Source organism: Lynx canadensis, chromosome B3 (genome assembly GCF_007474595.2).
Source record: "Lynx canadensis isolate LIC74 chromosome B3, mLynCan4.pri.v2, whole genome shotgun sequence".
Classification (NCBI taxonomy): Eukaryota; Metazoa; Chordata; class Mammalia; order Carnivora; family Felidae; genus Lynx; species Lynx canadensis.
In genome coordinates this window covers 132297851-132369683 of record NC_044308.2, presented here as the reverse complement: position 1 = coordinate 132369683, position 71833 = coordinate 132297851, and the positions used below count along the sequence as shown (strand labels likewise).

Below are 71833 nucleotides of genomic sequence, written 5' to 3'. Positions count from 1 at the left end.
AGCCTGAAACCTGCTTCAGATTCTCTGTCTCCCCCCTCTCGCTGCCCTCCCCCCCCAAGATGAATAAACACTAAAAAATGAAAATTAAAAAAATTAAAAAAAATCAAAGTCAACACAACAAAATATGGACAAAGCCCCAACTTGTTTACTTTTCCTCTTGCTTAAGTAAAATTTAAAATAAAATAAAATGAGGGGCGCCTGGGTGGCTCAGTCGGTTGAGCATCCTACTTCGACTCAGGTCGTGATCTTGCCGTCTGTGTGTTCAAGTCCGGCATCGGTTCTGTGCTGCCAGCCCAGAGCCTAGAGCCTGCTTGGGATTCTGTGTCCTCCTCTCTCTCTGCCCTTCCCCTCTTGTGCTCTGTCTCCGTCTCTCTCTCTCTCAAAAATAAAATAAAAACATAAAAAAATTGTTTAAATAAAATAAAATGAAAGTAAGAAAGTCACCCAAGGGGAATTCTTCTTTTTTTTGGTTTGTTTTTTTTTTGTTTGCCTTTATCACGCTTGATTTTCATATGCCTTTTTGTTTGTTAGGGCCAAGTGAAGAGTATTTTCCTCTTCCTCTTTGGGCGCTGGAAAACTAACTTGAGTTGACTCCTTACCTCGGCAAAAAGGGGCTTTCTTTGCACGATTCTAATGAGCCAAATGGTCATGTCGGTGCTTTTCCCTTGATCTGCCAGTCTTTATTTCTGAGATCTGAGTAACCCCTGAGAAGCCGTGAGCACCAAACTTAAAACCTGGATACCCGTATTCCCTGACTTCCCAATGAGTGGTGGAGCTAGCTGGAAAGGAGCCTTGGGGCCTGCTGCCCAGGGAAATAATCCCCCCCCCCCCCCCCCAGCAATCAGATAGCGGTTCAGGGCCTCGGATCCGAATCGGGTATTGAGCATTTGGGGATCATACTTGCCGCGGTTTGATTTCTTTCTTTCTTCTTTTCTCACAAATTGTTTAGGCAGAGGGCCCCTTTCGTGGGGCTTGTCTTTCAGCTCGATTCACCACAAGCCCTCCTTTCTAGTTCTTCCTTACCAAATTGTCTCCTTTTGTGTCATGTGGGGAACTGGGCGGCCTCTTCGCCGCGAAGGCCAAAAACGGAGCCTGCAGACCAGGCGCGAAGAGACCCTCCGTGAGTGCGTGCCAAGTGGGGTGTTCGAGAGATCCCCTTCGTGTTGACTTACTGTCCGTCGCCTTCAGTTAGGAGGATTCACCATAGCCACGTGGAGACACCCTCCAGGCCCCAGGAAAGAGCTGGTCTTATTGTGTACAGAGGCAATTTGGAGTTAAAGGCTAACTTCAGCCGAGGGCCATGTTTACTCTTCTATTGTGAGCTGAAGTCAACTGGTTTGTTTGAATGGGGTCCGGCTTGGCTATACATTATTCATACCGGTTAAGTCAGAGATAATATGCGTGGTCCCGACATATATGTGAACTTAACATGCTTACATTTGCTGGTAGAGACTTGAGTTTGGCCAATGTTTTTACGGAGCCTTTCCAGCAATCCTTACAGCCTCACCTAAGCAAACAAATAGTGCTATCCCTCACAAAGCAGCTAAGCCCACAATTCTGAGCGCTTTTTCAGATGCTGTTTACAATGATTGGCCCAAGGCCTATCCTAACATCGTGTGCTATAGAAGCAACTCTAAATTCTTTGAAGAAGAAAGATAAATCTCAAGGCAACAGATTTCCTTCTATTTTCCTTCAAGTGTGTGGCTCTAATTCAGTAATTAGTCACACAGAGATCATCTAATCATGAATATGATGGCCTTTAAGGTTCATTACCTTTTCTTAAGTGACTGTTACGAGGGTCTCAGAATCTCTGGGTTCCCAGCTTTTTGGGGTCTTGCGTAAGAACGTTTGCCATGGCGTGAGATCAAAACAGAAACAAATAAACCGAACAGTTCCGGCAAGAGAAGGTTCTGATGTCCAAGCCTGAGTCACGGGTGAGGCCCTAAAAATAGCATCTACCTCAAGACAGGCAGCTATCTCCCAGAAAGGAAAGTACGCGGGGGGCGGGGGTGGCAGTAACCAGGCTTTTGTTCTACAAGCCTGTCAGGAGTATTTACTGTATGCTCAACACTGGGCACGCAGTATGTAGGGATAAAGTGGTCGACCAGATGGACGTGACCCGCCGTGAGGAATCGACACAAGTCTAGAGAACTGTGAGCAGACAGCAGCGCACACATGGGTCCCGCTCACCCCTCTGTGGAAGATGGTATCACACATTGGACTCCCACTTGAGGGGTGACATTGGAGGGAGCTGGGGGTGCCCTGTTTTGAAGGGGCTGAGATGGTTTGCACAGATACAGTGATGTCGGTAAGACAGGTGTCGTTAGGGCAGGTTGCACCAGGGCTGGGTTTGAGGAAGGTTCTGGAAGCATCGGAGCCTCTTTCTGCTTCTATGGCTTTACCTCGAGTCCCACAAAACTGATCTGAATAGTACAGAAGGCTAGACATAAAGGAGATGAACCTCAGAAAGTTAGGGGGCGCCTGGGTGGCGCAGTCGGTTAAGCGTCCGACTTCAGCCAGGTCACGATCTCGCGGTCCGTGAGTTCGAGCCCCGCGTCGGGCTCTGTGCTGATGGCTCAGAGCCTGGAGCCTGTTTCCGATTCTGTGTCTCCCGCTCTCTCTGCCCCTCGCCCGTTCATGCTCTGTCTCTCTCTGTCCCAAAAATAAATAAAAACGTTGAAAAACAAATTAAAAAAAAAAAAAAAAAGAAAGTTAGCTCTATGGCTCTTGAATTTCTTCGCCTCGTGGGGTACCCCACAGAAAGGATGTTTTCCACTGCCTCGCCATCCTAGCATTTCCTGTTTTCAAAAATTGGCTCTTTGGCCTTGTGCTGTGGTAAAACTATTTAATTCTTGGTAAGTAAATGGAGCCTTAAAGCCTAAGCCTCTGCCCTGGGCAAGGAACCAGAGGATGTCATTGTGCGTAACTTCAAAGGCTGATAAGATGTTTAAGGTCGCTCCTCCCTAAAGGAGTTTCTTTCTTTTAAGGCCAGCCAGAACCATCTGTGTGCACTCCCACCATGGTCCTCATGGGAAGCAGAAGACCGTTTCTTCCCTGCCTGTCTGTTGAAGCTCCTGGTGGCATTCTTCTGCCCCACAGAATATTTTTTATTTCTCTGTGCCCTCCAACGACCACACCGCGCTTTGGCTCCTGGGTCTCCAGCAAGCATATGATACTAAAAGCAATACCTTTTCCGTCTGGAAGAGTCAGAGAAACAGTGGCGTGCGTGGGACCATTTCCATGGTTCCACGTTTGTACGAAGCGATCACCCGAGGACGTGGGGCGGGGGGTGGATTCTTGATGTCTGAGGGCTTGTGGCCGGCATGGCGTACAAGCCGGTGAAAAACACGTGAGTTGCTTTCTCGCCGTCTCTGGTCATCTACCACGGAAAGCCTCTTGCTGACAGGTGACGCAGGTGCAGTTCAGAGTCTACCGTTTGCCAAGGACGCATCTCTGTCTTTCTTCAGTTTTGTCGCTGGGCCGTGCAGAACGTGTTGGCTTCTCTCTCTCGCCAGCAGACGGTTTGGCACAGCAGATGCCCCCGCAGCCTGTAAAAACAGGGGTGGAAGGTTTTCAGTAAATCGTCCGGGAAATAAGGCAATACTGGCCATGCTGTTGGAAACGTTTGCTGTTCACTGCACATTCTTTGGCGCAGAATATCTTCCAGCTATAAGTTTCTTATGCATTTTGGACTTTGGAAATGGACGCCTGCGCTGTCAGGTTGAGGAGGAGAAGGCCTCGGGGTAGAAGGGATGGAGTCCTTGAAGCGATTCCTTACCCCAGATGTGGATGGTGGAATGTGGATGCTTTGGTGGCGCTTCTTTTGCGTCTTCGCCGCGCAGCGCTTGGAGCTCCTCGGTGCTCCATACGGGGCTGGGGGCTGCTTAATGCAAGTGTAATTTAGGTTTCTGGTGCTTGCTTGGAGTTCCCATGTCTAGAGACAGAACTCTCTCTCTGGCATCCCCTCTCTGCTTTATGTTGCCGTTGTGCATAACCGTGGTCCGGGGGCATCGCATCGTTGCCTTCCGTAGAAGGAGCAGTAGCCATCCTGCCAGAAAAAAAAAAAAAAAAAAAAAAAAAAAAATGGAACGCACTTGAGGACTTGGGAACCTCACGGTCTGAAGCTCCCATTTGCACATTCCAGACTGATGCCCTCAGGCGGACTGGAGATAGCTTAATACCAGCATATTTGTAACACTCCGGTTCCAACCAGATCAAAGGGCAGAGAGCCTGCCTGGGTTGCAGCCTCCAAGATGAAAACTGGACTCTGGAACTGAGTCTATGTGACTTGGCCATGCCTTGAATCTGAGAAGAAATACCGATTCTGTTATGGACATTTGAGCCATCAGATGGAGACTTTGAAGTCTCTTTGCCTATAATAAATTGGATTCAATGCCTCCCTCACCCTGCCCCCCACCTTGGACACCTAGTTTAGGATTTGGGGTTTCTTCTAAAGTGGCGCTTCTTGTTGGGGCTGTCGGGGCTGGGGGCGGGGGGGCGGGAGGAAGCGAACACACACAATCCAGTAGGTGCTGGAGGATCCGGGAGCCAGCACCTCCGCCTGGAGGCCGGATCTCCAGGGATGTTCCAGATGCTGTGGTGACTGGGGTGACTGCAGTAAAGGGGGAGCCCTGCCTCCTTTCCTCGCACGGAATATGGAGATGTTGGTGTCTTCGTTGTCGGAAACGAAACTTTCCTTAGACTTTTTTAAGATTCTGTGGACTATCAGGGGGCGCCTGGGTGGCTCAGTTGGTTAAGCGTCTGACTCTTGGTTTCAGCTCAGGTTATGATCTCACGGTTCGTGAGTTCGAGCCCCGCATCGGACTCTGTGCAGATGGTGAGGAGCTTGCTTGGGATTCTCTCTCTCCCTTTCTTTCTGCCCCTCCCCTGCACGTGCACTCTCTCTCTCTCTCTTTCTCTCTCAAAATAAATAAACTTAAAAAAAATTTTAAAAAAGATTCCATGGACTATTAACATGTCAGAAGAAATTTTCTATTTATTTATTTTGCAAATAACAGCTTTAAAAATTACCATTCGTTATCACAATTTCATAAAACAATGGACCCTTGAACAAAAAAAAACAAAAAAAAAGTAAGAATTTGATTTCAGAGAAAAAGCAATCTTTTAAATATTATGCATTTAGCATGATTAAAAAAAACATAATACATTATTAAGATTTTCCTCATTTTGCCTCTGGCCAGTGACAACTTTGTCACTAACCACTATGGGTCTGTGAACAGATATTTGTAAAAGGCGAAAGATTTATTCGATCTGAAGAGAAACCAGAGCATTCTGTGAACAGATATTTGGAAACTATGTTAGGTATTTGAAAATTGTGTCAGGTTACATAGATTATGTAATATATAGACATACATATGTATACATCTGTATATACATATGACCTGCAAGAAAAATCATAATTATTATGGTAATAACATGTTTACATTAGGCTTTTAATTAAAGAGTACTTTTACGGGGCGCCTGGGTGGCGCAGTCGGTTAAGCGTCCGACTTCAGCCAGGTCACGATCTCGCGGTCCGGGAGTTCGAGCCCCGCGTCGGGCTCTGGGCTGATGGCTCAGAGCCTGGAGCCTGTTTCCGATTCTGTGTCTCCCTCTCTCTCTGCCCCTCCCCCGTTCATGCTCTGTCTCTCTCTGTCCCAAAAATAAATAAAAAACGTTGAAAAAAAATTAAAAAAAAAAAAAAAGAGTACTTTTACATATATTATCCCATATGATCAGTTAGTGTATGCCTTTGAAACATAAATTAGTCTTAATAGCCTGAGCTAAATAGAATTAAGAATAGAAGGGAAGTCTAGTGTTTAAATTGTTATGAATAATTTTATGAGTTATTTACTTATATGAATAATTATGTTCATATATGAAACATCTATGAAAATCCATGGGGCGGGGATTAACAGGGAGAGGGAGGAAGAGAAGGTGGGTGAGTGAAAGAGAATTTTTACTCCGAGTAGGGGTGTGTCTAGTCCCAAACTTGTATTTAAAAACAAAGATATATATATATATATGTATTTTTTTAATTTAACTTTATTTTTTATTTTTTAAAATTTACATCCAAATTAGTTAGTATGTAGTGAAGCAATGATTTCAGTAGATTCCTTAATGCCCCTTCCCCATTTAACCCATCCCCCCTCCCACAACCCCTGCAGCAACCCTCAGTTTGTTCTCCATATTTATGAGTCTCTTTTGTTTTCCCCCCTCCCTGTTTTTATATTATTTTTGTTTCCCTTCCCTTATGTTCATCTGTTTTGTCTCTTAAAGTCCTCATATGAGTAAAGTCATATGATTTTTGTCTTTCTCTGACTAATTTCACTTAGCATAATACCCTCCAGTTCCATCCACATAGTTGCAAATGGCAAGATTTCATTCTTTTTGATGGCCGAATAATACCCCATTGTGTGTGTGTGGGTATATATATATATATATATATATATATATATATATATATATACCACATTTTCTTTATCCATTCATCCATCGATGGACATTTGGGCTCTTTCCATACTTTGGCTATTGTTGATAGTGCTGCTATATTTTGACTTCTCCTCAAGTGTCTCTGTCTTGAACATCTGAATATAGGTGTTTCTGATTGTGAATGTTCTCTTTGGACAAGATAGTACAGCATTTTCCCATTGCCAGCTTCTCCTTGTTGCTGTCCTAGGATTACAGCCTCCCTCGTGTTCCCTGAAGGAGGGCACTAGCTTTAGCATTCTGTTTGCAGATGTTTCTTTGAAGCAGAACCTATTGCAAGACAGGTAGGCTGGTTGCTAAGTCGGCAGTCTTTTTTTGAAGACCCTCTACCAAGCCTGAGCTTCAATTAGGCATTAATTAACTAGTCAGCTAAATACTTCAGACAGTGGCCACTTTACATGTATTTGCTGGGTGCCTCGTCCACGTCGGCCTTGGTGTTGCGCAGGGGGGATGCTAACAGAGCTCAAGATAAAATAGCTTCTGTCTTAAGAATTAAGCTCATAGTCTATTGGCGAGACAGACAAACCAGGATACAACAAATAATTAATTACAAATAGGATTAATTCTAAATAGGAAGCAAATGGGGTGCTATTACCTATAAACTTGAGAGAAGCCATCTTGCAAACTCATCAAATAAAGAGAAAATCCTACAGTCAACAACTGACGGTTGACATTGTGTGTGTGTGTGTGTGTGTGTGTGTGTGTGTATGCCCATATATGAAGAAGACAAAGATTATATATTTGTATTGCCTTTATAACATAAAACATTATTTTTAAGAAAGGAAACCATTAGGGAAAAAAATCATTAACTCTTACTTTCTCATGGCATCTACTTACTGAGTAATGCCTATGAAAGCCGCAATTAACTAGATTACTTACAGGGAGCAGACAGCACTCCAGTTGGAAGGGTAGAGCTAGTTGGTCACCTTAACACTCGTACCTCGGACTCTTCTTTGCATGACACAGCACTAGTGGTTTGACCAGATATCTCAGATCATCCATAAACTAAAACAAAAAAAAATTTTTTTAATCTTTTGGGGTGATATTTGCATGTCAGTTTTGTTCTTTCCCAGGAAAAAAACCTGATAATCTATTCTGAAGAAGTCCCTGAGCTTACACTCAGAGAGCATACCCCTAGTAGAAGAGAAGAGAGTTATACGCAAAGGGTGACAATAAAGTAGAAAAGGTCTGGGGCAGGGGTAGAGGTAACAGAAGGAGAGCTCGGCTGGGGAGGGGGAGCCCAGCAAAAGATTTTTGGGGTGGCGTTCTCACTAGACCTTGAGGAGTGGGCAGGCGTTAGGCTTGTGGAGGGTGGCGGTACCATGCACCTGCTAAGCCACCTTTACAGGCTCTTGGGGATACCCATTAAGCCTTTTTTTCGTATTAAAACTAACAACTCTTTGTTTCCTGAGGGCATATGTCTTGTTAGGGAGCAATAATAATATATCAGTTTCCATCGAGTTGCGTTTTATCATCGTAATGGTTACAGAGGAGGCTGCTTTTAGTTCCTGCAGTGCATTTTAATGTGTTGCAAGAAACATGGAGACCGACTGAAGGCATAATGGATCCATAATGGATGAGGAGCTGACGAGGGCCAGAAATGGGACACGCCACAGCTGGAACATGAAAGTGCTTCACTGAAGTCATGTGCATTCCCTGCATTAGAAGGAGCCGATGGGCACAGTCTGGTTTCACCCAGCACCCCTAGGTGTTGTATGGGTGGAACTGCTGGTCTGCATCATCTGGTGGCATCTGCCCTTGGACTCTGCCATGGTGGCCCCATGGCTGCTAATGATCACAGGTCTGGGAACGCATGAGAAGGAAGTGCTCCATCACTGCACGTGTGACCGATGGAGGTGGTACGTTATGAACGCTGTAAAGGGTGTTCTCCTAAAAGAGAAAGAAAAGTTTGAGATCAAATGTGAGCGGGTTTTTTTGTGTGTTTGTTTGTTTGTTTGGCGTTCAGAGCCCAGGTAGGAAGGCCTGCTTCGCACCAGACCCCTGGGAAGGGACAGGCATGGCCTTTGAGCTCAACCCTGACCAGCTTTGGAGTCTAGCCAGCTCGCTCAGTACATATTGGAGGTGGTTTTCATAAGTGAACACAATAGATGCCAAACTAACCTTTCGCAGAAGAACTTTGTTGGTGAGAAGAAACCATTTTACTTTATGTGCTAATAGTAAATGTGTTCTAAATAAGGCCTGGCCCAACGTCTTACATTTTTTGATCACCTCCACAGCCCAGGGGTGGGACCCTAGAGCACTTAGTGAGCCCTTGTTGATCATTGGCCAAAGTGCCCACGTATTTGCAGAAGTTGTTGCTAAAGAATTGCAGGCATAAAGATGCCTTTGAATCCAGGACTCCTTTTAGGATGAGGCTCCGTCTTTATAACATTAATATTTCCCCCAAATATTCTTGAATGCTTTTTTTTCCTCATTGCTGTTGGATATTTTTGTCTTAAAATCATGTGTATGCTAGAACTGATTACCCAGTAGAATGAACTTTAGTCAATCCTAGTGTTTCTGATAAGTTAGTCTTTAGTTGGGTGTTGGGATATTTCTTTTTAAATTTGTTTTTTAACGTTTTATTTATTTTTGAGACAGAGAGAGACAGAGCATGAACGGGGGAGGGGCAGAGAGCGAGGGAGACACAGACTCCGAAGCAGGCTCCGGGCTCTGAGCCATCAGCACAGAGCCCGACGCGGGGCCCGAACCCACGTGCTGTGAGATCGTGACCTGAGCCGAAGTCGGACGTTGAACCGACCGAGCCACCCAGGTGCCCCATGTTGGGATATTTTTTTTGTGTGTTTCCCTGATTCCTGAGTTTGGAAGCCAGTGAGTTACAGTACATTTTGATTTGGTTTTAATCCATCAAAATCAAGTTAGTTATAAGTGATGGAGGAGCTCACTTTGTGGAGTCCAGGCTGCCTGGAGACATCAGCCACATGCCAAAAGCTTGCTCGTTGCCCGGCAACCTTGCCGGAGGAATAGATTTTCTGCCACTGGCTCCCTTTTTAGTCGAGGTGGAATCTATTAACACTACTATTCTAGTCTAGAGAACCAGAGCTGGGGTTTCACTGAAAAGAATGGTCAGAGTTTTTGGTTTTTGTTTTTGTTTTTAATAACCAAACATCACGTTTCTGGCTTCTAAACTCCACCGTTAATTTCATTGACTTCTAAATAAAGACTGAAGAGTTTATTAATATTACTGAACATTGCTGAGGCTCAAGAGGTCAGTCCAGTGTCTGATTGGCTCCTAAGGAAGGAAGCTCAGTGTTTGATTTCTATAGAAATGATCATGCAGGGAATGGGTAGGCACTGTGAACACCCAGGTCGAATGTAGCGCAGATAAGAACGACTTCATTTGCCCCCAGACTTTTCTCAGTCCCCCCCAGGTGTACTTGTGGGCCCCTGCCTTCCAAAACTTACCATCTGGCCGTGGAAGCGGTTATTTCTTCAAGTAATCGCGATCTCACTCTGATTGAAAAGTGGCTGTGTATCCCTTCCTTTTATCCTTCAATCAAAGAGTGTCTTTTCTCCTTTTGTAGCTAAATACTTCACCAGCAAGATTGATGGTTTCCATCTACCAGGGGAGTTTTCCTTACTGTCAGCTCTATTGTTTTGCTTAGGCTCTTAATGTAATAGCTTTGGGTTGTAGCAAGGGAAGATGATGGCTAAGCCCAAGGTCTGGTGGCTGGAGTTATTCACCTCTGCTGAAATGCAATTTTAATAATGGACTGTATCAGCTCCATGTGTTTTCTTGCCCCTTTGTAAAACAAAGGAAGCTCTCAGAGCATTAACCCTTTGGTGGCAGGAAAAATCAAAGTCGCCAGGAGCCACTTAATTAAATGACACTTGCATCTCAAAGAAGACAGCTTGCAAATAGTGTGGACGTTCTCTGGATAGGAGAGGAAGGGGTTGTTCCTTTTTCAGTGAGTGGGCATTAGCCACTCCATCAATCCCATTCTTTTTAAGGGCCAAACGCAGGAAGGTACAGTTTGAGAGTTGGCGGAGAAATGAGTGAACTTGATAAAACCATGACTAACTCAACAAAAACAATCTCGGAATGCATTTGTTTATTTGTTTTAATCATTCTAAACTTTACTAGCTATGATAACTCAGGCATTTGGGTTTATATTTTCCCAGGCAGTCTTGGAATATGACTGACCTAAGGGACCTTCAAAAGCATGGTTCAAGTGCCCCAGTTTTACAAAAGAAGCCAGCCAGTCTCTCTCTCAATGGTTCTGGCCAAGGTGGCAGCCATCTTCTCGGCATCATGGCCGCCCTCAGACCTCTGGTGAAGCCCAAGATCATTAAAAAGAGGAACAAGAAGTTCCTCTGGCCCCCGTGAGACCGAAACGTCAAAATTAAGCTCATTGACAATAGGGTGGGCAGAAGATTCAAGGGCCAGATGTTGATGCCTAACACCGGTTACGGGAGCAACAGGAAAACAAAGCACATGCTGCCCGGTGGCTTCCGGAAGTTCCTAGTCCACAAGGTCAAGGAGCTTGAAGTGCCGTGTGTGCAACAAATCTTACTGGGCAGAGATTGCTCCCAACGTCTCCTCCAAGCACCGCAAAACCGCTGCGGAAAGAGCAGGGCCGCTGGCCGTCAGAGGCACCCGTCCTGAAGCCAGGCTGCGCAGCGAAGAGAATGAATACACAGCTTATGTGCATTTGTATTAGTAAAACCAGAAAACTATCAAAAAAAAAAAAAAAAAAACCCACCCAAAGCAAAACAAAGGAAACCAGCAGGGTGTAAAAAGTGCTCAGGGATGCACAGCTATGTGGAAAATGAAGACCAGGGACCAATATTCTGGCCAGTTGACTCTCAAAAAAAATTTTTTTTAATGTTTATTTATTTTTGAGAGAGAGAGAGAGAGAGAGGGAGCGGGGGAGCGGAAGAGAGAAATGGAGACACAGACTCTGAAGCAGGCTCCAGGCTCTGAGCTGTCAGCACAGAGCCCAACGCGGGGCTCGAACCCACAAACCGTGAGATCATGACCCGAACTGAAGTCAGACGCTTAACCGACTGAGCCACCCAGGCGCCCCACACATTTGATTTTTCAAGTCAGAGAGCTCATTCTTTTTCTTTCTGACTGGCTGCTTTCCTGCCCAGGCCAACTTTATATATAAGACTTTTGTTTTTCAACACGCAGTAACCGTGAAACTCTAGTGTGAGGCTTTGCTTTGTGTTTGGGTCTATGGTAAACAGGTCTTTTCGAGGGCTGTGGTAAAAACTAACTTTCTTGACCAAGGGAAGCATCTGTTTTTATAAAATTTTTTTTTTCAACGTTTATTTATTTTTTTTGGGACAGAGAGAGACACACAGCATGAACGGGGGAGGGGCAGAGAGAGAGGGAGACACAGAATCGGAAACAGGCTCCAGGCTCCGAGCCATCAGCCCAGAGCCCGACGCGGGGCTCGAACTCACGGACCGCGAGATCGTGAGCTGGCTGAAGTCGGATGCTTAACCGACTGCGCCACCCAGGCGCCCCAAGCATCTGTTTTTAAACTCTTGATCTTATCACAGGCCACATGGTCACTTGTTGCTGGCTTTGCCGCTCTCCCTGTATTTCCTCAGAAATATCCTGGATCCCGAAATCTGCTGCAAATTTACTACGGATGGATTTTGCGTTTCCCTTCACTCCTGTGCTACTCACACCACTTGGAAGAAATCAAGTGTTTACCCTGCTGTTCTTTGTATTTTCTTTGTTCTCCAGATACATTGTGATATCTGGAGCTCAGGTTTCACGGACAAGTAGGAACAGCCAGGGGCACTGTTTTTGTAATTGCATATTAAATTCATTTCCTTAAGAATTTGTCTTGAGAAGCATTTTCTTCGGACTTTCCTCCCATTTTGGTGTGTTTCTTTTTCTTTTGCCATAGGATCTATTTTGGTTTTGCCTAAGAAGACAGTCACCATGGGCTACCCCTAACACACCTCTCTCTGTCACCCCTAAAGTGTCCCCTGTGATGCTTTCTAGACATGGAAGTTTGCTCCGTGCTAAGCAGTCTGGAGGATTTGACTCAGTAAATACCTCCCCTTACCCTTAGGGTCAGATAATGCCATTAGTCCCATTTGACTGATGCGGAAATAGGCTGAGAAGGTTTAATCAGTTTTTAAGCCAAAGTCACACAGTGTGAGTGGAGAGCAAGACTGAAGTTGTATTTATATAACTTAAAAATCTTTCTCCTGCTATAGATGCTAGCTATAATGCCCCCTTTATTTCTCCATTCTAGGCACCCCCCCTTCCTTTTGAACTGTGAGAGAGTCCTAAAAATTAGAAGGGGGAGGGGCGCCTGGATGGCTCAGTTGCTTAAGCGTCAGACTCTTCGTTTCAGCTCAGGTCATGATCTCACAGTTCGTGAGTTCAAGCCCCGAGCTGGGCTCTGCGCTGACAGCGCGGAGCCTGCTTGGGATTCTATCTGTCTCTCTTTTCCCCCACCCCTGCTCGCATGCACACTCTGTCTCAAATAAATAAATAAACATTTAAAGAAAAGTAAGAAGGGGGAGGTGATTTATATATCATTTTCATTAGACCCGTATTTTCTATGTGCGTTTTCCAGAATGCTAGCCTGCAAGATGTTTCTAAAAAACAAACCAGAGTCTTGCTTTAAATTAGTTTGGTCAGAACTGTGCATTACATCCCCTTCTAGGAGATTCTGAATTCACCTTTGCATATTAAGAGGTCTGAGATGTCCTTCAGCAAAAAAGTATTTTTATTTTAAAATTTAAAAATTTTAGGTGCACCTGGGCGGCTCAGTTAAGCATCTGACTTAGGCTCAGGTCACCATCTCGTGGTTCTTGGGGATGAGCCCCGCATCAGGCTCTGTGCTGACAGCTCAGAGCCTGGAGCCTGCTTCTGATTCCGTGTCTGCCTCTCTCTCTCTCTGCCCCTCCCCTGTTCACGCTCTGTCTCTCAATAATAAATAAACGTTATAAAAAGGAAAAAAAAGCACAATTTGGAAAAGTCTTCAGTGAAAAGACAAATAATGAACTTGGTGCATTCCACTATACAAGGGAAGTTTTTGAAAAAGAGGTAGAAGAAAAGAAAACAGAATGCTCTTGGGTCCCCTAAAGATCACAGCCTCCTGTTTCACCCCATTCCACTTTAAAAATTTTATTTTTACCCGCATTCCACCAAGGCAAGAAATGGGAGTCTCCTGCTCTGTATCTCCTACCCTGAGACTTGTATTTTTTTTTTTAAATGTTTATTTATTTTTGAGAGAGATGGAGCACGAGCAGGGAAGGGGCAGAGAGAGAGACACACAGAATCCAAAGCAGGCTCCAGGCTCCAAGCTGTCAGCATAGAGCCCGACGTGGGGCTCGAACTCACAAACTGAGATCATGACCTGAGTCGAAGTCGGACGCTTAAACGACTAAGCCACCCAGGTGCCCCCTGAGACTTGTTTTTGTTTTTTGTTTTTGTTTTTGTTTTTGCCTGAGACACGGCTAGGTTAAGCCCCTTGAGGGGGAGGAACTGGGCTGTAGAATCTTTATGATCCAGCAGTGGCTTAGTAACTACGTAGAAAAATACAGAAATGACCTGCATTTGGAATAAAGAACAAATACAATATATGGATCTGTGTTCCTGAGTTGACTCTAGCCACGTGAATTACCCCCTCTTTGAGTGACAGTGAGGAATTTGAGAAGCTGCAGTAACTCATTTATATCACTAGGGTTCCATTTGGAAAATGATACCTCCTGGTGTCTAATTTAATTAGTAATTGTGTTTTCAGTTCCAATTGAAAGCCTCCGAAGAAAGGATGGTAATACACTGTGGTATTTGGTATTATTATTGTTATCTAATTATATTTACTAGTGTGACAGTTTTAGATTAAGACGCTTTTCAAGAAGGTACTTGTCACTGTTATCTAACTGGTTTTTCTCTTGTTCTTCCCCCACCTCCTCTGTAGTCCAATGTCCCGTATTCAGTGTGAGCCCTCTTTTACAGACCTATAAATGGATGCACACAGTTGTGCTGTTATTTTTGTTTGTTTCTTTTTTAACATATGGCCTGAGGTTCTATGGCAAGTCCATCGTGGATACAGAGTTTGAGTCTCAAGTCTCTGAGATGCCACCTGCGCCCTGACAGAGGCAAGGTGGTCCCACCTTGGGGATGGCCCCAAGGGCGGATGGCCCCCCAGGAAGTTGGAAGATGTGGGGTCTGCTTTGGCTCTGCCATTTACTTGTCGGATGGCTTTGGACAGGTCATTCATTTAGTCATCCAGCATTTTATGGAGTGTCTCCCAGGTGTTCTGTGCTCGCCCAGATGCTAGGACTACACAGATGAGTAGGACAGTGCCTCGTTCTTCAGCAACTTCCTGTGTAGAGTGTGGACTCAGCCACATAAACCAACGTGCTCAGGAAAATGCCGTGGTGCTTTGTGAAAGTGTGTGCAGGGGGAGCAGGGGCCCAGAGCAGGGAGGAGCAAAATGGTCTGTGGCACTGCAGAGAGGCTTCATGGCAGCAGCGATTGGGGGTTGAGTTTTGGGGAAAAAAAAATAGATCATCGAGGGATTAGGTCGTGATAGCGTGTGGACTCTAGGCTTCTGTATAATTTCCTGGTCGTGGGAGCCAGTGAAGAGTTTTAAATAGGAAACAGCATGGTCATTTTTGCATTTTAGAGAGATACGTGTGGAGGATGAATTTACTAAATCTCTGTGAGCCTCGCTTTTGTCATCTGTAGGACGGACCCACTCGTCTTGCCTCATGGGTTCCTTTGGGTTGCGTGTCTCTCTTTGAAATGCAGCAAGAATGGCTAACGGTTGCTCACTTCTTTCTCAGCACGCAACCCTCAGAGCAACCCCGTGAAGGTCAGTGTGTTACTTGTGCGTTTTAGATGTGGGGACGGTCACAGAGGTGAAATACCCGGCCCAAGGACCCCCAGCGAGTACTAGAGGTACAGTCAGGATTTGAACTCAAGTCTGCCAGATCCTGGAGCCCTGATTTCCCTTAGCCACCACGCAATGCCGTTAAGGGGCTTTTCTCCCCCTGAAACATCTTCGCTGGTGGCTGTCTTTTGTCTCTGGCGACCTGAGCAAAGAGTTGATGTCTTGGAAAGATTCAAGGTCAGCACCAAACCTCTGGCGACCTGAGCAAAGAGTTGATGTCTTGGAAAGATTCAAGGTCAGCACCAAACCTCTGGCGACCTGAGCAAAGAGTTGATGTCTTGGAAAGATTCAAGGTCAACACCAAACCAAATGTGCCATTATTTACAACTCTTTAATCTTTGTCTTTAATCGTGCGGTCCTTTCTCATTAAATGGAACCAAATTCGCGGAGTAGGTTATGGGACTTTAATTCTTTTGCACTAACTGGGTGTTACAAACAATGTGTGTTTCTGTGGACATAGACATAAATCTTCCTGCCAGGGTTAACAGAAAATCAATCATGTCTCTGACTCCCTCTTTTGGGGAGTTCTTTGGAAGATCCATATTATGAGTAGGTCAAAGTAAAATTGAAGAGGGTGTAATGAGTAAGGTAAAGTCCTTGGCCGGGGTAGGCTTGTCAAGAGAAGTTGCCGCAGGACCCAGCAGACAACGGGAAGGAGGCAGGCTTGGCGAAGTCAGCAAACTCTGCTTGTTGAAAAGAGAGTCTGGAAAATATTCTACAAGTTCACACGCTGGCAAATGCCATCCGAGGACAAGTTAATAGCACCTCTTTGGTAAAGAGTTTATTCACTCTGTTTTCTCTGTAGTGGGTCGCTGTAGGGTGAAAAAAGGCCGCATTATCTGCTTAACCATGAACGAGCGCCTTTAAGGATTGCTGCTTGAAGATGCAGGAGGTTCAAGAAGAATAATTAAAATAAAATGCTGTTCCGTGTCCTGACCTGTGTTCAATGTGCCAAAAAAAAAAAAAAAAAAAAAAAGAAGCCCTCAAAAATGCCAGGGTTCCACATTTTGTGGTTTGGGAGGGATGTTGTGATCAGCCTTCAGCTGCTCATAAAAAATAAATACTGCTGTGTTCTTATTTGGACCGTTTCTCGAAGATCTTTTAGAGTTGATTTGCAGCTGAAATTTCACCTCAGCTAAAAAAAAGAAAAAGAAAAGAAAAAGAAGAAGAAGAAGAGGAAGACGACGGCGAAAGCCACGCAAAGCTGTGCCTTACTTAAAACATTAGGCATGTCATGCCAGAGTAAAATAATGGAATCAGAAAGAGAAAATGCTCCATTGAGATAAAACAGCTGTCTTTTATACTCACCACTTAAGTATAATTCATCTGCTGTTTGTAGGTTATGCTTTAATGGGAAGGAATATTAAGGGAATGAGAAAGGATTTCTTTATTAAATGGAAGCTCATTGCAAAAAAATATATACCCCCAACTGAAACAGCTGTTTTAGAAGAGCGGCTTCTGGAATGTGAGTGAAAGTATATCCCCCGAGATCCTGCCGCCCGGCCTGTGGGAGTAAATAGATGTGCAGAGCCAGGGATAGAACAGACCTCGTGGCATCCGTGTGATGCCCTGCTCACTGGTTCTCAAACTTGGATGTACTCCGGAGTTGCCCTCCCCTGCTCCCCCTGCCCCCCACCCAGGGAATTTGACAAAAAAAAAAAAAAAAAAAAAAAATATGATACCTGGTTCCACACCTAGAGATTCTGATTTAATTGCTCCGGGGTGTGGCCTGGGCATAGGGAGTTTCAAAAGCTCCCCCAAAGACTCAGGTACGGCAAAGTTTGAGGCCCACTGGCCTAGCTGGTGACAAATTTTCTTCTGTTCTTTGCAGCTGGGACAGTTTGCTGTGGGAACTTAGATTTGGAAGCCTCAGTCCTGAGTGGGGAGCAGAAACCTTCAAAGCCAGACTCAGGGAGCCAGACTTGACTAAGTCTTCAGTTTGATAGATTCCTCTCTTTAAGGGCTAAAAAGCAGAATTCCAGTGTTCTTTTGAAAAATGAGCCCTGAGATTTTTTTCCATCACAGAGAAAGCGTTAAGTATGTTCTCTCTGAACTTCATAGCAGGAAAAAAGAGGAAAGAAAATGAGTATATCCAGATTCAGGCAAAGTTCCAAGCAGTGTGATGGGGAGATAGGTGAGAGGTATTGTTGACCAAGGTATCTTGAGGAATTGAGTCTTGACCCTAATTTGCTGCTGTTGAAAAAAAAAAAAAAAAAGGAAGGAAGGAAGGAAGAAAAAGAAAGAAATAGAACTATGTTTTTGATTATAGGCCAGATGATCAGAACCACTCAAGTGGGAGCTTTTCTTTCTGGTTTGGGACTTCTAGGGACTTGCAGACGATATGCTGTAACATAAATAAGAAGAAACGTGGTTTTTAGTTAGTACTTTGCTAACGATAAGCTTTGACCTTCAATAATTCACTTAACTTTTATGAGCCTGATTTTCGAAAATAGGAGTAATACTGTCCCATCGGTCTTCTACTCCAAAATAAGATGCACTTTGCTAAAGGACATTTAATTGCCTGCAGGCAACTCCCTCCCAAGCCAATATATTAGCAGGGAATGACTGAGAACGGGAGTCTTTCAATTTTTTTTTTTAACGTTTATTTATTTTTGAGAGAGAAAGAGAGACACACAGAGAGCCTGAGTGGGGGAGGGGCAGAGACAGAGGAAGACACAGAATCTGAGGCAGGCTCCAGGCTCTGAGCTGTCAGCACAGAGCCCAACGCGGGGCTCGAACCCACAAGCCATGAGATCATGACCTGAGCCGAAGTTGGGCACTTAACCGACTGAGCCACCCAGGCACCCCGAGAATGGGAGTCTTTACTTCACCAACCGGAAAGAAAGTTGGGAAGTCACAACGTGGGGTGGGGTAGGGGGTCTCCAGGTGGATCCAAGAGACAAAAAGGGGGCTGTAGCGGTGCTCATTAAACGGCATGTGCCCTCAAATCTGGGGGTGCTGTTAAAATACAGATTCTGATTCAACAGGTGCAGGGAGGGGCTGCGTCTCTCACAAATGGCATTTCCAGGGGATGCTGATGGCCGTGAGCCCCGGGTCACACTTTGAGAGGCATGGCAGTTCAGAGCAGCTCTGTGCTGGGGTGAATGCTTTTCTTAGAGCCGCTGGAAGAGACTAAATCGTGGCCCGTGAAGACTGGTGTTGTGTGGCTGCTGTCCAAGCCACAGATAAATGAAGCACAGACATGAGAATAATTGTGTGTCTTCAAGTTCATGTGGCCCGAAGCACCATGGTGTGATCAATGCCTGTTTATGTTCTGGATTGCCCTTTTTGTAGATATTTTTATATACTTTCCATTCTCTATATGACCTTAAGGGGAGCCTGAGTATAAAAATTTAGTTTTTTTTTCCAGTTTCCCCCCATTTTTATGGAATTCTGGCATATCAGCCTCCTCTGTGATTCAATCTAATAGAGCTCTTGAGTCTTTGTTACCCACATGTGCAGCATGTTATCTGGTGCCTGCAACGGTGATTAAAAAAAAAAAAAAATCTGTAGGTAGGGGCCAGAATTATTCAAAATAATCATCCGGTTTACCTCATCCTCCTTGGGTTATCACTGGAAATGGTGGGGTACCATCAGCCTTCCGACCTTGTTATAAAGAAGATCCCCTAATTACGTATTTTTTGCCCAAATGATAGACTTGCGTTTTGCCGCTGTAAATCAGTGGCTGCGTTGTCTTTTCCCGATCGCTTCCTAATGTTCTTACGCGTTATCTAGGTTTGTAAAGTTTAAGAATAGATGTAGCTTTATGTGTTCTAATTTGAATCGTGGAGTTTGGAAAGGGAAGAGGGTTTAAAAAAAAATATGGTTGTGACATGTTTATTATAAACATGTGAAAACGGAACCGATGATTATGTTGGTGGTAGGTATATATTGTACCTTGTCAACAGAAAAGCTTTTATGTTTGCATATTTAACAGGGTATTTTCTTTCTTTAAAAAAAAAAAAAATTAGAACTGATGATGTCTCTTGGAAGGCTTCAACACATTCTGGTTTAAAATAGTCCTCTATAACTAGGCTTCTTCTTGAAGTTTCCATGGCTTTCTCTCAGAACTGCAGACCTTTGGAAATTTCGCTGATTTTCACCCACTGCAACCAGTTCCTTATTCTCTAAGCCCGTGGTTCTTGAACACCAGAGTCACCTGAAAGGTTTCTTCCTTTTTTTTTTTTTCCTCAAAAAATTTTTTTAATGTTTATTTTTAAGAGAGAGAGGGAGGGAGAGAGAGACAAAGCGTGAGCAGGGAGGGGCAGAGACAGAGGGAGACACAGAATCTGAAGCAGGCTCCAGGCTCTGAGCTGCACCTGCATTTTTAACAAGGTCCTGCATTTGAGAAGCCCTGCATTAAGTAACTTGCGGATTACTTGCAACACTGTAAATGCTCTGATGGTAGTATTGAGCTCTCACAAGCACTGAGGCAAGGGGAAAGAGAAAGTCATAAAGAAATGAGAACTCTTTGGTACTTGGTAATACCTCACAGCATCTTCTCTGGCAAGCTGAGGTCAACCTGACCATGGTTGAACTTGCTTAGACGAGTTCAATTCTGTACCATTCCAGAATATAATTTTTTTTTTCAACGTTTATTTATTTTTTTTTGGGACAGAGAGAGACAGAGCATGAACGGGGGAGGGTCAGAGAGAGAGGGAGACACAGAATCGGAAACAGGCTCCAGGCTCTGAGCCATCAGCCCAGAGCCCGACGCGGGGCTCGAACTCACGGACCGCGAGATCGTGACCTGGCTGAAGTCGGACGCTTAACCGACTGCACCACCCAGGCGCCCCCAGAATATAATTTTTAATTAGTCTGTCAATTCTAGAGAAAATGACAGGTGTATTTATTTAGAACCACTTACCTAAAAAGCATCATAATATTACAAATTGCTTATCATAATAAAGCAAGCTCAAATAATCAGATTCATTCATTGTATACTCTGCCAACAAATTTTGGAAATACCGAGAGATTGGAGTAAACAGATGAGCCTGTAGATCTGGGAGATTTGTTTGGGGCCAGTCCACTGCAAGTTCTCCGTCTTTCTCTCTTCCTTCCCCCTTTCCTTCTTTCCTTCCTCCCTCCCTCCCTCCCTTCCTTCCTTCCCTCCTTCTTTTAAGACTTTTTAAGTAATCTTTACACCCAGCGTGGGGCTCGAGCTTACAACACTGAGATCAAGAGTCCCATGCTCCACTGACTGAGCTGGCCAGGTGCCCCTCTTTTCCACCTTTCTCGACAGCCACGGGACGATACAGTAAAACCTGAAGTTCATAATGATAATCCTGAGGCATTGTCTAATCCAGTGGAAAGTAAACAGCAACAAGCAAATATTTTCTGGAATATCTGCACTATTCAGTTTTTCAGAACCGAAAGAGCTCCCTTCCTGGATAAAAGAAGAGTCTAATGTATTTTTTTCTTTTAAATCGATTAAATGGCAAACATTTGGAATTCTTGGGTGTTACTTCCTTAAAAGAGGAAAGTAGTATCTGACATTGGCAAATATATTTTTTGCCCCAGTTTTCAGTAATTATAAGTGAAAAGAAGAGGACCAAGGTCAGAGGGCGGCAGTAGGGAAAGACAATAAAAGCATCTAGATGGCACAATTGTGTAAAAATATTTTGTATTCCTCTTAATAGTAAGCAATGCCACAAAGAAAACAGTGGCGGTATCTACTTAATCTGAAGATTGGTGGTGGGAAGTGCACAATCTAACTAGTAATTAATGTTAAACATTATGGTTTTGTTTTAAAATATTTTTTGACATTTATTTATTTTTGAGACACAGAGAGAGACAGAGCACAAGTGGGGGAGGGGCAGAGAGAGAGAGGGAGACACAGAATCCGAAGCAGGGTCTGAGCTGTCCCCTAAATGTTTAGGTGCCCCTAAACATCGTTTAGATTCAACAGACCTTTTATGAACTAGGAAGTAACGTGTACAGATTTTTGAGGTCTAGAGTGAGACTTAAAGAAATTTGGGTTTTATGGCTGGCTGCTGTGTGGGTTGTCTCCCCAGACTCCAGGGTTTTATTCCTTTTACCCTCTACGGATTCTTTGGTGGGAAACTTTGAGAAGCTTGTCTTAAGATATAAGGTAATCTTTTTGAAAAATACCTTTATTGGGGTATACACAGTATACACTATGTTGCACATATTCACAGCGTGCATTTGGATACGTTTTGACGTATGTATACACCTGTGAATCCATCCTAACAATCAAGATAATGAAGATACCTGCCACCTGCAACAATTTCTTCCTTCTCCTTTGTAATGTCTCCTTTCCTCCTTCCCCACCCCCATCAAGTAGGCCAACGACCTCTGACCTGCCATCTGTCAGTACAGATTACTTTGCACCGTCTAGAATTTTAGGTAAGTGCAATCACATAATATGTTCTTTTGGAGGGAGCATATCTAGCTTCTTTCATTCAGCATAATGATTTTAAGATTCTTCCACGTATGTAAGATGTGTACATGCATACAGTAGGTATTACCCCTCAATCCCCTTCATTGCTGAGTAGTATTCCAGGGAATGGGCATATCGCACCTTGTTTCATATTCACCTTTTGGTAGACATTTGAGTTGTTTCCAGTCTACGGCTACCGGAAAGAAAGCTGCTGTGAACATGTGTGTACAAATACATGTACGGTCCTATGCTTTCGTTTCTCTTGGGTAAATGCCTAAGATCGGAATGTTACCCAAATTGTTTGTACCATTTTGTGTTCTCACCAGTGAATGAGAACCCCAGTGGCTTCACATCTTTGCTAACACGTAGTATAATCTTTATACATTTTAGCCACTCTAATACGTATGTAGTGGTAGTATCTTTAATGTTTATTTTATTTTTTTTTAGAGAGAGAGGGAGAGAGAGAGAGAGAGAGAGAGCGAGAGCACAAGCGGGGGAGGGGTAGGGAGAGAGGGAGTCACAGAATCTGAAGCAGGCTCCAGGCTCTGAACTGTCAGTGCAGAGGCTCGAACCCATGAACCATGAGATCATGACCTGAGCTGAAGTCGGATGCTTAACCTAAGACTGAGCCACCCAGGCGTCCCGGAAGGACAGACATTTTTAAATTTTCAAGTCCAATTTATCAATTTTTTTTCTTATGGATTGCACTTTTGGTGTTATATCTGAGAGGTTATTTGCCTGGCATGATTCTCTCGTTTGTTTTTCTCTAAAAGCTGTTTAGTTTTACATCTAGATCTGTGGTTCATGTCGAGTTAGTTTTTGTATGTGGTACAAGGTATGTATTGAAGTTCAGTTTTTAAATATATGGATTTCAAATGGTTCCAGAACCATTTGTTGGAACGAACTTGTTTCTCTACAAAATTACTTTCACCTGTGTGTAAACTTAATTGACCAAATATGTGTGAGTCTATTTCCAGACTCTCTGTTTTGTTCCATCGATCTATTTGTCTATCTTGATGTTAATACCATACTGTTTTGATTATTGTAGTTTTATAATAAATCTCAGGGTCATGTAGTGAAATTCCTCCAAATTTGCCCAGTAGTTTATTGTTTTGGCTATTCTGGGTCCTTTGTGCTTACACATGAATTGCTAATCAGCTTGGTAACTGCTACAAAAAAGCATGATGTTGAATCTTTCGATCAGTTAAAGAGAATTTGTATCTTAATGGTATTGAGTCTTAATGAGCATGGTCTATCTGTCTGTTGATTGAGGTCTTTAATTTCTGTCAGTAATGTTTTGTAATTCTTAGCATACAAGTCTTGCACAAGTCTTGCAGATTTATCCCTCAGTATTTTGATGTTTTTATGTTATTTTAAATTCTATATTTTTAAATTTCAATTTCTGATTGTTTGCCAACATAAATATGGCTGCTTTTTGTTTATTGATGTTGTATCATGCTGTCTTGCTGAACTTGCTTTTTCTAGAATTTTTTTTGTAGATTGGGATTTTCATCAAAGATGATCATATTATACAAATACAGTTTTACTCCTTCCTTTCCAATCTGATTACCTTTTATTTCTTTTTCTTGCCTTATGGTTCTGGCTAGACCTCCAATACAATGTTAAATAGAAGTGGTGAGAAAATTTTGCCTTGTTCCTGATCTTAGGAGGAAAGCGTTTAGTCTTTTATTTTAAGTATGATCGTAGCTATGGATTTAGGGTTTTCCTTTTTCCCTCTTTTTTATAGATACTCATTATTAAGCTGAGGAAGTTCCTTTCTATTCCTAGTTTGCTGATAGATTTTACCAAGAAGAGATATTGGATTTTGTCAAATACATTTTCTGTGTTTACTGAGATGATCATGTGACTTCTGTTTTAGTTGTTAGTATATTTACTGAGATGATCATATGACTTTTCATTTTAGTTGTTACTATGGTGAATTATATTAATTGATTTTTCTAATGTTTCAACGTTTTTTTTTATTTTTTTTATTTTTGGGACAGAGAGAGACAGAGCATGAACAGGGGAGGGGCAGAGAGAGAGGGAGACACAGAATCGGAAACAGGCTCCAGGCTCCGAGCCATCAGCCCAGAGCCCGACGCGGGGCTCGAACTCACGGACCGCGAGATCGTGACCTGGCTGAAGTCGGACGCTTAACCGACTGCGCCACCCAGGCGCCCCTGATTTTTCTAATGTTAAGTCAACCCTATAGTCTTAGAATAAACTCCACTTGGTCTGTATTATCATTTACATTTATTGTTAGATTTGTTAAATTTTTTTTAAGTTTATTTAATTTGAGAGAGAAAGAGAACATGAGCTGCAGAGAACATGAGCAGCTCTCTCTGAGCGGCAGAGAGAGAGGGAGGGAGAGAAAGAGAAAAAGAGAGAGAGAGAGAGAGAGAGAGAGATAGAGAGAGAGAGAATCTCAAGCAGGCTCTGTGCTGTCAGCCCAGAGCCGCACAGGGGGCTCAATCTCACAAACTGAGAGACCATGACCTGAGCTGAAATCAAGAGTCAGACGTTTAACTGAATGAGTCACCCAGGCACCCCAAACTTTTTTTTTGTTAAGAATTTTTGCATGTATATTCCTGAAAGATATTGGTGTTTAGTTTTCCTTCATTGTATATCTTTGTCTGGTCTTGGTACTGGAGTGATTCTGGTCTCATAGAATAAATTGGGAAGCATTCTCTCTTCTTCAATTTCCTAAGTGTTTGTGTATTATTTTCATTTTAAAATTCTGGTAGAATTCACCACTTTAACTATCTGGGCTTGGAGTCTTTGAAGGGAGATTTTAGCCTCAAGTTCAATTTTACTAATAGATGTGGGTTTATTCAGATCATTTGTTTCCTTATCATGGATCTTTGTTAATTTGTGTCTTTCAGGAAATTTGTCAACTAAATTATTGGATGTATTGGCATGAAATTGTCCATAATGTCCACTTATACTTTTAATATCTACAGACTGTAGTAACATCACTTTTCTTATTCCTAATGTTTCTTATTCCTGATATTCCTGGTTTGTGTTTTTTCTTCCTTTTTTCCTCTAATACAGATTAGAGATTTATCAGTTCTTAATGTTTATTTATTTCTGAGAGGGAGAAAGGGAGAGAGAGAGAGAGTGCATGTACATGATCTGGGGAGGGGCAGAGACAGTGGGGGGACAGAGAATCTGAAGCAGGCTTTGTACTGACAGCAGAGCGCCCGGTGTGGGGCTCAAACTCACCGTGAGATCATGACCTGAGCTGAAATCAGTTGGATGCTTAACCCACTGAGCTACCCAAGTGCCTCGAGATTTATCAGTTCTAACTGAACTTCTGAAAGAACTAGCTTTTGGTTTCATTGAATTTTCCCTATTTTTTGTTCATTTTCTATTCACTTGATTTTTTTTCTCTATTATATCTTTTCTTCTGTTTGCTTTGGGTTTCATGTGCTCTTTTTTTTTCCAGTTTCTTAATGTAGAAGACACTGAAATTGTTGATTGGGACCTTTCTTTTTGTTTAATACAAATTTTAATTTGTACAAATTAATACAAGTTTTGTTTAATGTTAATTTGGTGTTTTAAATTTTCCTCTTACTCTGCTTTACAAATTGTAATATGTTGTTTTCATTTTCATTCAGTTCAAAACACTTTCTCATTTTCCTTTTGATTTCTTCTTTGACTCATGGATTATTTAGAGATATGTTATTTATTTTTATTTTTCAATTATTTGGGAATTTCTCAAGTAGCATTCTGTTATTGATTTCTAATTTAATTCCATTATGGTCAGAGAACACATTTGTATAACTTGAATCCTTTTACATTTTTTGATATGTTTTATGGCCCAGAATGTGAACCATCTTGGTAAATGTTTTGTGTACACTTGAATGGATAGTATTCTGTTGTTGGGTGTACTGTTCTTGACATTACATCGATTTTGTTGTTACTGTTGTTCAAGTCTCCTATATTTACTGATTTTCTGTTGACCTATCAGTTTTTAAGGAAGGTTGCCGAGATCTATGATTGTGGATTTGTCTGCTTTTCCTTGCAGTTCTATCACTTTTCTTCATGTTTGATTGATTGATTGATTGATTGCTTTTGAGAGGGAGAGAAAGCGCACTCACGAGTGGCGGGAGAGGCAGAGAGAGAGAGGGAGAGAGGGAATCCTAAAGAGGTTCCACGCGGAGCGTGGAATTAAGAGTTGGTAGCGTAACTGACTGAGCCACCCAGGCTCTAAATATTTAGGGTAGTTATGTCTTCCTGACCCTTCTATCATTATGAAATTATTTCCTTTACCTTGGTGACATTCTATGATTTGAAATCTGCTTTGCCTGCAATTCATAGAACCATTCTACTGTCTTTAGATTAACGTTAGTATAGTATAGTTGTTTATATTTGTGACTTTATATTTCTTTTTTATTTATTTATTTTTTATTTATTTTTTTTTTAAATTTTTTTTTTTCAACGTTTATTTATTTTTGGGACAGAGAGAGACAGAGCATGAATGGGGGAGGGGCAGAGAGAGAGGGAGACACAGAATCGGAAACAGGCTCCAGGCTCTGAGCCATCAGCCCAGAGCCTGACGCGGGGCTCGAACTCACGGACCGCGAGATCGTGACCTGGCTGAAGTCGGACGCTCAACCGACTGCGCCACCCAGGCGCCCCAGTGACTTTATATTTCAAGTGGGTTTCTTGTGAGCAACATGTAGTTTGATCTTATGTTTTTTCTCATTTGACACTCTGTCTTTTGAATGGAATATTTAAGCTATTTACATATAATTATTGGTCTAGTTGAGTTTAAATCAACCACTTATTTATTTATTTATTTATTTATTTATTTATTTAGAGAAAACACTTTTTTTTTAATCTTTATTTATTTTTGAGAGAGAGAGAGAGACAGAGTGCAAGCAGGGGAGGAACAGAGAGAGAGAGAGAGAGGGAGACACAGAATCCGAAGCAGGCTCCAGCTCTGAGATGTCAGCACAGAGCCCGACGTGGGGCTCGAACCCATGAACCGTGAGATCATGACCTGAGCCGAAGTTGGATACCCAACCGACTGAGCCACCCAGGCACCCCAGTTATTTGTTTTGTGTTTGTCCAATCAGCCCTTTATTACTCTCATTACTCTTTTGTTCTTTTCTGCCTCCCTTTGGATTGATCGTTCTTTTTCGATTCTCATTTATCTTTTTTGTCTGCTTAATACCTATATCTCTGTATTATTTTATTTTATTTTTTATTTTATTTAAGGTTTTATTTTTATGCAATCTCTGCATCCAGTCTTGGGCTCGAACTCACAACCAAGGATCAAGAATCGCATGCTGGGGGCGCTTGGGTGGCTCAGTCGGTTGAGCGTCCGACTTCGGCTCAGGTCATGGTCTCATGGTCTGTGAGTTCGAGCCCCGCGTCGGGCTCTGTGCTGACAGCTCGGAGCCTGGAGCCTGCTTCGGATTCTGTGTCTCCCTCTCTCTCTGCCCCTCCCATGCTTGTGCTCTGTCTCTTAATAATAAATAAATGTTTAAAAAACAAAAAGAGTCACGTGCTGTACAGACTGAGCCAACCAGGCACCCACTCTTTGTATTATTGTAGTAGTTACTTGAGCATTTGTAGTATACATCATTGTCATGGTCAACCTTGAAGTTATATCCTACTATTAATGTATACTACAAGAATCTTAAAAGAGTACATTGCTATTTCTTTACTTCTGGCCTTTGTGCTATAGGTGTCCTATACACTTTATTACTTCTATGTTATAAACCCCACAATTCATTGTGAGTATTTTTGTTTTAAAAATCAATTGCCTTAGGGGCGCCTGGGTGGCACAGTCGGTTAAGCGTCCGACTTCAGCCAGGTCACGATCTCGCGGTCCGTGAGTTCGAGCCCCGCGTTGGGCTCTGGGCTGATGGCTCAGAGCCTGGAGCCTGTTTCCGATTCTGTGTCTCCCTCTCTCTCTGCCCCTCCCCCGTTCATGCTCTGTCTCTCTCTGTCCCAAAAATAAATAAACGTGGTAAAAATCAATTGCCTTTTAAAGAGATTCAAATATAAGGAACGGGTCTTTTACATTAATCTACATAGTTATCATTTCTGGTGCTTTTCATTCTTTTGTGTGTATCCAGAGTGCCATCTTGACTCACTTTCCCTCTGCCTAAATGACTTCCATTAACACTTTTTATAGTGCTGATCTCCTGGCAGTGAATACTTTTAGTTTTTGTATGTCTGAAAAAGTATTTATTTTACTTTGTTTTTAAACACCATTTTCATTAGATCTAAAATTGTAATTTGACAGTTTTTTTTTTTTCTTTCAGTACGTTAAAGATGTGGCTCCACTGTCTTGTGACTTGCATTGTTTCTGATGAAAAATCTCCTGTCGTCTTTATCTTTGGTCTGCTGTCTCTAATGGGTTTTCCACTCCTTCTGAGTACATCCACCATGTTTTGTTTCTGGTTGTTGTTGTTTTTTTTTTTAATCCCTTTCCCCCACCAAAGTCTGACTATGGATGTACCCATGGCTTTCTTTGTATGTACCTTGTTTGGTGTTTATGGGTCTTTTTATTTTTTTTAATATTTATTTATTTTTGAGAGAGAGAGAGAGCATGAGTGGGGGAAGGGCAGAGAGAGCGAGGGAGACACAGAATCCAAAGCAGGCTCCAGGCTCTGAGCTGTCAGCAGAGAGCCTGATGTGGGACTTGAACCCACAAACTGTGAGATCGTGACCTGAGCTGAAGTCGTATGCTCAACTGACTGAGTCACCAAGTGCCCCTGAATCATCTTTTTATTTATTTTTTATGTTTTTTAAATGTTTATTCATTTCTGAGAGAGAGACAGAGAGAGAGGGAGAGAGAGAGAAAGAGACAGAGTGTGAGTGGGGGAGGGGCAGAGAGAGAGGGAGACACAGAATCTGAAGCAGGTTCGAGGCTCTGAGCTGTGAGCACAGAACCCAGCATGGGGCTCGTACCCTTGAACTGTGAGATCATGACCTGAGCCAAAGTCAGACGCTCAACCAACTGAGCCACCCAGGTGGCCACCCCTGGATATTCTCAAACTTGAAAGTGTATGCCATGGGGCGCCTGGGTGGCGCAGTCGGTTAAGCGTCCGACTTCAGCCAGGTCACGATCTCGTGGTCCGTGAGTTCGAGCCCCGCGTCGGGCTCTGTGCTGACTGCTCAGAGCCTGGAGCCTGTTTCTGATTCTGTGTCTCCCTCTCTCTCTGCCCCTCCCCCGTTCATGCTCTGCCTCTCTCTGTCCCAAAAATAAATAAAAAACGTTGGAAAAAAAAATTAAAAAAAAAAAAAAGAAAGTGTATGCCTTTTTTAAAGTTATGTGTTTTGTTTTAATACCAGTGTAGTGAACATACAGTGTTATATTAGTTTCAGGTGTACAATGTAGTTATTCAATAATTCTGTACCCAGTGCTCATTGTGGTAAGTGTGCTCTTTAATATCTCTCACCTATTTCACCCATCTTCTTCCCCTCAACACCTAAAAATGTATATCTTGAACCAAATTTAGGAAATTGTATCTTCAGATAATCTTTGTGTCTCATTGTTTATCTCCCTGTTCTCTCTTCTCCTTCTTAGACTTTAATTGCTAACCATGGATAGTCTCATAGGTCCCCAAGGTTCTCATTTTTTTCCAGTCTTTCTTTCTCTCTGTTTTATAGACGGAATAAGTCTGTTTTGTCTTTGAGTTCATAGATTCTCTTCTGTTCTCAAGCCCATTCAGGAGATTTTTAAATTTCCAATTTTAAATTTTCATTTGGCCCCTGTTCATTATGAGTGTATTTTGCTTTTCGTGCGTATTGATTTTTGTGCTGAGGTATCACGTGCATGGTTTTAATAGGCTTTTAAAATCCTCATCGGTTAATTCTAACATCTGGGTCACCTTGGGGTCAGTCTGTTTGATTGCTTTTGACTTTTCTCTTGAGTACGAGCTATATTTTGTTTCTTGACATGTCTAGACATTTTGGAGTATAACCTGGAGGTTATGAATGATAGATTGTAGAGACTCTGGCTTCTGTTATTCTTGAAAGATGTTGAGTTGTCTTGTCTTGTGTCATTAGGCAGTTATCTTGAGTTGACTCTGATTCCAACCCTTGTCTTTTTTTGTGGTGGACTGTAGCCTAATCTCTCCACCTTTCGTTTAGCCTTAGCTTGGCTGCTTGTAATCTTCCCCCCACATGGGTAGCTGCAGATCAAGGTAGAGTTTTTACCTGAGACTTGGGGCTTCCCTTTCTCAGACTCTCTCCTTCATGGGGTTTCACCCCTCACTTTATATCTGCTGTGTTTGTACTGGACTCTGCCTTCTGGTTCTTCAAGCCGATAATACGTGGGGTTTGTATCCATGTTTTAAGAGCCCCATGTGGCCCTGACTAGTGACAAGTCTTAAAAAACGCCAAGTGTACCCATCGCCTTCCCCTTCTTTCAAGGGTAGACTCCCCTATAGTTTTTGCTTTCTACTGCATTCAGGTGGTAATTTTGTTTGTTTGTTTGCTCATTTGCTTGGGTTTCAAATCTAAGGTCGGTAGTTGTTATTTTCAAGAGGATTGGTCTGTTAGTAACTACTCCGTTATTACAAAAAGCAAAACCCTCCTCTTTCCTGGACTGTGACAGTTCTGTCGCTGGTTCTAGGTTCTTCTGTCTCCCTCGGCTTCACCCCCTTCCGTGAAGGCATTGCTGCCTCCCTCCTACCCTGGGCAGTTCCAGTCTTGACTCCTGCTGTTCCTTGAGAGGTTATGTGCTCTCGTGTCCATTCCATTGGTCTCGTTTTCTCAGGCCAGACTTCATAGCCCTTCATATCTGACTTTCCGGTGCCCGGCTCTCCCCCTCCATACGATCTTCAACACCTACAGCCAGGACTCCCTAATGAAATAAACCTCCACGTCCCTGCCTCATTCAGACGGCTTCAACAGATCCCTGCTGCCTAGGACGCCTGTCTCCTCACTCACAGACAGTGATAGGTCTGTACTTCTGGAAGCCAGCTGCCCTTGCAAATCTCACACCCCTTTCTCCATAGTTTTCTAGCTTTCCTGAGGGTAAGGGAGGCAGAAGGAATGGAAGTGTGTCACCTCAGCTGCACAGTTAGGGCTGTACCCCAGCATTGGCCCAGACACCTCAGAACTTCTGGAGAAAGAAGAACACGGTTTTCCTTCAGGTATCCCGGCATCCTGTGGCTGGCCGCCTGAGCATCCACAGGCCTTCCCAGCTGAGCTCAGCCGAGCTGTCTGGCCTCAGTTACTTCCTCCAGCATCACCGTTTCCTCCAGCTGGCCCACCGTCCCTTTGAGCAGCCCCACCATGCTTGTTCACATCTCTATGAATGGCTGCTTGTGAAGAATTCATTCCAATTCCTGTTTCTTTTTTTTTTTTTTATTTTTTTCAACGTTTATTTATTTTTGGGACAGAGAGAGACAGAGCATGAACGGGGGAGGGGCAGAGAGAGAGGGAGACACAGAATTGGAAACAGGCTCCAGGCTCTGAGCCATCAGCCCAGAGCCTGACGCGGGGCTCGAACTCACGGACCGCGAGATCGTGACCTGGCTGAAGTCGGACGTTTAACCAACTGCGCCACCCAGGCGCCCCCAATTCCTGTTTCTTATATGAGCTCTTCCCTGATGGCCAGTGATTGAAAGTCATCTGTCTCTATGCTGGGCCTTTCTATTTCTATTTTTGTTTTTGTTTTTTAAGGCTCTGTGAGCCATCCTTGCCCTCCATTCCAAAGCTGACCACCATTTTTAAACTTTTTTCTTTAATGTTTATTTATTTTTGAGAGAGAGAGAGAGAGAGAGAGAGAGCGAGCATGAGCGGGGGAGGGGCAGAGAGAGAGGGAGACACAGAATCCAAAGCAGGCTCCTGGCTCTGAGCTGTCGGTACAGAGCCCAACATGGGGCTCGAACCCCCAAACCATGAGATCATGACCTGAGCCGAAGTTGGGCACTTAACCGACTAAGCCACCCAGGTGTCCCATATTTTTCAGTTGTCTAACAAGTTTTTGTTACAAGTCACAGAGACCCACGGAGCACCTGGGTGGCTCAGTCGGTTAAGTGTCCGACTTCAGCTCAGGTCCTGATCTCACGATTTGTGAGTTCGGGCCCCTCATCGGGCTCTGTGTTGACAGCTCAGAGCCTGGAACCTGCTTCAGATTCTGTGTCTCCCTCTGTCTCTCTGTTCCTCCTTCACTTGTGCACACGCTCTCTCTCTCTCTCTTTCTCTTTCTCTCCCCCCTCCCTCTCTCTCTCTCTCCCCAAAATAAATAAACATTAAAAAAAATTTAAAAAAAAAAAAACAAAAAAAACCACGTCACAGAGACCCCTTCAAACAAACTTAGTTTTCTCAGAATGGGAGAAAATATATTATAAGGAGACCTGGGAGTCTGACTTGCCATTTTCCATTTTCTGAATCCCAAGTCTCTCTTCCTGAGAAAGATAATCTGATTGGCCAGGCTTGGGCCAGATTTGTGCCCCTCCTCCAATCAGTCTAGGCCAGGGAACAAGGTGACATGGTTATAAATATGGCAACCTGGTGTAGCGCCTTTGAGGGGTCTCAGGACTGATCAAGGAAGACGATATGCCTACGAGTAGCAGTAGTATATGCAACTTTGTTGGGCAATACTCAGGCAGGTTGACGTGGGGCTGCAGGGGGTGGTGCCCCCGAGAACAGGAGTCCGTCCACAGAGTGTAGCGGGAGGGTTGAGGGTACCTACCTCTTCAGAAGGGGGGGGGGGTCACTCCAGGGGAGAGGATAACTGGAGAGGGTCTCACGTGTGGCTACGTGATGTCCACCAGTGTGTCAGGGCTGGTCTCTGTCAGGAAGCTCCAAAGGGCAGTGGTGGCTTTGGGGTTTATAACCACAAGGTTGTATCTTGTCATTGGCTAGCAGATGCTTGGTGTGGTTTTGTAAGGTATCCAAAACCGGCAGGCTGTAAATAGCTAAAAATCTGCTTGTTTGGGCTATTAAAAAAATAATGGGATGTGTAAGAATTTGAGTTAGGCGCCAGCAGACTTTTGGGCTAACAGGTCTGAGTGCAGTGAAGAAATAAACAACCTAGGAGCCAACATGGGTCATCTTTGGCTCATGTGTATAACACCCAGACTTAACCCTGTTGATCTTGGGATTTGGGAGGCTAGTTGAAAGGAGAAGGAGACCGTGTCTGGAGAAAGTAGAGGCTCCTACAATGGTTCTTCATCTCCTTCTTTTTTTTTTTTTTAATTTTTTTTTTTTTCCCAACGTTTATTTATTTTTGGGACAGAGAGAGACAGAGCATGAATGGGGGAGGGGCAGAGAGAGAGGGAGACACAGAATCGGAAACAGGCTCCAGGCTCTGAGCCATCAGCCCAGAGCCCGACGCGGGGCTCGAACTCCCGGACCGTGAGATCGTGACCTGGCTGAAGTCGGACGCCTAACCGACTGCGCCACCCAGGCGCCCCATTCTTCATCTCCTTCTGCAGTTGTCTGCGTGGTGTAGACGGCCGTGTGCACAGTTGCAATTGACATATTACCTGGAGGTCGCTGAAAGGAGCCTATACCTTATTTCACATGGTAAATGTAAAACCATGTTTATTGAATGAATGAATGAATGAACGAATGCTTTTCTTTTCTCTGACATCTACTTGTGTAAGGTCATATCCCTTATGGCACTTTCCCTGCCTGGCCTCCATTTTTTTTATTTTTTATTTTTTATTTTTTTACTCTTCTGGGCTCCTCTGTATCACTCCTTTGATAACATGCCAACTTACGTGGTTGCGTCTGCCCTCCTGCTGAGATCACACGCTCCGCAAAGGCGTGAAAATGACATGCATCTCTTTAATCTTTCACCTTGTTAGAGTTGTGCCCTGCCCCGGGAGTGGAGAACCCTAACCTATTTGGTTGGGTGCCTGCTCGGGGGAGGACCTGGTCCTCACGTGAACAGGAAGCGCGGGGTCTGGAACTCCAGTCCTGTTTCAGGAAGGCCTTGGTGGTGGCCCAGTGTGCCTCATCCTCGAGAGCCAGCGCAGTCGGGAGGTGAAATGATAAAGTCAGTGCCAGAGAGAGTGTGGAGGACAGACAGCTGATCGGGGTCTGTGGACAGGTCGAGGCGAACAGTTTGGGGCCGAGACTAGGAGGGCCGGACAGAGTGTCTTTTCTGCAGGTTGTCTGCCTCACAAAGCTACCGGAAGCCTGATCCTTGGTGCCTCGCACAGAGCTTTGCGTACGGTAGGAGGCCACGAAATATCGTTCTACGTTCCTGAGTCCTCGGTGGCCTTGTCGTCATAGGAGCCAGGACGTATGTCACAGCAGGAAGACAAGTTACTGCATGTAGAATACTAAACATGTGTTCATCCTTGAGATTTCATTTGCTTATTTATTTCTACACCTTAGGAGAGCGGAAGCATCCATTTCCATCTGGCCTCTGTAAGGGTATAAAAGATTAAAGCAACACAGAGAGTAGAGAGAGAAGAAACTGTAGCCAGATTCCATCTTCCTAAAGCTCAAAGCCCCTGAAGCATTTATCTGCACCGATAGCCATCTCTGTACGCACAGTATCTGCACACAAATAAAATGCCCTTCTGTGTTAGGTGCTCCACAAACAATAATGCTGTGTACTCTCCTTCCCCGAGACGCACAACTTGTGGATGAAATCAGCTATTCATCTGTACCTGTTGGGTGCTTAATTTGGACAATTGGGATGCTCTTTTATTCGTTCACGCCCAGTGGCATTTTGAGAACCCATTTCCAGGGGGGGTGGCTTCTGACCGATGACGTGACAGAGATGCCCACATCTGCTCCCGGGTCCCCGGGGCAGCCACGCTGTCACAGTTACGGCCCCTTAAGTGCTCCTCAGGCACCAAGGGCCGCAGGGATGGTTCCTGTTGCACTTTGACACCCTGGGCGTTCATGACTGGGCAGCCTCAGAACCGAACCTTTAACTTTTCATTACGTGTGTTGTTTGAACAGTTATGCACACGTGACCACGTTCCGACTGGTTGGTTTCAACCTAAATAGGCTTCCCTGTACTTGAAGCCTTTCTGAAAAGGAAAACCCAGTACCTCTGTAAGTGACAGCGTGTGCCGTACGTTGACATTGGTGACCTTATTCTTAGTGGCGGTAAAGCTTGGAAGAAATCTTTTTCTGCCCTTACCCCAAGTGGATCGTCGATCTGGAACTGGCTTTTCAGAGTAACGTGGAGTACGCTCAGCTGTGAATGTTTTGGCCTCTCTACACTGTCGAAACGACAGCCAGATGACGATCGATTTAACTCGTGGACCTCTCTCTTCTTTTACGGAGAGCGCAACAGATAGATCCACGGGAAGCACCGAATAAAGGGAAAGCTACAAGAATGGCAAAATGCACAGATGGAGTGAGGACTATAAAATTCCTCGAAAGCGCAAGCTGAATGTGTGATGAACTAAAATTAAATGTAGTTGTTCTAGGCAGTGTGAGTAGTGGAAAGAGGGCTGTCCCGACAACCAGCGCAAGCTCTGTTCCCAGCAGCTTACGTGACCTTGACCAACCCCGTTGGGCCTCAGTTTCCCTATCAGTAAAGCCTGGTCACAGCAGATGATGTCCATGCCCAAGGTTTAAGGGGCCAGCTCCAAGATTGTGCGGTAAAGGAACGTTGTTTGGCTGTTTAATTGCACTTAATTGAGGTAACATTGCTGTTGTCCGGGCATGTGATTTACACAGAGGTTCTCCCCAGGGAGGAGGTGAGGACAGCCATAAGCTTCCACTGGCAGATGTTAAGGACTCAAGTCTGATTGATGCAGAGGCCAAGGGCAAATCCATTTACAATAGCCAGCTCCCTTTGAGACCTGCAGCAGAAAAGCACAGCGAGGTGCAGAATGTCCAGCTCCATTGTCCCCGAGGCTCTAGCCCCGTGGGATGGGAGTGGAGTGCTTGGTTACCCGGCTGTTAGGACAGCTTCTCTCCATGCTTCACCCTCTTCTTCCCCTCACTCGTGGGTTTTCTCTTTTTCTAGCATCTTCTCCGTTCTGGCTTGGCTGGTTATTATCGTGTCTTCCATTGTCAGCATCATCACCTGGTTCTCCAGTGACCCTTCCACAATAGCTGGAGGGAACAAAGATAAAGCGATGTCCCCTCCCTCCTGGTTCATCTGGAAATGCTACCAACTCTTCCCTAAGTGGAGGGGATGGTGTGTGTGTGTGTGTGTGTGTGTGTGTGTGTGTGTGTGTGTGTATGAGAGGGAATGAGAGAGAAGGGGGAAAGACAGAGTAGGAGATAGTTATAGTTGGGTAACAGTGGATGTGGTTTGAGATAAATAAACAGGGGCTCCTGGGTGGTTCAGTCAAGCATCCAACTCTTGATTTGGGCTCAGGTCGTGATCTCACAGGTTATGAGATCAAGCCCCCATCAGGCTCCACACCGAGCACGGAGCCTGCTTGGGATTCTCTCCCGCCCCCTCTGGCCCTCTCCTGCTTGCACACATGTGCACAGGTACACATGCTGTCTCTCTCAAATATATATATGTATATATGTAAAATTAAAAAACCCCGCAAACTCAAAATGGTAGCATTAGACTGCGTAGAAGCTGTATCTGGGAAGTAGGGTTCGGGGAACCCTACTGTAACTGCTTAGTTTCTTTCTGATATTTCACTCCTACTACTTCTGATATGTGAAAGTCTGTCCCCAAGACACCCAACAGCCCTTGCTTCACAGCCCTGAAGGGGATCAGAACATGCTGTCCCCAACCCTACCACTTTGGCATATTGGTTATTTTGAGCTGAAGGCACTTGAGAAACAGCTGAGACAGGAAGGGCTCTCTGCCCTCCCCGTCTCTACCTAAAAGAAGGGCATACATTTCCGGTGAGAAAGGTGGCCTCCCTGTACCGGGAAGAGGAGAACATAGTTATCACTGGAGATGGGGAGCCGACGCTCAGATGAGCCTGTACAGAGAAACCTCACTTCTCTCCCACATTAGTTCCCCCACATATCTCCTAGTCACTGCCCACAAATCCCTTACTCTTTTGCTTTGTCACGTCTCCGCAACGCATCCCTCTTTGTTAAAATGGTATCTAAACGCCTGGATCCAAACACTTGGGGCTGTCACTTCTTTCTGTGAAGCCCCCTGTGCCACATAAAAATATTACTGTCACAGAAAATTTGTGTGCTTTTCCCCCTGTTAGTCTGTCTCTTGTCAGGTTAATGTACAGGCCCCAGGTGCGGAACCTAAGAGGGTAGAGGAAGGGAGGCCCCAGGTTAATGTACAGGCCCCGGGTACGGAACCTAAGAGGGTAGAGGAAGTCTTTCCTCTGCTAGAGTTCTGAGCAGCCGATCATACTACCCACCCTCCATATGGTTTCCTGCCCTGCTCTGGAGGGATGCAGGCATAAGAACCAGCTCTCCGCTGGAGGCAGATGGCAGAGAACAGGGGTTTGCCATTCTGAGAAAGCAGTGGACTGTCCTTACTGTGTCAAGAGAGTCTGCACCGTTAGGGCTGCAAAACCTCCTTAAACCTGGGCTAGTTTAGGTCCAACGCCTTTAGGGGGTAACCTCTAGGCTTCAGGGCAAACAGGACTGTGAGATAATATGAGTTATAATGTGAATTAGAAACGGAGCAGGTCTTCCGAGAACCCCCAGCCTCTGAGATGATCTGAATGTGAGTCAAGGAATACCCAGGCCTGCTCTGGCCAGGTATGTGCATTCGGAATAGAACGGGAGTGGGACAGTCTTTGGGAAAAGGCAGGAGGTATTGAACTTGGTCACTATTTCAATCTGTGACTTCAGAGTCACAGCCTCCAAGCTCCACAAATGTCTTGTCATTCTGAATGTGACCATGATGATGACCGTGGATCCTCTGGATGTTTAGGGGGAGCTGCCTACGCCCCCACACGGGGCTCCTCCATGATTGGAGGTGCGTGCTGGTGAGGCGCAGGGCGGTGTGGGTCCTGGGCTTACCCTGGACACACGGCCCTCCCTGCGTGATGATAGCCTTCAGGGGACATGCAGGCCTGGCCCCTGGCAAGATCTGACTTCCACTGGTTCTGTGGATGTCACAAGACTTCCCCGGGATCCCTGTCCTGGGTCTTGGAACTGAAGCCGTTCTCAGACCAGATCCCAGATTCCGTTTCTAAAGAGGAGCAGAGGGCGCAGGATTGAGAGTTAGGCGTCCTGGGTTCTGGTCCCAGCCCTACCACCAAATGGCAGTGAGACCCTTCACCGGTCGCTTAACTTTCCGAGCCTCCGGGCTCTCTCGCACACCAGGCGGAACCCCCATCCTGCTTTCTAGCGCCTCTCAAATCCTCCCCGTTTGCGTGGGAAGCCCCTCTCATGGGGAGGTCTGCTTGTCAATTTTGATCTGCCTCTTGTCTGAGTGGGTCCCATGAGGGGGAAGGAGGAGGAATCCGGGCTGAATGGTGAATGAGAGCTGGAGGGCGTGGGGGCTGCCTTCCTCCACAAAGCCCGTACTTGCTTGACAAGATAAAAATATCTCCTACAGTCTAACAATGGATCTTTCTGAAATATTGAAGTAGTTTTTTCAGATTGGAAACTACCATATTAGATGTAAGCAGGTGATCACTGAGGTCCGTAGGGATGGTGGCTGGTGCTTTAACATATGTATTAAAATTTAAATTTTGTCTTCATTCCACAAATATTTCTACACTGGAATAGATATGGCAATGAGCAAAACAGACAAAACCTCGCCTTCTTGGGGCTGACATGCTAGGGGATAAAGGACAATGAACAAAATAAATGATACATATACTCTGCAGAGTAGTGAGTGCTCTAGAGAAGGATGAATCGGGGTCGGGGGCTGTGACTTTAAACCAGATGGCCAGGGGGCGCCTGGGGGGCTCAGTCGGTGAAGCGTCCGACTTCCGCTCAGGCCGTGATCTCACCGTCTGTGGGTTCGAGCCCCGCATCGGGCTCTGTGCTGACAGCTCAGAGCCTGGAGCCTGCTTCGGATTCTGTGTCTCCCTCTCTCTCTGTCCCTCCCCTGCTTGCACTGTCTCTCTCTCTCTCTCTCTCTCTCTCTCAAAAGTAAATAAACATTAAATAAAGTTTTAAACCAGTTGGCCAGGACAGGCTTCCCTCCCAAGGGGCTGAAGGATAATGGCAAGTAGATCCGTAGGGGACGAGTTCCTCAGGTGGAAGGTGCAGCAACTGTGAGGTCCTGAAGGGGGCCTGGCCTGGTCCATGAATAGCCAGGGAGGCCTGGGTGGGTGGAACAGAGTGAGGGAAGGGAGAGACAAGTAGCAGAGAAGCTCAGGGTCGTTGTTGGCAGTGGGAGTGGATGTCAGACGACATAAAGGCTAGTGGGAATGTCGAGGATATGTCATATCACGTCGAGGGACGTGATATGACATATACCTTAAAAAGCCCAATAGATAGTGATCACTTGATTTTTTTTTTTTTTTTGCTGTGTGCAGAGCCTATCATTTGGAGCTGGGGAGAGGCCTGAAGTCACAAGGCCACAGAATGTGTGCTGTTCTGGGTCCTACTACTCAACATGTGGTCCACAGGCCGGCAGCGTGGGTGTCCCCTGAGCGTTGGTGGGAAATGTAGAGTCTCGGGTTCCACCCCAGACCTACTGAGTCAGCCCCTGCTTCTGATGGGGCCTGCGAGTGATCCGTGGACACATTCGAGTCTAGAGTTGTCTAGAGTCTAGAGTTGTCTGTGGCTTTGGGCATCAGCAGCCGGGGAGTCTGCGTGAAGCATGTCCACTGAGGATCCGGGCAACCTGGGGCGGGCGCGTCACTGCCCGTCGGCCTGAGCTTCTCCCTCTGCGGGAAGAGGAGTCAGGCGTGACACTGACATTCCCTGCTCCAGCCCCACTCCTGCTTTTCCAGGTGCTTGTCCAGGCGTGCGCCCCTCTTAGCACCCATCCCCCTTATTCATCGGACCACACTCTGGGGTTGAGGGGGGCGGGAGGTGCGTCAGGATGCTGGTGTAGTCTGGGTGTTGTGGAATTTCTAGAATGCCTTCCTTCGGCAGAGATGCTCTTTCCTTTCAATGGGGGAGGGCTACACATGTCCAAAGCCTACCAACGGGGGGCGCGTGCTTCGAGCAGAGTCCTGGGCATGCTGGCTAATCTGCAGACCAAATTCCCATCATGTTTAGCCAGATCCCTTCTCGGTCCAGTGGTTCCAGGTGCAGGAAGGCTGGTTGCCTTTGAGGGTACGTGGAGGTGTCGCTTCTCCAGAGGAGCGTTGGTTTTGCGTGGAGCTGGCCGGTCCGTGCTAGGATCCGGCAGCATTCCTGGGCCTGCCCTCCTGAGAGACACCACCCGGCTCCCGGGGCCTGGGGACCGAGTCTCACGTCTCAGCAATCTAATTTTGGCTCGGCTATTATTAACTTCTGAGGAACTTCGGGCAAATCGCTTCACGTGCCTGGATATCGGGCTGCTTATTGATAAAATGGGGTTATAATCATTTGTACTTCACAGCCAGGTTACCGAAGCTTCATTATGTAAATGCTTTTGAGAGCTATTCGTAAATGTGTGATTTCCGGGCCCAAGTCACTAGGTACTAGCATACTTTTTTTTTTTTTTTTTAACTTTAATGAGTGTGAAATCCTCTCTACTTCTGTTCATTTAATGACTGCAGCATTGATGGGCAGATAATGGCAAATGCCCATTAATGTTCCTCACGGATTAGCGTGGATTAACAAACAAACTAGACATTGACCTTTCTTGGCCGTTTCGGAATTAGTCACACGCTTCCCATTATTTGTGTATGTCAGCGGTGCGACCTAAATAAAGTTAGGGTTGATCTCTTTCAGAATAGGTTTTGGATTTCTCCTTACAATAAAGTTAAGGCAAGCTGATGTATGGCTCACAACCAAATAGAGAGACCTTTTCAGCCAAGCGCTTGCTCAACTGGGGAGTTATTATTGAACGTTGGTTTCTGGATGTGGTCAAATTCTCCGGTTTCTCAAGTGTTTTCTGGCCTGCTTAGGGCAGTAGTAGAAAGCAGGCTTCATTTGTCACTGCCATTTTCCATTGGTGGGGGAACCCGATCGCTCCAGTGGCCCTGCGTCTTACCTTACCACCTTGGAATTCCAGATCAGCCCTGTGCTTGCTGGGGTTGGGTGTTTTCAGATCTTTGCCATTGTGCTGTTAGATGGCCTTCTGGGCTCCCTTGACTGACGACTTAATCAGCTGCTGTCCATGCTGCCTAAAGCAAGTGGGTTCAGGGACGCTGTTTTATTAGCTGAATAATCTTAGGCAACCTACAGATTAGAGCAAGCAAGCAAACAAAACAACATTCATAGCAACCGCTGAAGCACCCTTGGTCACACTGGCTCTCTGATGAAGTTTAGACTGCAGAGAGAAAATCAGACCATCACAGCCTAGCCTGGAAGAAACTGCAGAGGGAGCTAAGTCCCAGATCGTGCGTGTTTTCCGGACCTTCACTCTTCTGGCTTTGGTTCTATGTCACTGTCCGGGGTGGAGATCATCCTTGCTTTCTAGGATACGTGAAGGCCTGTCGAGGAAGAAGGTGCTTCGCGAGAAGTTCATGTATTGTTTGGAAGCTCCTGGGTTAAGTGTGGATTGGATCCAAGGGCTCAGGGTGCCAGATCTCTAGATGGGCTCACTGGGACTGGGGAAGTGGTAACTATCTGTCCTACCAGCCAGGATTGCATCGTCTTACAAAAAGTTTATACCAAGAAGAGTATCTCTCCCAAACAATACGAAGCCACTCTTCAGAGATTTCCCCCAGACCTGGGGCTTCGAATTGGGGTGGGAAGTGGGGAGCAGCGTGGAGACACGGGCAGCTAGACCGAGTGGTCATGGACACTCCAACACTGTCCTCACACCAAACTGTGGCTCTTTGACTCGCTCTCTAATGCCCCTTGGAAGAGCACCGTCTTCATAAACTTTAGGAGCAGATTGAAGGATGAGGCCGTCGTGAATTATTGCCAGGACAGATCCAGAAGGATGCTATTGTTTTTGTTCTCCCGACTTCTCAAAAAGTTGGTAAAAGATGGCTTATTTCTGTCACAAGTCTTGCCGTCTACTTCCCGTCTCCAGGTACATAGGAATCACAGTGCTGAGTGCTTGGACCACTCCATGGCATTGTAGCCATCCTGCAAACACGTGGGATGGATTCTTGACGTGAGGCTTGGAAAGTGAGGGAGCGTAACGCCGTAGATTGGGTCTTCTGCGGGTTAGTGTCTCCCAAGTGCACGTGAGTGGATTAGCGATCCACATGACCACTTGGCTGGTATACTCGTTGGCTGAGTGACCCAGTTAGAGGCTTGGCCCAGGGACAAGAGGACAAGGCTAGCTGGGCGCTGTCAGGGAACCTTCCCAACTGGGGCTGGGAGCTCCTGTTGTCCTGGTCAAGGGCGCAAGTCAAGGGCTTCTCCTGCCAGACCCAGGAGAAGAGTCCCTGCTACTGGTTGAATCCCTGGGTCATTTCCTTTCTGACCATGTAGATAAATAGCATGGAGTAAGGAGAAAATCCAATGGGCTTGATATTAGAGCTTGTGTCATGGTGTCGGGTTTGTCTTTGGGAAGCAGCCATTGTGAGTGGTCTTCCGGTTTTTCATCCATTAGTTAACCAAACTTGAAAACTTTCCAAACTCCTTAATGTGTTAATATGCCCAGTGAGGCACCCCGAGCAGTGACCAAGCCGACCTTCAGAGCGGTGGTGACCTTGTGAAAATCGCACACTCATAACTAGCCAGGCTGGGACAGAAGCCCAGCCCCTGACTCCGTCTGTCCTACTGTTGTCTCTCAGATGGTGAAGTGGCTCAATCTATAAAACGTGTGGTTGCTATGAATTACTGTTGTTGGTAAGGAGAATTGGAAACACTCGCATTTCTAGATTACCTTTCAAATATTCAAATTCATGCACGGGTAGCATATGGCTAGAACTTGTATTTTTTCGCTCAGATGTCTTCCAATGTGCTTCATTGAATTCCAAATCCACATCAGGTTTGAATTTTGAAAATGCCAACTGTATACTAACTGAATGTGAGAAATGAAGAAAACTTTCATAAATGTTTTTTTTTTTAAATAGAAATGGTGATTTATTTTTCTGCATTCTGATAAACCAGCTGTATGGATTGTTTTTTCCCCCATTTTGTCTCATTTGCATCTTGCTAATATTGAGGGAACAATATTGCCGATGTATTCTTAGCTAATTTCCTACGAGGCAGCCTCACAATAGCATGTAACAGACATCAAAGGAGAACGGACCGTGGTGTTCTTTCCCATCACCTCTGCCGGCCAGGCGCGTGGACCTAGATTTGGGCGGATCGAGCACCCTTCGTTGATCTCAGGCAGCTGTGTCTGCTCAGCCTGTCCAAACTTTGGATTCAGTAATTATCTGACGCCGTTTTCTTCCTATTTGGAGTTGGATTTCATTTGCAGGTGCCGTTTATGTTTTTGTCACTTCCCAGGTAAAAGACTCTCAAGTACTTTAGAACTAATAAAGGAGGGCTTTTATCTGCTCCATTTTCCTCAGTTGCAGAGAAGATTAGTCTGCATATGTGTGTGTTTTGCATGACCTCAATCAGAGGCACTCGCACTGGGAGGAATGTTAGCTTGGAAGTCAGAAAACCGCCAGACAGAGAGAACCCAGGTACGGGGCTCTGAGAGCTTCGTAAGCTTTGAGATGCCCTCTTGTGGCAACCTCCCCCACCCCCACCGTCGAACGTACTAAAATGCACCACAAAGTGTGATTTATGCCTTCCATATCTTCACATCTAAGTTAACATTTACTGTAAAAGAAAACATTATTTTAAGTATCCCTAAGACAAAATGCTGCCCGGTAGAATTCGATGCACTCATTTCAGAGAGTTCAAATGTAGAAAAATGTGCATTTTAGAGTTGGCGAAATATAATTTAATTGTGAATTGAGTTGCCGTTGGGCTGTAGAGATAATGCTAAATTTAATAGTTTTGCAGCTTTTGATTTAGATTTATTTCTAACATATAAACATCAAAAGCACCCATGTGTCCGTTATGCAGCTTTGGCTGATCTGAACATTCTGCCCCATTTGCTTCAAATATTTAAAAAATAAAACGTTGGTGGTACAGTTGCAGGGTCCCTGCGTACCGTATGCTCCAGTCTCAGGCCTCCCCTCTCCCTCGTGACCCACATAATCCCTATCTTGATTTGGTGCTTATCATTCCCACGCATGTTCGTCAACTTTTACTATAAATCTTCGTATCCACAAATGCATTTAGCATTTTTAAAACACTGCTACTTATCTACTAGTAGCCATTGCCTTTCAGTAGGAGAACCCCGGAGCCTTAGCTGAACACTGTCTGTCGGCCATGGCTAAGTGCCTAAGTTCTGGCTGATTATCAGATAAACCAGTAGCTACCAGTACGACATCTGGGTGTTGCCTTTATTTTATCTTATATTTTATTTTATTTTATTTTATTTTATTTTATTTTATTTTATTTTATTTTATTTTATTCTATCTTATTTTTTATTCTATTCTATTCTATCTTATTTTATTTTATATTATTCTTAAATGCTTGTTTATTTTGAGAGAGTACACGCGTGCGAGCACGAGCAGGGGAGGGGCAGAGAGCGAGTGAGAGACAGAATCCCAAGCGAGCTCCGTGCTGTCAGTGCACAGCCTGATGTGGGGCTCGAACTCACAAGTGGTAAGCTCATGACCCGAGCCGAGATCAAGAGTCCGGACGCCTAACTCACTGCGCCACCCAGGCGCCCGTGGGTTTTGCCTTTAAAACAAAGGCTCAAGCCCTCCGTGTTTTCTTTCCTCCTGCTTCTGACTGAGACAGGACGAGGTGGTAGTGAGCTGCCATACAAAGGTGGGAAACAACAGAGCTACACGGTGGAAGAATCCTGGGTCCCTGCCTTCGAGGTGCCTGCTGCCTCACCGCCTCCCACCCTCCCTGCCCCCATCAGATTGTTTACTGTCTCAGGCTGGGAAATAAACAAACATCTTTTTAGGTAAGTCGATGGTCTTATTTGATCCCCATTAAAACAGACCCCGAAATGTTCCAGTATAAAAGTGGTTTATATTCTGATTATGTACGTTACTAGTGACCTACAGTATTAAAAACTTCATTTTTCTTAAGTAGGGAGGATTAGGACAAACCACATGTATGTAATTCATTGCCTCCTCAGATTAAAAAAGGAAAACAGTGTATTTTGTAGCTTCCCCAGTGGCTAGCTAGGCACTGTGTCCAGTCCCGGAGTGGACGTCACCCTGTAGAGGGCACATCCGTTGAGTTCATTGATTACCTTCCGTGTAGAGATAGAGCAAGTTCGAACACGGCTGGGGACACCTAGCTACTCTGTCCCCAACTGGAGACCTTGAAAGCAAATGTCACAAGGATAACTTCAGAATGAAAAGGAGACGTTTCCGTTCCCAGAAGGATTTCCTTCCCAAACGCTGAGCATCTATGGGAGCGTCATAAAAGTGAGGCCTTCCTGGTCAGTTTCTCCAGGAGCTGGCCCCCACCACTCCCCACCACCCGCACGACGGATGCCAGAACGGCTGGTCGAGGAAGAAGCTGACCCTCACTATCTGGTTGGCACTCTTGAAGCTCCGTGCCGGGCTGCCTCGCGGTTGGGAGCTCTTGCTTTCTGCAGAGTGGTTAAGTGGCTTGGGGCTTCTCCCCAGAGGGGCAGTGTCTGTGTCAGAGCCGTGGATGTTAGGGGGGCACAGGGACCACTGCTGTCCTGTGCCACTCTGCAGCCCTGATCGTGCCTGATGGGAGCACATCCACCAGCTTGTCCCAGATCTCTCAGGTCAATGTGAATTCTGGCCTTTACGGCAAGCCTAGTCTTTGGATTCCCTCTCAGAGGGGCCTTGGAACAGAGTGTTGCAAGGCACCTGGCCTCTCCTTTTGAATGGCAGTCGTGCTGCCCGTGCCAGTCACACTGGATACACCTTGACCTTGGGCCTTTTGCCCCCTGGCATTAAGTATTGGGTTATCAGAGGCACCTGGGTGGCTCGGTCAGTTAAGCGACCGACTTTGGCTCAGGTCATGATCTCCTGGTTCATCAGTTTGAGCCCCGCGTCGGGCTCTGTGCTGACAGCTTGGAGCCTGGAGCCTGCTTCGGATTCTCCTTCTCTCTCTGCTCCTCCCCCCTTGGACGGTTTTTGCATTCTTAAAAAAAAAAAAAAAAACAACCTAAAATTAGAAGTAAAAATTTCCGGGGCGCCTGGGTGGCGCAGTCGGTTAAGCGTCCGACTTCAGCCAGGTCACGATCTCATGGTCCGTGAGTTCGAGCCCCGCGTCAGGCTCTGGGCTGACGGCTCAGAGCCTGGAGCCTGTTTCCGATTCTGTGTCTCCCTCTCTCTGCCCCTCCCCCGTTCATGCTCTGTCTCTCTCTGTCCCAAAAATAAATAAACGTTGAAAAAAAAATTAAAAAAAAAAAAAAAAAAAAAAAAAGAAGTAAAAATTTCCTTAAGACCAGTTCTCCTGGTCTTAATTTGCCTAATAATCAGTTCACCAGAAATTCAGTTCCGTTTTGAGCGTTTTTGCACTCATTGCTAGTATCTCAAAACATTATTTAATTTAAAAATTAAAATTGCACACAAACTAAATTTAAAAACAAGCTTGGTGTGCCCTGAGAAGGCTCAGTTTATAAACCTCATCATCGGCCAAAGACGTGGCCGAAGAAGTAAAGGACATTCCCGTGTACAAAGCACTCGAAAAGGGTTCAGATTATAAGCAAATTGCTCATTAGGTGACTGGCTTTAGGCTAATTGACCTGGAGTCCATGGCATCCAAAAGTTGACACTTTTGTGCCCAGGGACACTCTCGCAGGCCTGTATTCATCTTATTTCAGACAAAATTCTAATCAACTCTCTTATTTGGTTTCCCAGCCCCTGGCATATTAGATGTGAATCAAACAGGGAGGGAATAGTACGAGCCAGGCCACTTTGCGTGGTGAGGAGGCCAGCTGATGCCCTGACAGCCAGGAGGGCCAGCAGAGGCCAAAGAGAATTAAAATGTAAATATAGGGATTAGCAAATCACAGTAGTGTGGGGCCTTTTCCTGTGTGGGTGACCTCCTCCCCCGCCTGCCCATGCTCCTACGGCTTCTGAGAGCACCTCTGTATCATAATGTGCGTGATGCCGGGCATGTCATGAAAAATATTTATGACAAGCTAAATTACATGCTATGTACATGCCCCACTCAGTTTTCCTATACACTCCAATTTAGAAGTGTTTTCATCAAGGGGCGCCTGGGTGGCTCAGTCGGTTAAGTGCCTGACTTCAGCTCAGGTCATGATCCCACGGTTTGTGAGTTCGAGCCCCGCGTCGGGCTCTGTGCTGACAGCTCGGAGCCCGGAGCCTGCTTCAGATTCTGTGTCTCGCTCTCTCTCTGCCCCTCCCCTGCTCACGCTCTGTCTCTCTCTGTCTCAAAAATAAATAAAACATTTAAAAAAAAAAAAAAAAAAAAAGAGCCAAACCATACTGTTGAATTGGAGCATTCCCAGGTTTCCAGAACACTACCCATAGGATACCTTGTGCTCTTCATGAACACCCCCCAACCCCCGGCCAAACTAGAACAAGTCAGTGGTCTGGAAAAATTCATTTCTAGGAAGTCAGTGCTCTTTCTCCAAATTTGTAGCGTGGTCAAATGCAGTTAACTCTTGATATCCAGGGTAATGTGGGCAGGGGGTTGTGAATGGCACAAATCACGATGAAACCCACTTTCGTTTATCTGTGGCTGTAAGTCTGGAATGGCTTATTACTTCCTTGGGGTCGTGTCGTAGTCCAGAGAAACAGAACCAGTTGTTTGTTTGTGTGTTTCAAGACCTCCTTCTTTATAAGTATTGTTACTGAGTTATTTTAAGTCCTTTACAACCATTTGTGAGCACACCCAGAGGCACATGGAAAGACCGTTATTAGATCAGGTAATAGACGATAAGATTCTACCACTCAGTGTGGGACCCTGGGCCAGTCACTGACTTTGGGAACCTCAGTTCTCTCTGATGAGGGGTGGGAATGGTGACAGTTGCCCAACTCATTGAAAGTATAATCCTGTCACAGTCAAATGGGATGACCTATGTGAAAATGCTTGGTAAAGCCCAACAGATGCACTTAGAAGTGCAAAGTAAACGTAAGGAACAGCTGTGTTTTTTAAATGTATATATATTTTAAACATTTATTCATTTTTGAGAGACAGAGAGTGAGTGGGGCAGGGGCAGAGAGAGAGGGAGACACAGAACCCGAAGCAGGCTCCAGGCTCCGAGCTGTCAGCCCAGAGCCCGACGCGGGGCTCCAACTCATGGACTGCGAGATCATGACCCGAGCTGAACTCGGATGCCTAACCGACTGAGCCACCCAGGCGCCCCACGAAACAACTGTTTTTATTGCGGTGACTCTTTTCGCTAAGTTTGTTAAGTACCGGTCGTGATTAGTTAAAAGGTAATCTCTACCGGCCTTGCTAATACTCAAAGGCCAGGCTTTGTACTGACCCTAACATCATCTTGAGATGCTTTTAAGAAGTGACATCTCTCTCACCACTAAGGTGTCTGTATCTATTTTCTGTTCTGCTTTATCTTCGGGATGAGTTGATTATTCTTATCATAGTATGAAGCCACGAATGATTCAATTTGGGAAAATGATAGGAACATTTTCCTTGTCTTCTGTAGGATGATTTTGCCATAATGCCCACAAATAAAGTGGTTATTTGGTTTCTTTAGTGGTAGTGGTTTCTTTAAAAGAGGCCAGCTCAGAGTCACGGATCTGCACTTTTAAAGCCTACAATTGATTGTTTAGAGTGAAAATTGTATTCAAGTGAGGCACAGCAGCATGCAAATCTAAAGTGTGGCCATTTTCATCTAGATTGAATATTATTAACTAGCCCAAGGGATAGGATGTAATTAAGATTTCGAACAGCTTACTTTTTGTCTACTGCCATAAGTAACCCCAACGTTCAAAGCGGCGTCCTGGTTTGAATAATGGGAAGATGGCCCGATGTGCCAATATCTGTACATTTTGCCTTGTAGGTGCAATAAAAGAATATTTAACCTTTCGCCACTGGTCCAAGCAATTGATGAGGACACCGATTTGAACTCGAAGCAAAACCGAGAATGTTCAGATTCCGGGAAAATCACATTTCTCCTGAACGATGGCAGATTTCCATCTTGTTAGTTATTCACTCATTCTGATACCTTCTTCCATGGGCTTGGGAACAAAGACCAAGCAGGGACAGATGAAGCCCTTGTTGAGGGTTTATGCTTTTGCCTAATTAAAGCTATTGGATTTACAGCCTGCTAAGCAGCTCTCGTTAGAAGGAAGAAGAGCTCTTAGCTTGGACCCACTTCAGAAACTTTGCAAGACCTCCACTGCCTTTCATAGAACTGCTGAGGCACATTTCTGATGGCGTCTTTATTCTGGTGCCATCGCACGATAACTTCTTCTTTGGGGAGACGGGATGGTCACCTTTTTGTCCCACCCACACTGTTTTAAAAGAAAGAAACAAAGTTGTCTATTTCTCCCGGGAGAAGTTAGTGAGAGGATCCATTGCGTTTGCTGTAGCACCTTAAGCAGCACCCAATAGGCTAGGTTGGCACACAGCTCATTTCAGCTGTCCGTATTTTCAGGTGTACCATATGTATTTAGTACATCATTTGATAATGCTAAAAAATATTAAAGCGGTGTGAGACTAAAGGAGAAAGAAGATGAATGTTAGCATTCCCCTGGGGTTCATGGGTGAAGGAATTAACACAGCGTGGCACTCTACCCTAGCTGTGTTTGTTTCCATGGCAACAGCTACGTACATGTTTCAGACTATCTACAGTGACACAGTTGCAGAAATAGTAGCTTGCAGGTTTCTGATATCGCATCAGTGGACAGGCAGCACGCACTATATTAAGTAAGTGTAAAAGAATTTAAAATATAGCTCTGATTCAGATGTATATTAGCTCAGCTGAGCAATGTGCCGGGGTTTCGACGTTCCCCTTCCTCACGACAGCAAAATCTGGGCAAAGTTGAAAGTTGCAAGATTTCAGTCAAACAATTGTCCTTGCTTGGGTAAGAATCATCAAATGAAACAAATGTGAGTGAGTTACAAAGGTAAGAAAACGGCCTTGGCAGATGACAGATTTAAGAAGGGTATTGTCAGTGAAGCTAATTTTTTGGAGGGGGGGTAGTGCTGGGTAAGGACTGAAAGCTTTGCTCGAAAAATAGCTGAGTCTCAAAGCAAATCGAATGTGCAACAGAATCTTTAACTGCTGCTGAGTTTATGGCAACTAAGGTCTTTGCGTGCATCATTGTGGGAATTGCTTTTATATCAAAATGATCAGGTGAGGAGCAGAGAGGTTGATTAGGTGTGCAGCTAAAGGGAATTTGGGGCTCCATTGTCTTTTCTGAATGCTTATGTAAATATCTCTCTTCTCGCGGGGATGACCCTGGTTTGTCTTTGACATTTGCTGCTACTTTTGTACCATTTGCTGGTTCTGTGTTTATATTATGCTGCCACACTGTAGCCTGGTACGACTTGCGTGTTGGTTAGAGAGCAACCAAAAGCAGATGATAGACTTTGTAAGTGTGTGACTTTGCAGTCGGATTGTACAGTAATTTAGGAGAAGTGTTCAGATATGTATTTGTTTACGTGGTAGACTTCTTCTTTTGAACAGCAGGCTAGGTATTAGGTTAATGGATTTCAGTGTGCACGTTATGATTGCAGGAGCTTTCGAGTATGTTGTAGTTCAATTTATACTGAGTTTTTAATGTCACAATATTTTTATTTATGCCCATTATTCAGTTCAAGCTACATTTACCTTATAGTTTTATTATTCATCTATCAGTGGAGACAATGTAAAATGGCATGGTAATTTAAGCTAATCTATTCATTTGAGGAGGACTCATTTTCTGACCATTGGTGGACTTTTACAAAAAGTGGCTTGAGACATGCAACTCTCTTGGTGTGGATGAGACTGTTTTTTTATGTGCACGGGAAACTACAGGGACTATCCCGTATGTTGTTCTTCACAGTAATGATTTGCTTAGATGTTAACAGAACGCCTATTGGAGGGGCCGGAGGGGTGGGGGGACGTTATGCACTCTGGACCTTCCAGAACACCTGGGTATGTGGAGGGCTGGGACAGATTTTGAATCATAAATCAGGGACTTGAACCCTAGATTCGTCACCACCCCGGTGGACAGATACGATCTGCCTTTCTAAATAAGGTGGCCCAAAAGAAAACGAATGTGGAAGCCTCCCATTTATGCCCATCTGTGGGCTGAGCCACCCAGAGATGGGAAGGGAAGTGTGTATTTTCTATGGAGAATTAGGTTTTTGGCGGCTCATGCCCAAGGCAGCTCCTTCCTCAGAGGAGAAGCCCCTCCTCTTACTGCCGCGCTCATCTCGGTTTTGTTGTGCGACACCAGCCCATTTTAGGGGCAGCCCATTTAGGGTCTGCGGACCCCCTCCCCGTGCCCTGTATCATGGTGGTGGGCAGCTTCTCGGTGACAGCTGCAGAAGCCACCTGTGCTCGCGCCCCTCCCCCCACCCCCAGGCAGAGGAACCAGATACCGTTGGTATGAGGGTCTGCCTGATTTTCTACTATTACACTCGAGGGGCCCTGGAAACCTGGGGTTTATTAACCTTGGGCGAGGACACCGGGAATCAAAAAAGTGCCCGTGAACTACTTCGAATGACTAACTCAACTTTGGTCTTTTTGTGAGCGCTAGAGCAAGCCCTTCCAACCGTCGAGATGTTTGTGCGTTTTTTCCATCATCCCCGAATATTTTCCAGCATAGGGCAAAAGAGGGAAAACAACAACAACAACAACAACAACAACAACAACAACAACAACAAATCCGTGAGTCTATACCATGCGGTTTTGACTCTTTTGTAAGAAGAGAAAAACACAGGAACCTAGATGCAAAGCCTTAGGCCAAACCAGTCATTCGAATGTAAAATCCTGGCAGTGCTTGTAGGAAACTCAATTGCTTCCATTTGAAGGGCCAGGAAATTGATTTGGAAAAAAATAAATTTGAGGGATTCCCAAATAGTGGCAGCATGGAGTGAATAAGAGAAAAATGAAGGTACAGACTGATCGTATTACCCATCTCAAACGGCAGTAGAATTGCCAGGACGAACTTCCTGCAGCCTAGCTCATATGGAGCGTCCACTGCTCAGAACTTCTGGAGGTTCTTGGTGTCCCAGGGTAAAAGCCAGTCCGGAGGCCGGCGTCCAGGGCTTTCCCCACCGGTCCCTCTTCAGCTTTTTTGATGAGGGAGTGTGAGGCAAGCTGAGGGCAAAATACAGACAAACGACACCCCTCCCCACCTCCCACCCCCCAGGTGGGATATGTGGGATGTGCCTCCGACACTCCTGGCTACCCAAGAACAAAGGAAAGGGCTTTAAGTGCTTGCCATGGTGCTGTGGGAAACTAAAGCGAATGAAAAATGAAATTCCCTTATTGCCTACAGCCCATTGACAAGTCCTTGAAACTGGCAGAGTGACCTCCCTCTAGGAGCTCAGCTGCCTCGATGATGACACTTTGCTAGGAGCAAAAGGCAATCTTGGCTTAACATCATCCTGACCGCCACCCCCTTCCCCCAGGGTCCTGTAAGTCTACTTTAACATATAAAAATCCCTTTGGAAACTTCCTTTATCTCACCTGCCCCAAGATACATGCTGGCAATCATACTCCAAGCTTATGACCCCCTGATATACATCTGAAGGGTCTCGTGACTGAGGTTTTACTGCATGGTAATAAACAGCATTTTCCTAACAACACCTAGGGCCTGGAAACCTTGCTTCCAAAAATTCCTTAGGGACTTATTTTATCCCTAACCCCCTCCCAACCTGAGGATATATAATCAGTTACCTGTGCAGCACTTCCTGCCCAGGGTCCTGTCCCCGTGCTTTAATAAAATCACCTTTTTGCACCAGAGACGTCTGCAAGAATTCTTTCCTGGCTGTCGGCTCCGGACCCCCCGCCGTCACCCCAGAACCTCATCACTTTGTCTCTAGATCTCCTTTTCCTTGAGCGTCTTGTGGCATTGCCCTGGGGTACTGCGTGCCGTGTCCCGGCCATGCCGGGAAGTTTCTGGGCCTTTGCTCTGGCCACTGCCTTGGCCCAGATGCCTTTATTCCCATCTTTCCGGTTCTCCCATAAAACCTTACAGAAGTCTCCCTCTCACCCTCAGTGGGATGATTTCTCCATCCTTCATGTTCCCATAACAATTTCCTTTTCTGCAATTACAGCACTGAACTGCACGGTATTAAGATTAGTTGTGTCTGTCATTAACTGAGGTGTAAGCGTATTAAAGACAGGACCATGACTCATGGACTTGAGTAGCGTTTGCAATACCTAGAACAGTACTGCAAGCTGTCATATTTCATTGAATCCTTAAGACCTCATAAAGATCTCCGTCATTACACAGTCTCCAGTGCTCATGTCCTCAGCTCACAGGGATATACTGAGGCTCCAGAGGCTGTGTCTGTCACAGCACCAAGCATCTGGACCAGTTCAGTGTCTTTCAGATGCTTCTAAACTTCTGGTTGTTTGCCATCATCTAAACACAGAAACCAAGTGAACGGCTGATTTCTTTTCTCATATTTATAGAATCACGAGATTTTACAGCCATAAGGAACCTTAGGGAGCTGAACTCCTCATATTAACAGGGGAGAGAATTGTAAGTCTGAACTGTTAAGGGACTTCTCCAAAGCCACATGGTTGGTTAGTGACCCAGGCGTGTGGATCCAGCTGATAACCTCTCTACATTGTCCTCCTGTCTGCCGAGCCTTCTTGGCTGTGGCCTTGGGTTTCACTTAAGACATCACCAGTCGGCTCCGGCTTTCTGCCTTGTGTTGGGGTTGGCCGGCTTTCTCTACGTAAACGCCATCATCGAACAACAATCCGGTTACCCACTCTTTGCTAAAGGCTGATATCATGGGAGTAGAATTAAAAACAAAAGTGGACTCGAGTTTAAATCAGGGGCCCTGGGAGCAGTGCTAACAATTCCTTAGCCATCGCCGCGCTGAGGACACAGCGGCAGCTGCTGAACTCGGTCAAGTTCAGACCCTTAAAAAGAGTGGAAAAAAGAAAGCACATACTTTCCAGTGCCTGGGCACCACAGAGCCGGGCCAGCTGGGCGCAGCACCGTGGCAAAAAGATCTCTTCAGTTTCAGAAATATGAGACCCTGTGCTTGCACACAGGGAGGAGCATGGAACGGGGCTGCAGCTAGAGCTGATTGGCATTACGTCTCAGGGCTTACTTCTGCCTGCAGCCCTGTCGTCAGACCCCGCCCCTATGGGAAGAGCCCAGGAGTATCTAAAGAAAGAGCCAGGCCTCCAAGTTGACATAAGGAACAAGCTGTGCGAGTGAGTGAATATGTGTGTGTGTGTGTGTGTGTGTGTGTGTGTGTGTGTGTGTGCGCGCGCGCGCGTGCGCACGCGCGTGTGTTTAAAGGCCTGTGTCTGAGGTCGACAGGCTTTTTCAGAGGCACTCTTGGCTTTCTGTGTAAACGTGTACTTCCTCTTGTCCAGAGTTAGCCTGTTAAGGGAATAAAGCGCAATTCAGGTTTCCAAGTTGGAAGCCTGATTAATCTCTCTGCCAGTTACATATGGAAATAAATTAGTAAATGGTCCATCTGGGACTAAACTACTGCAGAGATGATAAATTATCGCCATCGTATACGTCAGTGTTGCTGAAGACTGAGTTGTGCTCACCAGGAACTGCTGAAAGATAACTGGATGCTCTATTGTGGTCAGAGAAATAAAATTAAAAACAATTTCTGAGTAAAAAATTTACCTTGAGAGGTTTCTTGGGAGAATGGTTTTGTTGATGCCAAGTTTGTTCCTTAGGACTGCTATCCCTGCAGGTATTTGAAAGGTGAGTCTCAAGGGCATAGGAAATATTTTATTTTTCTATTTTCAAGGGCCAATACAACAAGTATTAGGACCCAGGTGTCTCAATGAGCAGGATAATTCTGTGCCTTACAGTAGCACGGTGCTTTGTAATTGTCGTAGCAATTTCCTGTCTGTGTTTTTCTTTACATTTCAAGGAAGGTGGGGCAAGTTCTTGTCTCTCGTTCTGGATCAGTGTAGAACTGAGGTTTCAGGGACCGGGTCCCTTATGCACGGTGACTCAGATGGCCAAATGGCAGAACCGGATAAGCAACCACATATCCCGGATTCTGAACCCCGCTTCGCTTCTATCAGTCTTGCACGACGTCAGAACGTTTCAGTGTCCCCTCGTGCACCGAGCAGCGTCAGGCAATAAAGCCGTCTATTTATGTCAGTTTTCTAGAGGCAAAAGCCGTGCCTTCTTGATCGTGAAAAGTCCTTTTTTTTTTTTTCCTAAGTGGAGATGTTGAAGGTTGGTTTAACATTTTTCTTACCTGTTTTAATTTGTTTAAATGGAAGTTATGATCATTGACATGTTAGTTTCAGATGTACAACGTAGTGATTTGAGATTCGTGTACATTGTAAAATGGTCACCACAGTAGAAGTCTGGTTAGTACCCGTCACCTTACGTAGTTACAAAACTTTTCTTCTGATGAGAACCTTTAAGATCTATTCTCTCGGCAACTTTCAAATATGCAATATGGTATTATTAACTGTAGTCACCGTGCTGTGCGTTACTTACACAGGTGACGTATTTATTTTATAACTAGAAGTCTGTACCTTTTGACCCCTTTACCCATTTCTTCCCTCTCCCCATCCCTTGGCTGAATCTTTTTTTCCCACGCTTAAAGGCACACCACTATCCGCATGAATTATTTTATCAAACTAAAACCACAGGTGTCTTCAGGGGCCCTTTAGGTATGGTAACATTTTGCCCCTCTGCAGAATGGCCCGAGGCTGCTGTGACCTCTAGCTTCTTGTGCCTCCTTTCAAATTTTCTTCCGCGTCTTCCTCCTGCGCAGGACTCTTCAGCGGGTTAATCCTTAAAGCCGCTGAGGTGTGCACCCCTTTAAAAAGTGCACTAATAATGGGGCGCCTAGGTGGCGCAGTCGGTTAAAGCGTCCGACTTCAGCCAGGTCACGATCTCGCGGTCCGTGAGTTCGAGCCCCGCGTCGGGCTCTGGGCTGATGGCTCAGAGCCTGGAGCCTGTTTCCGATTCTGTGTCTCCCTCTCTCTCTGCCCCTCCCCTGTTCATGCTCTGTCTCTCTCTGTCCCAAAAATAAAAAAAAAAAAAAAAAAAAAAAAGTGCACTAATAAAAAACAAAAGTACCGAAAAGCAAACTGGCTTTAGGAATCTCTAAGTCACCTGGTTTATCAGACATCCGTTTCTAACCAGAAGCGGCAGGTGCCACTTGGTGGTCTTCACACAAGAAAGAGAAGTCACAAGCCCCTAGCACTTATTTGTTTGTGCTTGGAAGCAACCTTGTCTCACCCAGACCGCCTTCAGGTTTCTCAGCCCGAGCTGGTGGCTCCAAGAACCTGGATGGCCCCGCACACTCTCTTGCCTCTGGGCCTTTGCTACAGCTTTGGCCTGTCCCCCCGCCTGTCAAAATCCTGTCCGGATCTCAGGGCCTGTGATTATTGTGATTGTGTCGACGCTTTCCCTTCCCTGCTCTCTCCACCCCAACCTGAAACGGATGTGTCCTCAGAAACCCTGCAGCTGTGTATTAGAGGAAATAACACTGTCTGTATTCGGGTTGCCTGCTGCTCGGCTCGCCTCCCGGGTGGACGACACGTTTCTGAAAGGCAGGGACTTCATCACGTTCGTTCTCTCACTGACTCTTCCGCCCTCCCCAATCCTTGGTTCAATGCTTTGCCTTTAATTGAAGCTTAATGTGCAGTATAGTAGGGTGATTTGACTTGACAACAACAGAAGGGGTGTCTTTGAATAGGTGGATCAATGAATAATCCAAGTTTTGTCAGGATTACTTGGAGGGCTAGTTAAAACGGATTGCTAGGTCCACACCTCCGAATATTCAGATTCAGTAGATCTTGGGTGGGGGCCAACAATTTGTATTTCGAACAAACTCTCAGGTGATGATGCCACTGCTGATGTTCCAGGGACCATAGTTTGAGAATCACTGACCTGATGAATTTATCTCCTCACGTTCTCTACACTGAAGTGCACAGGATAAGCTCGTTCTTTTCGTGAGTCTATCCATTTGTCTTCTTTGAGGCGTAGGCTAAAAAAAAATATCTTCCATCACAGATTATTATGCAATCTATCTCATGTACCAACTTTCCTATTTTTGCAAGATTATTGGTTAAATGTGGGCCAGTAGTTTGCAGCCCATTTAGTGAGTTTGAGCTTGATGGGATCTTTTCCTCCAGGAGGAGAGCCAGAGGAATTTTATTTTAAAGCAGCAGAAAAGAGCATCATTGGCTTTGCAGCCTGTGTATTTGGTCCGCCCAGTGGATCAAGGCTGGTCCACATGCTGGAACGCTGGCCGGGAGTGGTGCTCTGATGTTTCTCCTTTATAGTGTATAGAGTGTTTATAGTATATAGACAAGTGTTTATAGTATGTAGACAGCTATAGTGAAGTAAAATGATCTCACGAATGTCACATGGCTGTTGTAGTAAAGTAAGATAATCTCATGATATCTGTGGCACGCATTTTCAAATTTCTGGGTCCCTCTGTGCCCCATGAGGCAGTTGTAAGAATACTCTGTTGTGAAAGGCCCAGTGGTTCAATAACTTCCCAAGAAATAAGAGGTAACTGTTGCAATTGATTCCCTCCCCCCGCCCCAAGGGTTGCAGCTTTTAGAGTCAGGCCAGATGACAGCCATTGTTTTGAGCCGGTCCTCTCTCCTCCTCCGGTCTGATCCTGCCTTTCTTCTGCTCCTCTCTACCAGTCACTAGAAGCGTCATCTCCTTGAAGACCAGCGTTCTCGTGATTATGGAGGCCTCTCTGTCCTTCCTGTGACTGGAGCAATGCTGACCTCGGTGTCTTGGACCCATTCCGACTCAGGTAACCAGGCTCTGCCTCCATCCCCCCCCCCCCCCCCCCCCCCGGAGATTGCACTGAATAAATGAAATACCAAAGCTATATTTAAATGCAAATGCCAAATTGATTGTTGCTTCATCAATTGGGACCCTCCCCCTCTTCCTCCCAATCTTCTCAATGATTAATTTATGCAGCTGATCAGACTGACAATGTGGTCAATCCAATTTAGGCATTAAGATAATGAAAACATTCAATCACATCTTTATTTAAAATTTTGGAGTGTCACAGATACACGGAGCAACAGGAACACTGCTGGGCGTCTTCATACAGAAACTCGCTTCTGCCATAGTTCCTGTAAATCAGTCTCTTTCCCATAATGCCATGTTTTACTTGAATTATATTAATCTTTCCAATGTATCTTTTGACTGAATGTAGTAAGTATTGCGGAGTACCCGTTACGTGTTCTTGGGGCAGATGGGAATAAAAAAGAAAAAAAGAAAAAATTGAAGGCACGGAGCTCGCCTCCCAGAGTCACGGCTTAGCCAAAGATCCGTGACTCACTCGTAAGAAAATGGCAGATGGTGGTGCTCAGTTTAGGGCCAGTGCCGCGTACTAATTAATGGTTCCCTCTTTGGTTGAGGGAATTGAGAGACTTTGAGGATTGGGATTGAAATAATTAGGGAAGAATTCATGGAAGAGGGAGGGCCTCCGGGGGGCTTTTTTTTTTTTTTTTTTTTGGCTGTGGCTCATCTGGCCAGGCTGAGGGAAGGGGAACAACATGGCACCTGGATAGGAGGGTGGGAATGAGCCCCCTGTGAGCCTGGGCACTGAGAGCCCTGGCTGTGTGGGCCAGACAGGGTTCAGAGGACACTGATCCAGTGTCCCAGCCAGAGCCAGCTTCCCTCTCTGAGCCTGGGTCCCATAAGGTGTCCCTGGGGAAACTCCACTTGCCCCGTTGTGGAGGGGGCTTGGCCGGCAGCCGCCTTCAGGGACAGTGGTCATTGTTGCCTCACTTCCCCAGCTTGGCTGCTACCTTGCTGGCCTTTTTTGCTTCTTTGGGCCTGCCCGCGCGTGGCCTCTTCTTGTCTACCTGATGCTTTTCTCTTCCCCACCTGTTTCCCTCCCCTCCAAGCTCTGCATGGCAGCTGCGGCTTGACAAGGCCTGGGGATAAGCCAGAGGCCGCGTGAGGTCAGTACCTGCTGGTTTTGAAGGGTAGGAAGCCTAAGCCAAGAACGCGAGTTTGCGGGTCAGTGTTGAGATTTCTGAAAGCCGGAATTCAGTGAAAGTCTCAAGGTTGAAGCTGGGGCCCCAGTCAGGGAGCCAAGTGTCCTGATTTGCTCTGGGATAGCTCGGCAAATGCTGCCCACACCTAGCTCTTTCCCCGGGCCGCTTTTGGATAAAGCAATGGTGGCTTTCTCTGGGTCTTAAAGGTGCTACTGACGTTGCCTGCCGAGACTCCTGCCCATCCTGTCGGGCCTGTCCTGGCCACGGCCCCCCCCCCCCCCCCCGCCTCAGTGTGATCCAGTGCTCCCGGAGCCGAGGGGCTTGCTGACCCAGGAGCTCAGGCCTTCCCGAACATGGAGCCCTGGGTCCCCTGCCACCCGGAAGCAGAGGAGCTAGAATAACAGTCTGTGCTCTCCTCTCTCTACAGTGATTGTGGGCCTTTGTCTTCTAAGCCTAATCCAAGGCTCAGTCAAGGGGCCCCTCGGGCTCCTGGGCCAGGTGCGGTTTGCTGCTTGTTCATGTGTGGTGCACAGGCGGAGACTGGTTTCTAGAGGTTTTTTCTCAATAATTATTTTTTAATGTTTATTTATTTTTGAGAGAGAGAGCCCGAGCGCTAGTGGGGGAGGGGCAGAGAGAGAGAGAGGGAGACCCAGAATCCGAAGCAGGCTCCGGGCTCCGAGCTGTCAGCACAGAGCCCGACGCGGGGCTCGAACTCACAGACCGTGAGATCATAACCTGAGCTGAAATTGGACGCTTCACCGACTGAACCACCCAGGCACCCCGGTTTCTGCATTTTTAAATGGTTGGAAAAAATTCAAAGAAGAATAATGTTTTGTGCCGCATGAAAATTAAATGGAATTCAGATTTCAGTGTCCCTAAATAAAGTTGTACTGGGACGCAGTCACATTCATTTTTGGATTATCTATGGCAGCTTTTGCGTAATGGCAAGAGTTGAATAGGCCCGTCAGAAATCGTAAATGTTGACTGGCCCTTTGTGGAAAAAAATTGTCATCCTAGCAAATCGCCTAGACCCTTGTGTGACACAAGTGTTTGAAAAATTTGAGGTGCAGAATATTTTGCACCATGAAGAAAAGAAGTTTGAGGGGTGAGTAGGATTTGCATAAGAGAGGCAAATTGACCATATTCTGGATGGGGATTTTTCCATTCATCCATTTAACCTACAAGTAAATCTAGACGTGACCTTGAGGCTACTTCTTGTCAGAAACTTACTTACCTATTAGCGCTGTCTTTGAAATGAGGCATCCAGGCTTCTTGGGGGTAAACTGAATGTTGGAACAAATCAGCACCAAATAAAAACACACCCTGCATTTTGGAACTTTTCCCCTTTTTACTTGGCGTGAACGATCGTATTTTAAACCAAATAAATATTTTGTTTTAAATCAAGTAAGCATTGAAGACTGAGCATGAGTAAGCCATGCCATTTAATCTTGGCAATATTTTCCCAATCTGGTGGGGATTCTCTGGTATTGTTGAGTGGAAACTACTCCAGCTATCAGAGTTGGAGAAGTGGGTTCTTACTCCTATTAAGTAGCTGAGCCAAGGCTACTGGCTTTTTACCCTCGGGAGGGTAAACAGTATTCCCCAAATCTCAGGGTTAGCGCAACAGAAGTTTATTTCTCACTCACTGGTTTGTGCCAGTGTGGCCACCCTCCATCCAGTTATGAGGATCTGAGCCTTCTCCCTCCCGTGACACCTGCATTTCAACACGTGGCTTCCTGGTTGCTGCGGCATGTGAAAAAAAGAATTGAAAACACACACCCTTTCTTAAGTGCCTTAGACCAGAAGTGACCCAGACCAGTTTCACATCCACAGTCCATTGGCCAGAATTAGTAACATGACCCTCCCTTGTTGACGGGAGGCTGGGAAGTAAGTACAGAGGAGCATGAGATCTACTTGGGGTACCCTTGCCCTTGCCACACTGGGTCATCGTGGGAAATCCCATACTTTTTCTACGCTTTTCTTTCTTTGCTCATCATTAAAAGGCAATTCACCCAGCTCAACATTTTTTCACATAGTTTACGGGAGGCTCAGATACGATGTGCGAAAGAGCCTTGAATGGTAGGATGAGTTGTCAAATATGTAAGAGGTAATTGTTACCTGATTTCTTTATCAGGTACTGAGTGGTGATGGTGTGGAGTCAAGGTAATCGCGTCCGCCCCAGTAGGCCTGGGGCTGTGCAAGCCTTTGCCAGTTACCTAATGCAATTATCATGCAGTCCTCCCTTTCACACCCAGAAATATCCTAGTATAGACAACCAATTATATGACCACCCCAGCTTGACCCCACTGGTCATCCTTCAAGATTAACGTCAGCTACTGTGTAGGTACCTTTTCGGAGTCACGCTGTTCTAAGCTTTTTGCCTGTGCTGCCTCATTTCATCCTCGTAACAAACTTTGGAGGCAGGTACATGTAATCTCATTCTCGCTGAGGTAGCGGAGGCAGAAAGGTTTGGATGGAATCCAGGTCTGAACTGCTCTTAAGCACTCCACTGGACCGCCTTGCTCATCCTTCTCTGGGAGTGCCCTCCTTGACCGTGTGGGCCCCCCTTCCTTGACACTGGCTTGGGACCTGCTCCCAGACCACACACTGGAAGAGAGCTAAGACCAGCCCTGGATGAGAAGGTGAGGCACGGAATCGCTATGTGATTCTCCAGAGCCAGAAAGTAGCAGGACCCGTCGTCCCTTTCCATCCATTACCCTGGACATCCACAAACCCGGCTTGTGTTAACCCGGGGCACTACATTTGACACAGGGAGAGAGGTTTTATTTTCAGATCTAGGGGGCGGGTAGAACTCTAGCCTGTGAAGACTTGCCATGTGCGGTGCAGTTGATTCAAACAGGCTCCTTCCCAACACAAATAGCCAGGGGGAACTGAGCTCTGTTTTCAGGCAGTTTATTTACAAATGTGTATATTAAAAAAAAAAAAAAAAAAAAGCCAAACCACAACCAAAGACTAGTCTGCTTGCAGAATAATATCAAACAAAAACCCATTTATTCACGAGATGGTATTAATTTCCCTGGTTTCTGGCCTTCCCAATCAGTGTTCAAAACCGAACCCATGGAATCAAAGGGAAGAGTCTCTGGAAAAGGAACCCAGTGTGGCAGAATCATCTCTTGGCATTGCTTGCTTCAAGACCACCCCCTCCCCCCGCCCCCAGAAAATGATACATGTGGTTTCTAAATGTACAAAGAAAACTAAAGGAATTCCATTATGAAAGAAAGATTAGATGGAAATTTCTAATCCTGTCTCATAAACAATATAGGAATAACTTTAAAATATTCTGCTTTAAGCATGCATTTAATTTGTGCTCTGGGAGCCAAATAATGTTGCTAAGATAAAACATTCTAATAATGATTTATGTAAATTTATTTGTACAAAGTAATGGTGTAGTTGCCTATAGCAAATTGCTTGGAATATGAAATGACATTTATGAGGTCTTTTTTTCCTCTGAATTAATACAATGGAGAAAATGAGAGACTCCAGAAAGGAAAAAAGAAATGCTTGTTCAAAATGGAGTCTGATGCCTTGGGAAGCAGAGACGGCTGGACAGGTTACACGGTGTGAAAACAGTCAACAAACACAGTTCAGCATGTTTTCCGTGATGATCCCATTATCTCAGCCAGTTTTTAAAGTCACACAAAGAGTGTGTGTGTTACATTCTTAGAAGGCTAGAACCCTTTATTTTAGTGGTCATAAGCCCTGCAGACACCGGAGTCCTTTCAGAACAGCCAACGACAGATGACTTGTTCTCATGGTGCCCTCATAGACAGGGTGCTTACGGCGTGGGATACAAGGAGGCCAGATGTAATTAAAAATTGGGCAATTCATCTCTGCTCCCAGTTACTTTAATACCAAGGGAAGTTATGCTTGAGTCACAAATGTTAATAAACAAAACGAAAAACCCTCCCAAGGACTGATTCATAGACCTACAAGGATTTTTCCTATTGGCTGCCCAGTTAGCACCTTTGATAATGGCTCTAGGTGTTTCCTGGAAACCTTTAATTAAATGGAAATACCCATATATGTAACAGAGAGTTTCTGGAGCTACGCTTTGGCCTTGTAAGTGCCCGCTCTAATTTGCCATAACCTGTATGATTTGGAAAAGGTATGATATTAGCACCTTAGTTTCAGAAGGCATTTATTTTTTTCCCCTAAAGCGTTTTTGCTATCTCCCTTGGTTATTGCAATCATTTTCGTGAGGTAGGTTGTAAGAGTTTGTATTCCCTATATAGGGAAACTTAGAGCCACAGAAGTCACAAAGCAAGGTCACGAAGCAAGGTCACCAAGTGAGACATCACGAGGGGGGGAGGGAAGCAGCTTCCACAGGAACCCGTGGGCCCCTTGTCATCAGAAGCTAAAGCAGATGGAACGGGTTTGTGAATTCTGGAGAACTTGATTTATTTAAAACAAATTTCAGAGTTTTGGTCCCTCATACACCATTTTTGAATTGCACCAACTCTCTTGAAAGAAATGGGTTAGTCTGGCTGGACGGAATGGCTTTGCAATCAGGGCGTTGGCTGTGGTGTGGCCAAGGCCTGGGGGCTGAGAGTTAGAGCTTCTGAGAGAGGGGGTGGAAAGCTTGAACAGGACTTCCAGACAGAGTGAAAAGATCACTGGCTACAAGGAAGGGAGGGCAAGGCCCGGGTTTTTAGCAGCACGAGTTAAAGTGCATGTGCCATGACAGCCGTGGCTCATGGCACGGTTGGTTTTAGTGACGTGGCCCAAGATTCCCAGGGGGACGCAGTGGATGTTAGGGCCACACTTCCAGAGTCCAGCTTGCCTCTTCCTAGCTGAATGACTTCGGGTGTGACTTTTGAGCTGTAGATTCCTAGAAAATAATGTTAAGGGGTCTGAGCCTCCATTTCCCCATCTGTAAAATGGGAAGAGTGATATTTACCGGGTAGAGATGACATGGGAATGGAATAAAATAATTCTTATAAAATACTGGGCACGGTGCTTGGCAGGTAGTAAACGCTCATTTTACGGTAGCTCTTAAAATGATTGCAACGGTTATTCCTTGAGAAGGGATGGTCCTGACTGATAATTGGAAACAAGATTAAAATCTATCTTTTATTTAAATGAGAATTAACCGAGAAGATTTCTAAGTCAGTTGTTTCTGTGTTCTGAAAGATAACAAGGTAAACAGGGGCGTTCGTTCATTTGTCCATTCAGCGAACAGCTCTTGATGTCAAAGGCCCTTTGCAAACTGTTTTCGAGGGATGGAGAGGCCAGATAGAGCGTTCTGGTCTCAAGGGATAAGGGAGATTTTTTTTTTTTTTTTTTTTTAAAACATGGGCACCGTGCAGGCCACATTAGTCTAGATGGTCTTTGTCTTCTAAGAATTCAGAAATTAAGCTGGCCTCAATCTTTAGCTGTTGCTGAAAGCCTTGGTTCTGGTCCAGACTCTACAAGTTGGTTTCCTTTAGAATAGTCATCTTGGCTGGCCATAGAGTAGGTTTATGTCAAGATAAATGGATAGAAAGTCTTTGGTCATTTGCTCTTCTGTTGCTGCTGCCTGTAAAAGAAGCCATTCACATTCTTTGCACATGTGTTCTCGGCCGTTGTAGGTCAGGCCCCTGGGCTGAAAGTGTGAATACACCCTTTTGTTAGAATTCATTTCCATTAGAAGCATATATACTACTTTCTTATCAGGGGTTGAAATGAATCCAGTGTAAAATGTGTTGACTTTTTTTGAGATGACTCCGTAGTTCTATCACCTTAGAAAAGGTGTTTCACAGAAATTCTCTCAAGGAAGATAAGGAAATGTGAAACATTCTCAAGCAAAATGAGAAAATAAGTAATAATTCTCAGATCTGGGACCCAGTCGGGTCTATTTCAGTGGTTCCTGGACACCGAGGAGCCTCCCGCGTGGAAGGCGGGCAGAGGGGATGCTTGGGCACGGAGTCCGGTGGTGGGGGTGGGTGCGGAGGGCAGACAGATATGCATAAATAAGCATTCAAAGATGAACTCTTCCCTGGGTCCAAGACAAAGAGAAAAATAAGCTCAAGACAGTGAGTTCAGTCTCCTTACTTGGCAAAATAAAAAGTTGGCAACCTACGCTCGTCCCCAAAACTATTTTTGAAATCTTATTGTGGTGCAAAATCACGATCTGGGAACCTCCCTGACTTGAGTTCTTTTGCTTCTCTTTGGTGCTATTCTCACCTCCCTCTCTACCTTCCTCACTGGCTCCCACTACTGTTTACTGGAGGTCCCCGCCTGTGGCTTAGCCTCCTTATTAGAAAGGAGATTAGCAAGTGTTAGACACATACCGGCAGTTAAACTTTCTTCGTGATTGAAAGAGGAGGAAAAAAAACAAAAAGCATTTGAAAAGATGAGTAGGCATCTATCCATAGCACTCTGGATTGAGAATGCACGTCACACACGTATCTCCTGCTGGAAATCTGACAGACCCCGTCCCGGCCAAGGCAGACGGCGAGCTCTTATTCCCCAGGGAACGTGCTGTATTGTACTAGCTGTTTCCCGACAGTGGATACATTTATGTGTCCACATTTGTTTTACTCTCCCTCTGGTGTGTGTGTATGGAACTCCCCAAACGATAGTTGGGTGCTAAGAGGGGATTGAGTCGTTTGGGCCCAAACTCTTAACTTCGCTTAAAGCTCGGGCCTCCGTCGATGGTGGTAACAACATAGCACAAAGCAGAGCTTTTTGAGTTTGCTAAGATAGAATTAGCCTCAAAGGAATAATTGGAACTCGGAGCGGGGGCATCCACCATGGAGTCAGGAGACAAAGAGCTGTTTTTGAAGTTGATACCCCTGGAAAGAGAATGGCATCCAAACTGGCCTTGTTAATATAAAATAACAGCTCATCGTGAAGGAGGGAAGGCACTTTGTAAAGGACAGAACGGCATCCCCAGGCCCAAGCCAATGGCCTCTTAGCAGGTAGACTTTCAACACCTGGCACTCCAGATCCTAGGAGAAGGTACGTTGGTGAGTTGAACGTATCTGACAGCAGGTGGGGAAACCCACTCCCGAGCATTACTTTATTCCTGCCAGACGCTGGGAGGACCTCACTGCTTTCCTTGACTGTGTTTCCCTGAATACCAGAGGATATCGTTCCCTCACATATACACAGTCTCCTGGTGAACAAAAAGAAGCAGGTGATTGGTTGTAGTAGCTATTGGAAGGTCCAAATTACTCCCCGGTTAGAGTTGAATAGACTTTACCTGTGATTTGTTTGATCTGGTGAATGGACACCTTCTCTCCTGAATCAGCCTTGTGAACTGGCAGAGAACTGGGCAACACTAAGCACTGTTCAAGGACTGTATGATTTCTAGAGTGTTCCATCAGGGGCCACTCAGGTAAAGAAGTGACCTGCTCTTTTGCAGGTGTGGGGCTGTGTGGCAGGTAGTTATTTGCTTCATGAAGGCTTCTAAGTAGTGACGGTCCTATCTTTATCATGGCTTTCAACTCTACCCCTCCCGTGATTGTGACTGAAATATTATAGTTACAAGAATCTATTATTGTGTCTACATGGGTGTATTCATGTAATGCATGTGTATACGTAAATATACGTGTCTATATACGTGTGTGTGTATATAAGTAAATTATGTCATTTGATTCTGGGACACTTTATAGGCTTCGTCGTTTTCTGAAGTTGTGGAAATATCTAAATGACCGCCACTGTGACTGGTTCCACTTCTATATCATTCAGTCTCTACATTTTTTTAGCTCTTCTATCTGGGACGTGTAAGCAGCCCCTGGATATATAGGTGCTTAACTGAACAAAAACGCCAACAAGCTGCTATTATTTTCTTAAACAGCTTGAGCAGAGATATGTGGTCTGATTGCCAAAAATTGTTAGCTTATCACTGAACTGTCCTGATGAGTCTTATTATTCAATTTGCATTGCTTACAATAGTAATTATTACTACATAAAAGAGCATGATGCTTTTATTTTTTGTATAGTTCTTTCATTAATAATTTAATTGACTGTTGCATCCAAGAGGTTCTGTGACACACTCATCAAAGTACTTAGAGACTGGCCCTGGGCACCTTGGGAAATCAGAATTTAGGTATAAATTGTAAGGCTGGGGGTGAATATGCAGGTGACTGACAGGTCCTTTGGTCCCAACAACCAACTGTTTGGCTGTACGTTTCCCTCATATTTATTTCCCAGCATTTCACTGATTCACCAGCAATGAGTCTCATCTAGCTATTTTAACAACCTAAGAAATAAGACCACGATATAGTTATTTTGCTCACTAAAATGGCTAGGTTGGTACTGATTTATAAGTGAAAAGGTATTGATGTTAAAACAATATATTGACCCAAAATGACTGAATTGGTGGCTTTGCATAAATAGAATCTGTGTCTATGGGGTCTGTTCTTTAGAAACAGGAAGATTTTGGGGCGCCCGGGTGGCTCATTCGGTTAAGCGTCCCACTTCGGCTCAGGTCGTGATCTCACGGTGTGTGGGTTCGAGCCCCACGTCGGGCTCTATGCTGACAGCTCATAGCCTGGAGCCGGCTTCGGATTCTGTCTCTCTCTCTCTCTCTCTCTCTCTCTCTCTCTGCCCCTCCCCTACTCACACTCTATGTGTCTCTCTCAAAAATAAAGAAACATTAAAAAATTAAAATAAAAAAAAGAAACAGGAAGATTTTATGGTCACAGCTTAGCCGACGTTCCTAGACGCTCCCGCGCCTGTGCAAGACATATGTTTTGATACATCTTGTGATAGAAAAACTTAGTTTGTGTATTTTTTGGTGTAGGACAGTACTCCAAATTTTGTCCTTATCCGTGTTTTATATATTAAATAAAATGATGGATTGAAATATGCCTTTGGAGGCATGAGAACCTGACTTTGGTGGGCATCAACCCATTGTGATGTTCAAGGAGCTGCATTTCAAAACTCTGGCTTCCACAGGGAAAACGAAGTCAACGAAGGAGTTCCCATTTGGCCAGCCCAGCCTGACGTCTCAGGGGATGAATGCATGCATCGACCAAGAGTATCATGGAGGAAGTTTTTCATGTCAGAAATTGGAGTTTATGAAAATGATTGTCTTTTTCCTCCCGTAATGGATGATGCATTTGGAGCAGGTTTTGTTTTGTTGTTGTTGTTGTTTTGTTTTTTTAATTTTCAATTTTAATTCCAGTTAGTTAACTTAGAGTGTTATATTTGGAGCAGGTTTTAATGTTGCACTCGAGAACCTATTTGCTGGGACTCAGGAAAGGAATTGGGGGGTTGTTTGAGAGCGCAGTTCTATAATTTACCTTTCAAATAGGAGTTTAATTTCTTGTAATTAAAAATTGTGTCTGGGTCCCTAACAAACAACCGAGTTCTTAAGAAGTACTGGGAACTCTATGGCTGTACGATCTATTTTAATGCAATTAAAACTTTGACAGTCATTTACCAGTTTAGAAGAAGGCCATGTTCTGGTGGCTAAGTGGTATATAGATATGTCACAGTGAAGGCTAGGTTATGGGGTAACAGACAGCCCCCCAACTCAGGGGCATAAAACAATGGAGGTTTACTTCTTGCTCACTCTGTGCATCTACGAAGGCTAGCTGGGGACCCTGTGCTGTGTCATCCTTGTTTTTATCAGATAGAGGCCGATGGAGCATTCCCCATTACGGTGGCTGAGGGAAAGGAGAAAATGGCGAAGCACGTGCTGGCCCTTCCAGCTGTCCAGGAGTGACACATGTCACTTTTACTCACATTGTATTGGCCAAAACTAGTCACATGGCCACACCCGACTGTGTACTTGAAGGAGGGAGCTGAAATATTTATAACAGCTCTGTTAGCTCTATGATGTCTATAGTGTGTACCTTCATACTCTAAATGTTTCCTTATTTTCGTGAGAGAGAGTATGCATGTGTGTGGCAGAGGGAGGGGCAGAGAGAGGAGGGGAGAATCCCAAGCAGTCTCTATGCTCGGCACAGAGCCTGACGTGGGGCTCTGTGCCACCAACCGTGAGATCATGACCTGAGCCAAAATCAGGAGTCGGACGCTTAACCGACCGAGCCACCCAGGTGCCTTTGCACCTTCAGTATTCTAGATGGAACTCTAGCAACCTAGCTCAGTGGAAGCGAGGGAGTAGAATTTATGAGAGAATTCTTTACATCCTTCAGAAAAATGGACTGGTCACCTGAAGTGGGACTGGTTTATTTTTTTCAGTACCGTCCTTTCCAGGGACTGAATGAAGGGGGGGGTGACTCGGGCTCTAGCTGCCCCCCCGCCCCCACCGGTACTCTATCTCACACAGACATAAGCCACTGTGTGTGTTATACAGATGCAGCATCACATGAAGTTCCATAGCCCTTCCCTTCCTGGCCAAGCAGTGCTGCCTCTAAGCTCCTCCTACACAGACATTCCAGCGTGGCCACAATCCCTCGGTTTTCCCTTCTTGGCTGTTCACCGTGGACTGTCCTAGCGTTGGACGTCACCCTTTATATTTCATTTTCCTAAGTGGGCATCTGAAGGTTTCTTCTTACAAAGACAGAGCCCGTGGTGGGGCATTGGTCTGTGCGTACAGCTGCCCGGAGGGAAGTTGTTCCTCACGCACCGGGCTCAGGGGGGCTCCTATTGTCCTTGCCTCTGTCCTGTGCCTCCTGTTAGTCTCCACCAGCCTGCTCCGGGGCGCTTGCTGGAAGTCTCCCTGCCTGGAACAGAGCGCTGGGGTCTGGGCTTGGGTTGTCGGTGCAACGACTTCCATCATGGCCTTGGTGAAGCTGTTCAAGACCTTGAGAAGAATATATATGCACCCGAGAGAGACTCCCTTAGCCAGCAAATTTCAGCTATCTGGAATATGACCAGGAGTCAGGGAAAAAAAAGTCTCAGAGGACAAAAGAGCTGTCTCCAAATCCAAGCATTAAACTTTAAGTAGATCTTTACTGGTTTTGTGTTCTTAATGTAACCACACTCCTAATTAACGTGGCTTTCTGATTCTCTTTACTTTTATAGATGAGAGGTGGAATAATTTGCCTAAACTCTCCAAGCTGCGAGTGGTAGAACAGGTTCTTATGATTCTAGACTTAGGAGGATAATCAGTGTTTAGGACGGTAGCAGGAAGACAAGGAAAAGGGTGGAACTCTATTTAACTCTTCTGTTTAGAAATTAGGAGCGCCTGGGTGGCTCAGTTGGTTAAGCGTCTGACTTCACCTCCGGTCATGATCTCCCTCTGGGGGTTTGCGCCCCGCACCTCGTCGGGCTCCGGGCTGACAGCTCGGAGCCTGGAGCCCGCTTCGGATTCTGTGTCTCCCTCTCTCTCTGCCCCTCCCCTGCTCACGCTCTGTCTCTCAAAAATAAATGTTAATTAAAAAAAAAGAGAGAGAGAAAAGAAAGGAGTAGAAAAATATATAGTAATTGCAACATGATTCCCTGCAACATGGCCACTTTTATTTCTTAGTTCTAGCGTATAATGAGGATGGGTTGGCTGAGAAATCCCAGCAGGTGGAACTGTGCTTCCTGATTGTGCCAAACCAATGTGAAGTTACTAGAGTTCTCTTTGCTGAACAGCTCGTTTAGCTGGTGTATACATAGATGCTCGTAAAATGCTTTCTGTAGCGTCAAGATGAATGAAGCCTTGAGTCGGTCTGTGTCACGATGAGGAGCCCGGTCCTGGGGCACTTGGATAGGGGACGCAGGGCTTCCGGGATATCTGGGCACGGGGATAGGCCCCTCCCACACGACTGAGGATGGCCAGCTCAGGAAAGAAAGTCCCCTGGAGGAAGCGAATGGCGACCAGCTCATTGATCTTCTCCCGCGTCCTTCATCTGTGTTGGGCCTCACGGTTTTCAAAGTACTGTCACGCACTCGATCTCCTTGGCTCACACCAATCCTGCGTGTCAGGCAAAGCAGACATCGGTGTCATTTCCATCATCCAGGTGAGGACAGCCAGGCTTAGAGGGAGGTGCTCGTGGTCACAGTGCCCGGGAGAAGTGGCACCCGAGCGCTTCTCTATGTCGCGCACTCGGTAACCTCCCGCCACCCTGAATACCTGTGCTGTTCATGCCTGGGGAGGGCACCAGAGGGTAATGGAAGGAGATCCTTGCCCTCCTGCAGAGAGCTTTCTTGCCCAGTTGAAAAAGGCCAGTTTCACAGAGAAGGAGAAAAAGGAATGTGAATGTCCAGTCACGGCTGCGTGAACCACTTGGCTCTCAGACAGAAGCAACACTTGAGGTGACACGAACAGGAGAAAAAACACCTTGGAACCTCAGGCAGTTGGTGGACAAGGCTTTCGTTATCTGCTAGACACAGTCGGCGACCTCGCAGCTGAAGGAGACCACAGTCCTGCTTCCTGGGTTGAAGACGAGGCTATGACGTCCCTGTCAGGCCAGGAGAACACATGCTTGGGACTGCTGGTCCCCAGGGGGCCCTCACCCTAACCCTGGCACCGTGGAGCCCCGCCTGCCTGCTCAGCCCTGGTGTGCCCGGACAGGGCAGAGGAAGGAGTTGGCCACAGGTCATCGGATGCTCTTACCGGTGCTGGGGGTCAGGGCACCCTCAGATGGGCCATCCCGAGATCTGGTTCAGGCTCGTCTCTATAACTGGTCAGGTGCGACTTTAAGCCAGTTAGAGGACCACTAGGTCTCTGGTTTTGTCACCTGTAAGTTAAAGAGTTCTTGACTTCACTCATTATTTAAAGAGGTTCAAATCAAACCAACAAGGAGATACCGCTTGTGATTTGTCTGATTGGCGAATATTTAAATATTTCGGAATATCCAGTTCAGAGAGGGGTTGGGAAACAGTTTTCATGGCAGGGAACCCAGGTGGTGCATTTGACGACATCTGTCAAAAGTTATATGTACATACTCAGCAAGTTCAGCCTTACAAATGGATCTTGTGGATTTACTCACCGAGATCATCAAAAACGAGCGAGTGAGGGTATCTTAATATTGTTCATAATAACAATAGCAGCAAATTGGAAACAGCCTCAGTACCCATCGCCAGAGTTTGTAGCCTTGGCACGCTGGTGAGCATTCCACTTATAAAATAAATAAGTCACGGGGTTGTAATGTACATCAAAGGGAATATAGTCAGTAATATTGTAACAACTTTGTGTGGTGACAGATGATAGCTAGACTTAATTGTGAGCATCATTTAATAGTGTATAGAAATTTCAAA

At 45.4% G+C, this 71833-nt stretch overlaps 1 long non-coding RNA gene across 1 annotated transcript; it reads left to right on the top strand.

The window, feature by feature from the left end:
• The first annotated feature begins 39294 nt into the window (after window positions 1–39294).
• Window positions 39295–58212, top strand: LOC116738106. Its single transcript, XR_004343717.1, has 3 exons — window positions 39295–39305; window positions 44623–44628; window positions 57413–58212. It is a non-coding gene; the product is annotated as an uncharacterized LOC116738106 (long non-coding RNA).
• Window positions 58213–71833: the final 13621 nt, after the last annotated feature.